Source organism: Rhamphochromis longiceps, linkage group LG17 (assembly GCF_057381845.1).
Source record: "Rhamphochromis longiceps isolate RC_006_pf linkage group LG17, R_longiceps_female_GT1.1, whole genome shotgun sequence".
Taxonomy (NCBI): Eukaryota; Metazoa; Chordata; class Actinopteri; order Cichliformes; family Cichlidae; genus Rhamphochromis; species Rhamphochromis longiceps.
The window spans coordinates 19,211,234-19,283,322 of NC_140573.1; the positions used below are offsets into that span (position 1 = coordinate 19,211,234).

Below are 72,089 nucleotides of genomic sequence, written 5' to 3' on the forward strand. Positions count from 1 at the left end.
CACAATTAAATATAATTTAAAATATTAAAACAAAAAGAAGATGCACATTCTCTGTCATATGGGCCTGCATGATTTCTGAATCTACTATACCTTTCTAATGTGACGTTGTTGTCCTGCGCTCTTTTTCTCTCTGGCTCTGTTCCTGTGCTACTGCGAGTGTAACTAACGTCCCTCCCCCCTCTGCCCAGCGCAAAGTACAGGCCGCGCATGCGGAGTTTAGCGGAAAAAAAGGCGAGAGAGAGAGTGTGAGAGAAAGAAAAAAAAAAAAAAACCTCACGGCTCCCAATAACGAGCTGGCTCGTGTCGTTCACTTCAAAGAGTCGGCTCAAAGAGCCATTTCATTCGCGAACGACCCATCACTACTAACAGTGTCGGTGAGGAAACTGTTTAAGGAACCGAGGGTGTCACGGAGTTGGCTACGGGGGACTCTACTGTCAAACACGATAATTTCCGTTTTCCTGTCGTTTAGAATAAGAGAGCCAATTTTTGACCTCACACATGCACTCGCGAAAGCCGCACAAAGACATAGAGGGATCATCAGTTAGCTTGAAATACATCTGTATGTTGTCGGCATAACAATGATGTGCGATGTTATACTTCTCAAAGATTGAGCCTAAAGGAGCATATACAGTGAGAAGAGCAGGGGCCAAGGATAGATCCTTGAGGCACGCCGCAGGAGACAGGTGCAGCAGAGGAGAGATAAGGGCCAAAATTGATCGAGAAGGACCTATTAGAGAGGTATGACTTAAACCAATTTAGGGCGGCACCTCCAATGCCAAGTGTGTGTTCAAGCCTCGCTAATAGGATGTTATGATCTACCATATCAAAGGCCGAGGATAGATCTAGTAGGACCAAGACTGAAGAGCGTCCGGAGTAAGCAATCAGAAGGAGATCATTGAGGACTGAGCAAGGCCGTTTCAGTACTATAACAGGTAGGGGGCTGCACAATTTTGCATAAAATGAGAATCACGATTTTTTGGCTTAGAATTGAGATCACAATTCTCTCACGATTTTCTTTTCCAGTATAAATATTTATTGCACTTATTAACTGCACATCAACTTCGTAACAGTTGAGACTGAACATAAAAACAACAAATGTCTCACGTTTTGTTGTTGCCGCAAAATGTTGTACTGCTTGAAATTCCGTCTCCACCGTTGCTCGACACTGCATGTATAGAGCAGGTAGTGCAACAATAGAAAAATAGTTGCGGGACGGCACTGTGTAGCGTTTGTCTAGGGTGTTGATCATTTTCCTAAATCCCTCGTTTTGCACAGTGTTGATGGGAGCCATATCTTTGGTCAGGTGATGAGTGATAGCCTCCGTAATTTCTTTGTGCCTGCGGAAGTTCAACGGGTATAGGGAAGCGCTGTATAAGGTTCCCGTTATTGATGTTTGGGTGGTTGTCCGGGACGGATTTTCTCCTGTCACTTTCTCGTCATCCCTGACGTGCTCTCCGTTGTTTTTTCCCTGCTAATTTTAGCATCACACCACAGCTTCTGTATCACGTGGTATAAGGCTCCGCCCTTGTCATTTGTTGAGCAGGAAGAGTGAGCGCTTGTTTTCATGCAGATTACGTCCCGGCTCAAAATGCGGTACAATCGTCGTTGTCTTTTTTTTTCTTTTTCTTTTTTAAATCGTTGTCATTTGGAAATGAGATCGCACATAAGTATGAATCGAGATCGCGATTTTCTAACGATTAATCATGCAGCCCTAATAACAGGGTTTGTAAGCAGACTGAAATTTATCATAAATGGCATTCGTATCCAAATACGGCTGGAGTTGTGAAAGAACAATCCTCTCCAGTATTTTGGACAGGAATGGAAGCTTAGAGATCGGTCTATAGTTCCCCAAGATCGTTATGGTAAATGGCCTGTATTTATATAGCGCTTTACTAGTCCCTAAGGACCCCAAAGCGCTTTACATATCCAGTCATCCACCCATTCACACACACATTCGCACACTGGTGATGGTAAGCTACATTGTAACCACAGCCACCCTGGGGCGCACTGACAGAGGCGAGGCTGCTGGACACTGGCGCCACCGGGCCCTCTGACCACCACCAGTAGGCAACGGGTGAAGTGTCTTGCCCAAGGACACAACGACCGAGACTGTCCAAGCCGGGGCTCGAACCGGCAACCTTCCGATTACAAGGCGAACTCCTAACTCTTGAGCCACGATCGCCCCCTTATGATCAATGTTTCTTTTTTTAAGAACGGGCTGGACAACAGCGTGTTTGAAGGATAAAGGAACAGAGCCTGCAAGTAGAGATATATTCATTAGAGATAGGATGCCGGGTCCAATTACGCTGAAGCGATCCTTAACTAAACGAGATGGAAGGATATCATAAGCAGGAGAGGTGTTCTTTGATTGGTCAATAAGTCACTTGAGAGTATGGAGTGACACTGGCTCAAACTGTTGAAATGATGATGAACAACCACTGGTGGGTATAAAACTCGACACTGAAGGGAGCGAGGACTTAAGATGTAAAACTTTACAAATAAAATGAGGTTAAAAAAAAAATTCACAGAGAGAAGGAGAGCACGCCAGTGGCATTTCAGCCCATATGGAAAAGAAATAGTAAAAACTTATATGTGATTTACTCATGAAAGTGGCCACTTTTATGAGTAAATCATATAAGGCTTACATGATTTACTCATGAAAGTGGCCACTTTCTCATTACTTTCATACATTGTTTTAGTAAGTATCCAAAACATACAAGTTTCATTATATAATTTTTCAAGGGATCTTATATCTGTTTTCACTCTTATATGCTTTTCATACAAGTTTCACACAAGACAGATACAAACTTTATAAGATTTGTATACATCTTTTCCATATGGGAGGATAGGGGTTAACCAATGAATTGAAAACATTAAAGAGGGATCAGGGGTTGTGACCATGAGTAAGAATAATTTTAGATAGGAAGGCAGCTTTGGCCATTTTAGCAGCAAGTTGAAATTGCAACCGGCTGGCACGCAAGATATCATAAGAAACCTGGAGTCTATCTTTCTTCCATCTTTTCTCATCCCGGCGGCACACACGTCGCAAGGCATGTGTAGAATTGTTTAGCTAGCATCGGGAAAAGGATCTAGGGTGCTTCATTTTAACAGGGGCAACAGTATTGAGGATGGAGGAGCATGTGGAAAAAAAGGTGCTAGCAAAGTCATCAATCGTGGAAGCCAAGGAACAGTCAGGAATGGAAGAGGCAAGTTTCGAAAAAGACATTGAAAAATTCTCCACAGTTCCAGAATTAATTATACGTGTAGGGCGTAGGAGAGCATCAGGGTGAAGTTCAGAAGTACATAAGTTAACATCAAAGATAACAGGAAAGTGATCAGAAATCCCAACATTGCTTATATCCTTAATGCTAATGTCCAAACCGTATGAAATAAACAGATCGAGGGTGTAGCCCCTAGCGTGGGTTGGTTGGTTAACCCACTGGGCAAGATTAAAAGAGTTCGTTAATGCAAGGAAGTCTTTGGCTAACGGATCGTTGTTACAGCAGATATGAATGTTAAAATCACCCATAATAAGTACACAGTCATATTTTAAAATAATTGAACCAAGAAAGTCAGCAAATTCGTAAATAAAAGTCTTATTATATTTAGGTGGCCGGTAAACCAAAACAATCAGAGAAGTTCGCGAGGCGGTCATCTCCAGAAGTTGAGCCTTGTAACTGATGTAGGAAGAACAGGGTAGCTGTCGGACTCTGTATTTACATTTAGAGACCGAGGCTAAGCCACCACCTCTGCCGGTAAGCCTCGGAGAGCTAAAAAAGACACAGTGGGGACCGGGGGGAGAAGCTCAGAAAAAGGAAGCAACTCACCAGGGCGAATCCAGGTCTCCGTCAGAAAGAGAGCATCAAGGCTCGTGGTGGAGAAAAAGTCGTTTAACACAAAGGTCTTATTTACCAGCGACCTGACGTTGAAAAGAGCCATCAGTGTCCAGGGCGCAGCATCCGCACGAGTAGCACGTTGCAGGGCCCTGAGGTTGCTGTGGTTGACACCACGTCTGTACGAGGCGATCCAGGTCCGAGCAGGGAGGCATTCCGCTGGAAGGGCTGGGCTTGCTGTGAGACGGAGCAAATCCACCGGTGGCCAAGCAGTTTAGCGACAGGGCGATCACTGGAGACTGCACGGAGAGAGGGCTGGAACTCAAAACCCAGCTTTATTACTGGTAAAACTTCCTCATAAAATAAAACTCACAAAAGCAAAACAAGACTCGGAACAGAGGCGCTGGAAGGCCGGACAGAACAAACGCAGCATGTTGAGGGTACAACAGAGAGCAAAGGCAAACACAGGGCTTATATACACGGGGGAGGAATCAGGGAATGGGAAACAGGAGGGAGACACAGCTGGGAGAGATTAGGGCTAACGACACAGGGGCAGGTAAAACTGAATACACTGACAAATAAAATAAAACAGGAAATAAGAAACAAATCACAAAAACGCAAGCTTGACACTGAGAGATAGACAGAAAGAATATTAACATTGAACTAGAGGCCAGAAAAACAAATAACGTAAAGAGAACAAAACCAAGAATAACCCTTAATGCAAAATCAAACCAGCACAACTCAAAAACCCAAACAAATCATAATTTAGAAAAACACCAAAACAGAAACAGAAAAAGCTGGGTCACAATGACCGAGAACCGTGACAGTCAATCAATTAATCCAAACTCCGTGGGCTGATCTGCCAGGTAGCCTAACTACCCATTTGAAAATAAATAAATAAATGAATGGAAAAAATAGAGTAAATTTACCGTTCTTGTTTGCAAAAGTTTTCTTGTCTAGTTGAATACAAATAAATACCCAGCAGAAGTGAAAGATTTTAAAAAATAAAAGTAAAATTAGAGTAAGTTCCTTTGTTGCATAGAAGGCCTAAGGTTCTTTTTAAAGACATCAATAACAAAAAGCTCCTCCTATATTCCTGGAATATGTCTCCGGTGTTCATAGTACCATGTTTGGTTTACTCCAGGCTGTGGTGTGTTGAGATTATCTCACCAAAGGGGTTGTTCCACTTCGTGTTGAGCTGAGCATCAAAGTGCAGCAGAGCATGACCTCTCAGCCCTCTGCAGGCCGTTCAGTAATCCATCTACACACAAGGGGGTGGGTGGGGTTTAATATAGATGGAGGTATTCGTAGAAACGAGCTTAACAAGGTCTTTGTTAGCAGGGTCCTCTGTGCGACATGTCAATAAAGGGCTTATTTCATGTAATCAGTGTAATCAGCAGCAGCTGACCAAGGTGAAGAGTTCACCATAGCTTTGTGTGGTGCTTTCATGTTAGACGATTAATCTTTGCTTCACACACAGCCATCGCTGGGCTTTATCATGTCCACAAAGTTCACTCATCTCTCAAATCTCAACTGGGATTAGCCGGTAATCCAAGGACATTCCCATCCATTTAAAGATGGCTCGTAGCCGCTGGTCATTAATCTGGGCCATCACATTACGCTGTCATCACAGGACTCGCTGGGCGCCTCTGGCCTCAGAGGAAGCTTTCTGTTAACTGACTTTGGAGGCAGGAATCCACACAATCATAGACCCATGGCTTCTTACTGTGGATTTTCCACTGAATCATCCTATATATTCAGCAGGAGATCAGTTTCAGTCAGAAGATGTTTCCATCTTAACTTTCAAGTGCAGATTATGACAGATTACTATTTACAATAGCGAGAACATCCTACATATACACGTCTTTCTTATTCAAGAATTTTAGAGAAAACACGTTTTTTGATTCATTCATGGTTTTCTGTATAATTATTTAAATGCTGCCACTGTGTTCTATTAATATTCAGGTTTGTTGTTTGGACCCATGTGATACATTTAATTACAGAATTCATGGCCTACGAGGTCAAAATCCATTATACATTTTTGTTAACATGTAAAACCAAAAGTTGTAGCTGTTTCTAAGGAAAAGCTACCAACAGAGCTTATTTTTAAAACTGCAAATAAAAAGTAATCAGTTATATCAATCTGGTAAATATGAGATTATAATATTTGTTTACGTGTATATGACAGTCCTGTAGCTATAATACTACACAGCAAGATTTCATCATTAAAATAGAAACTATTCATAGATGCATGCAAGAATAAAATAACAGAGGTAATTATCAGATGTATTAAATAATAGGTATCAGTAGTAGATTATTGTGGAAGTATAAAGACACACAGTTAGAACATTTAAATTTACCCTTAAATATTCAGGTTCTCTAAAATGAGCCAAAAATATATATGAATACACTGAGAGTGTCTGAGTGTAGAGCTCTCGGTGCTAATGGCCTCGGCTCAGTGGAGGCTTGACTTTCTGCAGGTTTCTTATGTAACGGATCTGTTTCCCAGCAATGCCAGGTCATTATTTTTGAATGAGAGCAGGGAATGCTGGAGTAGCAGGAACGCAGGTTATCTGCCGGATCTACACGGCTCTGCAAACACGAGTCAAGCTGTTAGCAAACGATACGACTCCAAATGTCCCAGCACTGCAGCTGCAGCCACAGGTCGCACCGATTACATCAGGTTAAATGTTACAACAGAAACAGAGACGTGAATTTATGCGTTAGGAAGATGCAGACATGTAAAAGTGTTTCATGTCTCAGCATGGGGAACATTTTTGCTACAGAGCAGAAACCAGAGGACCCTTGAAATGAAGTCTCATTTTGGACCCAGTTATTCTCTTATGATATTTCCCTTCAAGTATCTCAAATAGATCGAAATAAATAACTAATCATTAAGGGTAATAAAATTGAATGCTAACCAGTTATTAATTATCATTTATCTTTGTCTTCATGTTTCTTCTTTTTCAATTTTCTAGTATGTAAATGATTGAAAAGCCACTTTCTGTGCTTCCTGTACTTCAGTCTTCTTTGCATTAGAGTCATTCCTGATAAAATCTGTTTGATTTTTTGTCATGTTTTTGGCAGCATTTGTGTGTCGTTCTGTCTGTAATCACGATAACGCAGATAACACCCTGTAGGGTTCAGAGTGGGGTCACGCTAACAGAAAAAAAGCATTAGAAGTGTGCTGTGCATTGCCAACATATACAAAATACTGTATAAAGATTTAAAATATGACAAGACATTTGACCTCTTACCTCTCCTTCAAGGTCAAATAAGGTCAAAGTTTCATAAAAATGTATTTTCTTTAAAAATTCTGCTGCCTTTGTTTTCATTTAGGAAAGTATCATATTATATCATGCCATATTTGACCTCTGACCTCACTTTTAGATTTCAAAAGTGCTTTTTTTCCCCCAAAATTCATTTTACGGTAAGTATTGTGAAGAGAAGAGAATGATCTGTGTAGTGCAGCTCTGCAGGCTGGATTTGATTTAACTTTATCGATCTGTACAATTTTTACATTTTATTTTTTTAATAATTAAATCAGCGGTCCCCAACCTTTTTTGTGACAATTGTCCGACAATATTTTCACTGACCAGCCTTTAAGGTGTTGCGGATAAATACAAGAAAATAAAAACCGTACCGGTGCCAAAAAAAGAAGAAGATTTATTCATAACACACAAGAAAAGACCCAGGGAAACCGAGTTAATGATAAAAAATAACGCTAAACAACACTAAAAACCCTGAAAACCATAAATTTCACACCAGAACCTCACCTCTCTCGTGGCCTGGTACCAAACGACTCACAGACAGTAACGCTGTAATCCTATTACTTTACCAGTAAAGTAAGGGATTATATTGCAAAAAGTAATTAGATAACTGTTACTTTCCCGTAAGCATGCTGCGTTACTGTGTTACTAAACCGTGATTTTGTTTCTGAGAGTGTTTCATGACAATAACGTACGAGCATGCGACGTCTGTGGCAGCAATAGACTTGTGCAGATCAACAGTGCGGGAGAGAGTACGACCATGCAGTGTTTAAAGCTTGGAAGTACTGACATTACTTTGAGTTTGATTCTGTAAAAAGTGACAAAAACATTAGCGTCCGCTGTACACTGCGTGGGAGGAAAACTTCTTTCTACAACAAAAAAATTAAACTACAAATCTGAGCAAGCACCTAGCACGCTGCCACAGGAATGTGAAATTCACAGAGAAACCTTCAGATCCTCCCCACTGACATGACCGCTGCAGCACTGGGCAAACCTCCACCGGCCCCACTCCTGCTAAACAGGTGACAATAAGATTAAAGAGCGACACGACTTACTGTTGATAAATCTTTGATTTTATTAATTTTTTTGTTGTGTTTTACTTGCATTTATTTGAAAGAGTGAGTGTAGACACAAAAAATATTTTATATGCTGGAATATGCAGAAAATGGGTTTAAATGTTAAACAAATATCCTCAAGTCAAAGGCTGTTGCATGTAATTTAATTTTTGCTTGATGCAATGTGCATAAAGTTAAAAGAGTATAACTAATAAAACACTTTTTATACACAATTTTTAAACACAATTTTATATGATGGATTATGCAGAAAAATTGGGCTGAAAAGTCTATTGCTTTATTACGTATTCAGGTTGTGCATTATGTTTTTTAAAGTTATTTAAGTAATAAAGTAACTAATTACTTTTGAAAATAAGTATTCAGTAGAGTAAAGGCATTACTTTCTTGGAGAAGTAATCCGTGATTAGTAACTAATTACTATTTTCAAGTAACTTAACCAACACTGTTTGTGACTTCTGTTCTTGAAAAGCTCAGTATAAATGCATTTTACGTACTTATGTATAGGTGTGGGTCCAAGGCTGGAGCTTTTTCAAGCAGCACAGCAGAACAGGTGTGGACTCAAGGCTCCGCTCACAAGGCAGACACAGGAAGGCATCAGAAAAACAGCAGATGCTCACCTGGATCATGAGAATAACTGAATCCTATAATGATTTAAGGATCCAGGAATGTGTTTATGCACAGATATGAATGATCAGCATGGCCGAAGCCCCACCGGAGTGGGGTGATAAAGGCTCAGGTTCTGCAGTTCAGCACAGTTCATTTATTTATTAAACATAGGTGGTAAAAACATAAAGCCTCATTAACTTTAATAAACATTATGTTATAATATACAAATCATTTACAACATTGCAATACATACAGAGAAAGAAAAGGCCACATTAAACTTAGTCACAACTAGTATTCAGAATGACTCTGTTGTGCATATACAGTATGTACGATCTCAAGCCGGACATATATTACATATCTCTTTTTTTCTGTTGTTGGACTTTCATACAGTGACACACACACACACAAATACCCAAGTTACCAAAAATAAAATCTGTTATTTGAGATTTTTTTTACACTCAGGACACAAGTTGAGGTTTTGCAGACGAGTATTTTTTTCCCGTTGTATCAGCAGGACAGAAGCAGGAAAACAGCTCGACACAAACACACAGCTCAGTGAGCGAAAACACGACCGAGCACACGGACACACTGCAGGTGCTGCACAGCTGGGATCTCCTTTTTTCTAAGTCTCACAGCCTTGTGAAAAAAAAAATTAAAAAATAAATAAAAGCATTAAATCCACACTGCTGACACTGTCTGATTTTTATTACTGATATGTAACTAATCATGTCACAGCCTTAAACAGCAGAACTTAATGAGTGTGAGTTGGATTAAGTGTCGCAGTCATTCCACATTAGCTTATCCTATTTAAACACAAAGAATAAAAATACAAAATCTGACCATCTCAGATTCCAGTGAAACACTTCTTATTGGAATTAATAACAGAATTCATAAATAATATTTCAAAGTAACATCCTGAATTTCAGGACACATGAACATAAACTTCATTCTATTAGACTTCATGGGATTTAATTCACAGAATATTTTAGTTATTACATATTTGGATTGGTGAGCTCCACCAGCTTCTACATCACTAAGTTCAAAAGTGATGGTAGAAAAGCAAAGCTTCTTAAAAAGAGTATTTCTTTAAGGGTTTTTGTTAAGTTTGATGAACTGAGGTGGAATAACCGTGTGTCATTCTTAAAGGCTGTGGCTGCTGTGTGCTGTGTAATCAAATGTGCTGAGATTCTGTAATCTAAAGCTAAGAATGAAACCAGGCTTTTTTCAGCCTCACTTCATTAACATTTACTTTTTGTGTGTGTTCGCATTTCATTTTGTTTTGTTTCAATATTTGTTTTATTCTAATGCTAACGATAGCGCTAACAGTGGAACTACAGTCATTTAAGATGATGGAATAACTTTGGTCATAACTTAACAAACAGGCTGAGACAGACAGCGATACCAGTGAAGGCATTACTTTGTAATACCACAGGATTGTTGACAGAGTAATGCAGCAAACTGAACACGCATGTGAACGGCATCACTATCACGGGAACAGGAAAACATCTGTATCATACAACAAGAAGCAGCACTGCAGAAGCTCAGGGAGAGGCAGCTGGGAGGCTGTAACGGTGTTAGAATACGCTCACATTAGCCTGCCTTTAATGCAAAGAATACTTTACTAAGACTTTATATTTCCTCTAAATTACACTGTGTACTCTAAAACATGTTTTTAAGACAGATGTGCAAAAATAATAAAAATCAGCTAAAACATGAGAGCACTGAACAGCAGAAGCTCTCTGAGCTTCTGCACAATATTATTCTCTCTTCTTCATCACTTTAAACCAGGAAGACTGCTTACTGTACATTCAATACATTACTGTACATTACATTATTTCAACATCCTCCACCGTCTCTAATAAACACACACTTTCTTCTTCTGTGGTACCTCAGATGCATTTGACAGGGTTTTTAACAAAAACGATTTAAGGCACTGTGAACATTTTTATGCACAGATATGAACAGCCCGCTGATGATGTAGTGCTTTTCATGCATTATTGCTCAGTAATGAATAACTGCATGTTTATGCTGGTTTTCCTGCTTGTGGTGCTCTTAACAGCAACATCTAATGTTTCCACCAGCTCTGCACTGGTCACATGTTCATATTCTTTATGATTTATAACAGCTGTGTTTAAAAAATAAAGGTAAAAGCTGTGGTTTGGTTTCAGAAGTGGCACATGCCCTTCCAGCACTGATGTCTCCTTCCAGGATACTTTTAATGAGGTGAAAGGAGGTGATATGATGAGGGTGGAGGGCTCTGGATAAGAAAGGGTCCTACATGTAAATCATGACTTGCTCAGGCTGGCAGCAATGATCTGAACTATTTTAAAAGGATACAGCTTTTACTGGAGTCCTCGAACGATTTGCAGGACATGTTTGGAGCTGATTTGACAAAACGATTGTTGGGAAGAGTGAAGAAGGTGATAAGATTTCTTAACTCAAAGCAAAGTTTTGCCTTAATTATTTTTAAAGATTAAACTGAATGCAGTATAACCGTGCAGCTGGATCGGAGGAAGCTGTTTATGTTGAGTGAATAAAGAATGGGTTGAACCAGCCAGTGGATGTTAGGGGTAAGAAGTGCACTCTCACTCTAAAGACCAACTTCAATCTGCTGAATTTCCCATTTATGTGACTGTTATGTGACAGAGGCGTAACTCTGCAGCTCTGACCTCTGCTGTGGAGACATCAGGAAGTGTGAGATACCCAGCAAGCGTCATGTTCCGGGGTGAGACTGGACAGAGTGGGACACCAAAAACTGAACCACAGACAGACGAGATGATGCAGGTTCAGACAAATCAACAAATATGGATCAGATTATTGCAATCAAATAAAAACAAACAAACATGTAAGTCTTCTTTAATCCAAAATTAAGTAATTTGGTTAAATGGTTCTGGTTACTCCATATATCTAACCCATGCATGTCTTTGGAGGAACCAGAGAGTTCTCCACACAGCCAGTGGGTCTGAACGCTGGACTTTGTCGCTGAATTAACCACAACACTGCCGTGCCAGCTGTTCTTGATACTTTCAATTTGCTCTTATCAGTAAAACAAAACACAGAATTTCTCTTACTAAGATGTCTAACTGGAAGTCCAGGAAAAACGTGCGCCTCCAGCAACAGCGCAACTTTCAATTTGACTCGACATCAATGAAAAAGGTCCAGCGGATCATTATTTAATGATAGTTTTTGCTGTGGACCTGCAACCTTCAGCAGAACAGATCTGAACATGAGTTATTTTACTTGACACAAAGCTGGAGGAGGCATCTTTACTGGGGCTATAGTGCTGCATATGTATGAGCAAATACCCACGTCTACCTTATATGTCTATGCTACGTTAACAGAAATACTGCAGGTTGGATGAAACTTAAATCAACTTTAATCTTTTTAACTGACTGAAAGACAATTCAACAAATCCGACGTTTGCTAAAATATTTAAATTAGCGCTTGTTTTAATGCATTTGGTGTTGCAGGTTCATGTGAAGGAGATGGTGCGTTTAATTAAAAATAAAGTCCATAAAATGATCTTAAGATTTTAGTTATCATGCTTTACAACAGGAACACTGAGTGGCATTTCTCTGAACTTCTGTAGGAGATAAGAACAAGAAAAGACTCTATCAGGTTTTCAGTTTTTACAAATCAGTTTCCTTCTAGAATTCTTATTTCCTTTCACTAATGCTTTCATCATCAGCTGCTTCAGGAGACCATGAGGAGCCACAGCATGAGGAAGGTAAATCAAACAATGACCTGAACAAACCTTAAATCCAACCCCAGCACCTCTGCTGATGTTGATGGCACACAAACACACTCACACTCAACAGAAAGTGACACATCTGCATGTGCATTCATGGGAAACACATGGAGATCGATCAGAATTAAAGATTTATTTTATCAAAAATAGATCACAATTAAAGTTTGTCAAAAAAAGAAATGGCATCGATACGTGGAAAGAAACAAAAGCAGAGAAACAGAAATCAGAACACTTCCACGCTGAAGTTCCGAGAACAGAGAAATCACTATTGCTTTTTTTTCTTGTTGCATGACAAAAGCTTCGGTGACGAGCCTGAACTGAAACCTGAAGATGAAGTATGAACACAACGGACGATGTGGTGAATCTCAATGATGGTTAAACATGTGGCGCTTGGACCAGACTGACTTCTCTTCAGTCGTGGCTGCATTCACTCTGTTATTATTGCACGCAGAGTATGCAGAACACATTAATCATCATAACTAATGCCCAGTCCCTGCTCATCAGTGCCTCCGTCACACACAAACCTCCCTCGGCTGTTTTTATGTTAAGCAAAGCAGAATTACAACGAGACAAAACTGCAGAGTGGACGCAGCTGCATGACCAGCAAAAGTCCAATATGTCAGAAAACATTATGACCTCACATCTTCCGCAGAGCCAGAAAACAGAGAGAAATGAGCCAAAGTCAAAAAGCTGAGTTGTAAATGATCAGCTGTGACACACCTGTGGAGTCAGAACTTGTACCTGACAAGCCCACAGAGTAGACACACCCTTCAAAAACTTCAGCCTTTGCAGCTGCTCCTTCTCCAGCGATGAGCACTGGGTGGAGGATTTTTGCTTCACATGAAGCAGCTGTAAGACCAGAAAGTGACGGCGGTGCAAACCATCCAAACAGAATGATTTAAAGAGAACCTAGTCACAGACACAAGACAGAACATGGACATCTGGACCACCATAAACATGAATAAATTTAATGATTTGGGCAAAAAAAAAAAAAAAAAACTTTAAAGAGCACACGTGCTGCCCCTCAGTTTGGCCAATCAGAAGTGAACAATTAGGGAGGAAGTCTTAAAGAGACAGGGGCTAAATCAGCTTGTTCCAGACAGGATGAACTGTGGGGCCCAGTGTGAGACACAGAAGGATTATTCTGAACTGTGGATCATGCAAAGCTGCTGCAGGGGAGTCATATGATAAAAAACAAAGACCTGGAAATGAGCAGAATAAATCATCGTCATGCAACAATACGCAGAAATTCGCATATAGGCAGTTAAGAAAGTCACAGTTTAGCTCACTCAGTGACATCTGAACATGGCCCATTCCTTCAGCTGAGCAGCTTCTTTGGAATTCCTTTGATTAAGCAAAGAAGACATCAGCACCCTGAAGCAAATGAGCTCAACAGCCACTAAAAACAGCTTCAGATGGAAACTGAGATTCATTTCTCTGCTGTTTTTACCCAAAACTGAGACGCTGATGTTCGCATCTGATTCTGAGGAAAACTAGAGTCCAGTTTAAACCCTGCAGCCTCAGGTCTGTACCCATAAAACCTGCTGGACTGGACTCCTTTCTGGTTCCAGACTGGTTCCACCCTGCAGTTCATTTATTGCCCTTTAAATACATCCAGAAGCAGTCACATACGCTCACGAGCACATCCAACTTCACAAATAAATTAACAAAATGTGCAAAAACAAGGCTCTAAGCTGTTTTACGCAGACTGCATAATTCTGATATTTAAATCCAAGGTCAGGATCGGCTTCATACAGATATTCCATATTTCACACTATTTAATGTGTTGCTTTTTTCCCTCCAAGATTTTAAATGGCAGTTTGGAGAGCGTTTGGGTTTAGTTGCACCAAGTAATTAGATGCCTAATGAGAGCTGATGCAGGGACACGGGTGTTAAAGCTTCTGTTGGTAATGAGCAGACACTGAGGTAGATGTTCTCGGCATAACAGATATACAGCATTCTGATCAGGAACCCACACACAGAAACATTCAGTGATAAATGCATTAAGCTGTCTCTTTTTGGAACCCTCGTTTCCTGCACAAACATTCCTCTCAAAGGGAGCAGACGTCTTCACCGGAGCTGCCCCCTGGAGCTAGAGCTGCTTTGTTTGTACCAAGGCAAAAAAAACGAACTAAAGAAAATCCAAACACATTAGCAAAAATGTTAAAAATCTACAAAATAATTCACCAAGTGAACCAAATCCTCTCCATATAAAACATATACAGTATGATACTTTAAAAAATAGAGATTTAGCAACTAAGTTCATCATTAGAACAGAATCATTTCAGAATATCAATGAGCGGCTGATGTTGTTGTTCCCGTTTGTCAGAGTGCTGGGTTCAGTCGGACGCGTTCTCTTCTCTTCACATGCTCTACTTTCCAAGCATGCAATAATATGTTTTGGTTTGAATATGATATGCAACGCACAGAAAGGACGTAAATGGTCTTTTTCTCTACAGCAGGAGGAGCATCTCCCCACAGAGCATCTACTCGTGATTATATGGAGGCCTCCATCAGCCAGAGGACAAGAAGCAAATATATGAAGCAGGATTCAAGTAACATTTGCCTCGTACCTCAGAGTCTTTAGCTTTGCTCTTTGAAAAAAAAAATCAGGTCGTCCTCCTGTGATGGGAGGGCGTCTCATCCACAATTTGTTTTATTTCACTTTCATCAGAGGATGGAGAAGAGCGGTGATGGCAGCAGTTGTCGGACTCTGTCAGCTGGACGAGGCTCATCGTTCTTCCCCTGAAAACAGAGAAAAACACTGAAGGTAAATCCAGCAGGATTAGATTATCTCTCCAGCGACGTTCACATAACACAGTTTTATTTAAAATGGTTTTCCACCAAGAAATGTAAGTCCAAAGAAACATTTAAGATCCAAAAACACTTCATCACACCCACAGGTGAAGTGCTGCCCTCTGGTGGTGAGAGTTTTTGTCTGCATGAGGGCAACTACAGCAAGTACCTTTAAAGAAGGCGTTTGATATGAATACATTATCACCTTATTACAGCAGAACACAGAAACATGAGGTCAAAATTAAGATTGTATGGAAATAGATTTTTAGACGTGACAACTGACCACAAATATGTTTTCCCAGCAAATATTAAAACAGTCTCTTTGTTTGTTTTTGCATTGCCTGAATTTGTTAATTTCATTGATTTCCACCTGAAGCTGACAGATTTAAGGCTCAGAGCTGAAGTGTGATCAGACTCATGTTCTCACTCCAGACCTGCCTCCATCACCACAAACAGTCACATGCTGAGGCAGCCAAGGACAGGACAGAAAGCAGCTATCACTTCGTGTTTATTCTTTGGTGACTCCAAACACTGAGTTACACTTACACCAAAACCTGACTGACAGAAGTCTTCCACTGGCCTGGTCATTATAGGATGATTATGGCACAAGAAGAAAAAAACACTTTGTCCTGAACTTGCCCTTCTTTGAGTTAAAGGAGCTCACGTTCAGCCCCGCTCTGTCAGATGTGGTCTTACAGATATCACACACATTTAAAAGATTCTGATGAGTTGGTGGTGGGAGCTTTTGAGAAATTTACCCTTTAAATGAATAGTTCCTCCTCCGTCCTCTCAGTCTGGTCATTTGTACCCTCGAATTACTCAAACATCCACTTAAATTAAACATTCATGCCCCTGAAATGACTCACTTGTCTGAAACAGCTAAATTAAATTCACAAAAATAACATATATGAACATATGTTCTTAGAAAGACTCCAACAATGAAACTGCAGGATTCACAGTAGCATGAAAGACAAGGTGAAGTTAGTGAATAAATGTTTCTTAATTGGATAAGATTCTTTATTGTGAGGAGAGAAATTACAAATCTGACACCGTGTATTTTGCTTGACATTTACTGCACGCTGCTGGAAATATTTTGAAGGGTAAAATCACATCGATAAAGCCGTGCAAAATTGACCTTCATACTATGAATGCTTTCAGCATTTCAGGCCATGAATACCTCCAGATTTAGCTCTGTTTAAGTCACCTTTGTTTGTCCAGCTTTTTTTCACTTTTAGCAGATGGTACTAGTCTCTAAATGTAAGAGAAATATAGATCTGTGATCAAGGTCAAGTTTATTTATATAGCACATTTCCAAAAAGTCAATGCTGCACAAAGTAGTTAACAATGTAAAAATGCCACTAAAATAAATCAAATGCAAAACCAAACACCTTACATGATCACTTAAGTGATCAGTCACTTATCCCACATACTGATATGAGTCTTCAAAGTTAACCCAGAATACACTTTTTGAAGAAAACACATCCAGGGTACCAACGCTGGTTTCTGCTGCTCTCCGTCACAGACGTTAAAATGCTGCAGTGATAGATCCACCACACTCAGGGTCACAGAACAAAGCACAGATTGGAGTGGGCATAAAATTGATTTGGTTGCACTTTTGAACTGCCCTTAACAACAAGTGACCCTAATTCAGAGTCTTTTCATCATACTTATCCTCACCAAGCATGTGGCATCCCACAGGGTTCAATCCTGGATCCCTTAGTTTTCTTCGTCAGTTATTCTAACCAGTGTTGGTCAAGTTACTTGAAAAAAGTAATCAGTAACTAATTACTGATTACTTCCCCAAAAAAGTAATCCCGTTACTTTACTGATTGTTATTTTCAAAAGTAGTTAATTACTTAGTTACTTAGTTACTTCTTAAAAACACAATTTACAACCTGAATAGGTGATAAAGCGATAGAGCTTTCAGCCCAATTCTACTTTTTCTACATAATCCATCATACAAAATGTAATCAAATGGAAAAGTCCCTTTTTAAAACTTGTTTTATTAGTTTTAATCTTTTAACTTTATGCATCAAGCAAAAATTTAATTATATGCAACATTCTCTGACTGGAAGAAATTTGTTTAATATTTAAACCTATTTTCTGCACATTCCAGCACATAATTTTTTTTTGTGTGTGTGTGTTTACACTCACTCTTTCAAATAGATGCAAGTAAAACACAGCAGAAAATAAATAAAGTCAAAGACTCAGCGGTCCTTTTGCTCTATTTTCACCTGTAAAGCAGGAGCAGGGTAGGCGGATGTTTACTCTGGTGCAGGTGTGCCGCGGCGGTCAGTGGAAGAATCCGCGAGTTTCTCTGTGAATTTCCCATTATGTCGTAGTGCACTCGGTGTTTGCTTGGAAGTTTAGGGGGTTTTTTTCGCTGTAAAAAGAAGTTTTCTTCCCACGCACAGCGGACACTAATGTATTTGTCACTTTTTATGGAATCAAACTTAAAGTAAGGTCACTACTTTCACGCTTTAAACGCTGCACGCTCATACTCTCTCCCGCACTCAATATATTATCCATTGTTGATCTGCACACAGCTGTTGTCACTAACGTCGCACTTGCTTACGTTACTGTCATGAGACATTCTCACAAAAAATCACAGTTTTAGTAACGCAGTAACGCAGCGTTCCTACGGGAAAGTAACGGTAATCTAATTACCATTTTTGCAATAGTAATCCCTTACTTTACTCGTTACTTGAAAAAAGTAATCGGACAGACAAAAGCCGCACTTATTAAATGTTTATATAAAATCATCTAAAATGCCAGTTTTTTACACCATTGAAGGGTTTGATTTACAAAGCTGATGTGAGTAGAAAGCTCTGCAGGTCATCAGCTGACAATGCACGTTTTTACAAACTACAACACAGAAAATTCATGTGAGTGATTGCCAACACAAAGAGCAGCACAGGTTATTGGGATAACACAGTGTAATGCAGGTGTTTGTGTTTGCTGCTGAAGGAGGACAATAGATCTTTGATCTGAAGGTGAACTTGTCTGTTAGACACTGATGCTGTAGGTTGTGACTTCTTCTCTGGATAAAACTCAAAGGACAGGAGACAAGATTCACCCAGAGATAACGAGAGCTAACAGAGGACACCGCTGTGTATGTCACCATTTCACAGTTCATGACAAAACTTTGCTTTATCTGTTTATCAGTCTGATTTGAACTGAATATTGGATCTAGTTATCTTTTTTTGTAAGTTCAGTTTTGTAAGTTCATTAAGTTTAGTTCAGTTTTACTGAGGGCTAAAAGCATGAGAGGTTAGTTTTAGATCTGATGCTTTTTGCAGTACATTATGTGTGTATGACTGATTTATTTGTTCCACCCCAGGATATGATATCATTATGATTATGAAAAACTTTAAATAACCAAATAAAAATAAAAAACCTGCAACACGCTGCATTGTGATAGGCTGTGGCCCACTGAGATTTTACACCCAGGGGGCCCAGGACATTACAAAGACCTGCAGCCTGGGCCACACTGATCCCGGGACACTGGTGAGAAATTTTAAAAAAAAGAAAAAGCTTGTCCAGACAGGAAGTGATGAGTGGAACCAGGACAAGCGAGCAGCCTGTGAGCTGGAGCATGAAGAGCAGTGGCTGAACCAGCTGTGGATTGCATGGAATTCATAAATGAATCCACTGAAACTGCTCCCTGTGTTTTGTTGAGCTTCACTTCACCCCAGCAGATTCTGCAAGGTATTATCAGCTGGCATCTTTAAGCATGGCTGCACATTTTCCACAAAGCCATCACTAAAAATAGGTTGTTATCCAGGAAGAGGAAGTGGTGAGGAATCAAATCGTAATCAATATCACAGAAAGAAAACTAGCAAGATTTCAAAGGCATCAGCCTTCAAATCAGATAATTAGGGGTGACCCTGATGTCTCATCACTGCATGTGATGTGTTATCGTGTAAAACGTTGCCTTCTCTCTTGCGCTGCATAGGCAGAGTTATCCAGACAGTGAATGATTTGATTTGAAGTTGGTGTGCAGTATGGTAATGCACAGCCTCTAAAAGCTCTGTTTTTCTAGGTATCCTTGAATGTAGCATTGCAGTGCTAAGCAGTCAGCTGATTGGCACACCTGGTCTGGAGAGGCAGATTAAAGCCACTCGGCCTGTTAGCTCCCTCGCTCTCTGTCTGACTTCCTGTTGGTGTCAACTCTTTGATTTTTAGTTAGTTTTCATAAAGTTCACAAACTCACATCATCTCCATCACTGACGAGCACCCACCATATTTACAACAACTTTATCTTCATAATGGTGAGAATAATTATGCATGGCTGCATCCATGAGAAAGAGGGGCCTGTCTGCCCTCATTCACAACTGTATGGTTATTTCGGAGCAGCTGGCTGCATGAAGCAGGAACACCGGAAGGGTTTGAGTTTGTAAAGGGTTTGAAATAAGTCTCATTTGATATCTGCACCATGAGAGCTCTGCTACGAGTTCAGTCTGATCAGAAAGCTTTATTTTCATTCCTGCAGCTGAGGAGTTTGTAACAGGTCTGAGTCTGAACTCACTGCAGTCCTGTCCCAACTCTGACCTGACTCTGACCCATTTCTCAGTGAAATCTAACTCAGACTTCACCCAGCATTAACTCTGAACCTTTCTAATGCAACATATGTGGCACTAATATAATCCTAACCTGTCCTAGATGACACACGCACGCACACAGAGCCCAATCTCCTGCTCATATTAAAGTTTATAGTGTGAGGAAAGCATACAGTGAAGCACAACTGATTAAAAATGCCCAAACAAAACCTGAGCCTTTTTATTACTTAGCATGTACTAGCATGTCTGTTCACAACAGTTAGGATGATCATATGTGTCTTATATATTCTCATCAGCCTTTAAATAGTACGTTATCCAACCAGAAGGGGTGATGTACCCTTTTTAAAGCTGTCCCACCCCTGTCTGAAGACCTGTGGCACATGTTCTCTGTCTGAATTCCAGCTCACTTCACTTTTTACTGCTCAGTACTTCCCCTGGTAGACATCACAGAACCACATGGATGACAGATTTCAACTAAAAGTAGAAACAAATTACACAAGATCAATTTTCATTAATCGTCATCAAGCCTGTGTTCTCGTGGTACTTCAGGTTATATGTTTACTATATCAAAAGGTCAGCTGGTGCTTTTAGCAGAGCTGAAAGTGAGTTTGAGGCCCTTTTGAGGGAGGTTCCTTAAAGTGTTTCATGCTCAAAGTATCACAAACAAACTCTGAGGAAATATCAGAAAAATCAAAGACATCAGAGTCTCAGGAGCTTCAGAGATCCCCAGGTCTCACGACTGCAGCCATCTAGGCTGAAGCCAGCGGGCAGTTATTTATGCATTTTGCTACGGCCCTAGCAGGGCCTCCTCCTGAAGGTGCCTGTGTGGGCATGTCCCACTACCTCTTCTGCCTGAGGTGCCACCTTTCCCTTTTGTGCAGCTGACTCTCGTCAGTAATTAAAGACATTTAAGCCCAGGGAAAGGTGAGCTCTGGGCCAGAGTGCCATGCGAGTGGTTACAGCTCGCATTACGACCGAACTCACTCACTCACTCACTCACTCACTCACTCACTGACTGTCTGTCTGTCTGTCTGTCTGTCTGTGTGTGTGTGTAGTTAGTGAGCTGTGTGTCTGGGACTTGTATCTAGTGAGCTGCTCTCTTTTTGACTTATTTTGTACTTTATTGACCAGCACTTGAGTTTTGTTTGTTCCTTTAAATGGTGATAGCGGCTTGTCCGTCTCTTTTAGTTAGTTTTAATAGAAACTTTAACCATTTTGCCTCTGTCTCCTTTTCCTGACCCGGACACTTTTTGTTACTTCCCCCCCCTCATCGCCTGGACCCTTTTAGGGGAATGTAACAATTTTGAAGCCACTGTGCAAATGAACAACTGAGTGTAGTGATCACTGGGCTATAGAACTTGAATAGACAGATCAATAAGATAAAAAGCAACCTGCTACACTTGTACTGAGCGGAATATGGTGGACATTAGCAGAACAGAGTGAGTGAGTTTGTGTCGTCTTTATTTGGTGGGTGAAGTTTTCAGGAGCCTCTTGTGTCAAATGTAAACGGACTACAGGGGGCGCTGCAGGCAGCTGAGGTTGATGTCTGAATGACAGCAGGAATACAAACAGTGTTGAATCAGATCGGTGTGGGGTTATGTGGATGTTGTGTTGTGTCACCGTGGCACCCAGAGCTCAGCAGCTGCCGAGCTCTGGATAGTTTAAGGCCTCGTGTCGGTAATCCATCAAGCGTGCGTGACGTAAGGCCTTTAAATAACACCGACCTTCCACCTGAATGAACGTGTCAAATATCACTGGGCGACAGACACCTTTTTGTAAACAGAGTCTCCGGAGATCGAGGACTCTTTACTGCTTCTATTTTTTTCTGTTTCACCGATTTGATTGATTTACAGCTGTTGCGTAAAACAGCATCAATCACTCTACTCTTTTATCAGCCAAACAAGCTCTTTCACATGTTTTTTTTTTATTTAACTATTTCTTGGTGGAAAAATACATGTTCAAGCCTTCCGGTCATTCACATTTTTCAGGCAGCAGCCCTCAGGTTATTCTGAACGCAGCATTCATGCCCAAAAAGCAGTTTAGACCACAACATGGTATATTATTTCTTTTTTTCCAGCAGCAGGAGTCATAGTTTTTCAGCAGATTCAGTTCCGTGTTTTTTAACCAAAGCAGTGGTAAAGCTACAGCTTTACTATTATTATTATTGTTGCTGTTGTTGCTTTTTTTCCTTACATGGTTGCGGACGGCTGTGCTCTGTGTGCTGTGATTTCATTAGTTACACTTTTAACTCATCATGTTCACACTGACTTAGGTCTCAAATAATAAATTCGATAATCGTGAAAAATATCTTAGTTCATGTTCACTGTATTTTTACCTGACAGTGAGCTTGATGCAAACTGACATATTTCAATAGGAATACATTTATATTGTAAGCTAAAAAGCCAACAACATTACAGAGAAACAAGCAGATGATCTCCTATGAACAAGCTTGGTGACAGTGGGAAGGAAAAACTCCCTTTAACAAGAAGAAACTTCTAGCAGAACCAGGCTCACGGAGGGGTGGCCATCTTTATTGTAGGTGCTACCTTACAATACAATATAACTGTTGTTGTTGTTGTTATGATTTGGTGTTGGATAAATAAAACTGAATTGAATTGAAATAGAAATCTGCCGAAACTGTCTGGGGTGAGGGGAAGCAGACAGGACAACATGAACACTTCATCTAAATCTAACCTTTGATGATAGAAACAATGTTTTTAAAATCAATGATAAAAAAAACTATAACAAGTGACTTTAATTTGAATTCTTTTGGCTTTTTTTTTTTGCTCTTTTTCTGAGAAAACGTCTTTAGCAGTGCTCTGTACATGAACTGGATTCAAGGCCCGAAACATCTGCTGTATACCTCTTCCAATCATGCTAATCTCCGTTACTGGGTTTTTTTGTTTTTCTGGTTTGGCTGTCAGCACGAATCTCCTCTGTCTCGTCCTCTCACTCCTGCTGTCCTCCCTCCATCATTACCTCAGTGTTGCTGCTTTTGCCTGTTTGTCTGTCGTGAAGTGGAAAAAGGAGTGGGCTGGGTGGTGGTGGTGGTGTTGTAGCTCGCTGTAGGCCACTCGAGGCTTCGGGACAGATTCCCTCAGCGCTGACAAAGACGCTAACAATAGCTGTCAGAGTGTAACTCTGCCCCGTCCGTGTCATCCAAGGGGAAACCTGTTTACCTCCGCCTGCACCGGCTGCATGCATATGTTCAGAGAGGACATGTAGAGGGAGGAGGAGGAGGAAGGGGTGAGGTCACAAGAAGGGAATCTAACCAAAAACGCTCCCCAGGGAGAAGCAGTTAGTTAGCGCGATGCTTGTTATAGCTGTCATTTCTCCGGCTCTCCGTGTGACACGCTGCGTTACGTAACAGTGAACCGGTCACACAACACGCTGCAAACAGGTCGGCTTTAAATAAGAAAGGCCTGTTGTGAGCTGCTTTTATTTACAGGACACATCCCTGAATCACAGCATCCCCGTACTCTGTCTGTGAGCTCGTTAGGTCTTAGAAACTGTAGGCAGCGCTCGAGTATGTCCAGTCTGCAAATAAAACTGAGAAAACATTTCATAAGGACTCAGTCGACTTATAGGTTCTGAAAACAACTGATCGGACCAGCTGTTTGTCTCTGTGAGACTACATTTCAGCATCCTGACTTACATGGAAATGATCTGAACAGCCATGGAAAAAAGTCCAGGACTGATGATCCAGAGGGCAGCTAATAAAACTAACCTCTCATCAGTAATCTGAGAGGACACTGGCAAGTTACAATGATGAAATACAAGGAAAATCTGCATTAAGCAGGACCTCCTTAAATGTAATAAAGTGCTGATATAAACTGGTTTTAATGTTTCCTGCCGTCACAGGTCTCTCATCGATGCCTTTGTGTATATTAAATTACAGATTTATTAAATGTGAATGAGGTCTGATTAAAGTGAGTCTGTTTTGGATGCACTGAAGGTCCAGCGGTGTCCAAACAACTGCAGGGAGCAGCAGTTGCTGCCACCTGCAGGCCGACAGAGGTGCTGCGTGATGTTGGCTTTGCAGCCTGTTTATGACCTCAAACCATGAAGTGAAGTCCAGGATTGATCAAAACAGACACAGATGGACAGCAGCAGGATAAATTGCATCTCTCCTCATTTTGTAGTTTGAAACTTTTCTGCTGTAAAAACGTTGGCATTCTTATTTTCTCCTGGATATTTGGGATTAGTTGGATCTGACGAGTATGAAAACTCATCTTTATCCTTAAACAGGAAGTTGTTACATACTTTCTTTTTTAATTATGTTCTCATATGAAGATGTAAAACACACAGCTGAGCTGAATGAAGGTGCAGGAAAGCCTCAATGTGAAGCTCCAGAGTCTCAGGAGGTTTAGATAAGAGTGGCCTGATGATTTAGGACTTTATATAGAAAAACTCAGTGATGGATTTAACAGGGAGCCAATGAAGAGAAGCCAGTATAGGAGAAATATGCTCTCTCTTTCCTGTTAAAATCTGTTTGGGAGTTGCAAAAAGGCAGAAGAGTCTATGAAGTGTTAGTTAGTAATAAAGAGTTGGACATGAACTGAATCTAAACACCAACCTTGATGGTTCACGCATCCCCTGTTTGAAGTTCAAAGGTTAAAGCAAACTGAACTTAAGATCAGCCTCTTCATGGGTGTAGTGCATTTTCTGGTTGCTGTCATAAAGTCTCTAAAAAGACCTTAAAACATCTTTTATTCCAAGCAAAACATCAGGACCAAGGAGCTCATTGGGCTGAAGATCCATCACAGGTTTCTGTGAAGCACATTTTCATTTAAGGTTTTCTTGTCATTGATTGGTTGTTTTGCACAAACAAACGAGAATTAAAATAAATAGTAAGACTGATTTGACCTTGACATTGACCTTGATTATAGTTTAGCCGATCCTCGTGTGTATGTTTGATTAAATTCTGACCAGAGGAGTGATCCCTGGGAGCCCATCACTCCTTCAACTGGACGAGCTAAAAATCTGCTGACTTGGAATACACTGGAGTTTGTTTTTACACTACATGCTCTGCTCAGATATCTGTGACATTCATTACATCATCACCCAACAAAACGCCCATTCTGTGCATTTCATCCACCATAACTAACTAATTATGACAAAACCATCAGCCCATGTCACTGTAAAACATGATAAGCTGGCTCTACTTGAATTTGAATTATGCTAATTATTTTCCTAAAAATAGTAATGTTAACTTGATGGTGAGTAACACCAGCTTTACAGTGTACAGCTCCGAAGAAGGATGAACCTAAGAGTAGATCAGTGTTGAAAAAGGTCAAATTTTAAGTTAAAAGCACTTCATAAAACCTAAACCTAACCTAAATTGTAGATTCTTCTCAGAAATTAAACTCAACATTTACATTATGCATTTAACTGCAGAGATGCAACTGTTTGTGCCCCATTACTCACACTGTCCCAGGAACCCTGCTGTTATCCAGTTGGAACAACAGTCTCAGTTAGGGATGGGTATCGTTTAGGTTTTATCCGATACCGGTGCCAAATCGGTACTTTTGAAACGGTGCCGGTGCTCAAACCGGTGCTTAAAGAATGGAGAGCACAAAATTGGTCCAAAAACCTCTCATGTTCAGCTGGTTTTTTGTAAAAAGATAACAATGTTAGCCTTTTCTGCAGCTATAGGGCATATATGGTATCACTCTTGGCTGCAAGCAGTGCTTAATCAATGGAAAAAACACAAACTTTATCCAAAACCTCTCATGTTTAACTGTTTTCCACTTTTTCTTTGGTCATTTTAGCCTTTTTGGCCAGGGTGAAGGGAGGATCTGCCATCAAACAAGAAGACAGCCGCATGTAGCTATGATGATGTTTGCTAGTAAACCTTACATGCATTATTGTAATAACGTGGTTAGCCTACTCAACGTAAATTACACACGAACATTAAGCTACTCACGCAGAGAAGAACGGCTGCTGCTGCATCATCATCCTCATCATTTCTGCTACACTGGCAGGGCTAGGGGCCAGGACTCTCCTCTTCGGGGTTTTTGGGGGATATTGCTAACTCCGGGTCAGATAACAGGCAACCCACCCGCAGTAGATGTGCTCGGTGTGAGGTCTCGCAGCAAGCTATCAAATACGGCGCATTTCACGGCTTTTAAAAAAAAAAACGCTATGCGTCGCCAGGTGTTTCATCGGATTCGAGGTGTTACCTCCTTTGACAGTATCACAGTATCAGCTTAAAGCACTTGTTGCAGGCTGCTGAGTTTGCATATTTTGCTGTGAAGTACAGCCAGACTTTGACCGCTTCGCCTTGGGCATTTTTAATCTGTAGCTCTGCTCTAAAAGAACGTACGTACCTGGCCCCGCCTACTATCCTCGGAAACGTAAAATTATTGGCTAGAATCTAAAGTGTATCACAGCTCAGGAAAAAAAAGCACCGAAATAAAGCACCGAAATGTGCGCTGCTTTTCGGTCTGGTTACTACCGTTTATGTCAGAACCGGTGCCATCATGGCACCGGACACCGGTACCCATCCCTAGTCTCAGTCATGGTGGCCTGGTAACTACTGAGACAGCACATGCATGCACACACACATACACAGCAATCAAGATCCAAACACAGAATAACTGAAATAAGGATGACAACATTGAACACTTAAAGAAAAACTCTTTTTTGTAAAACTAAGCTTACCTGTACTGCCTGTATTTACATGATGTACACATTAAATAATTCTCAGTGTATTTAGGGATAATGGTGGTGCTGTTTGTCACTGATCTGTGATGCAGTGTTCTGTTTTAACACACAAAAAATAAGTAAACTAAAATCTTCTTTGTTTTTGTGGTGATTCTACATGTGTTTTTTTTTTTTACTTATTCTGAGCAGGTTTTAAGTATCGTATGATTGTTTTGTAGTTTTTTCCCTTGGTCCTCAGTTTTTACCTTACATCTCCTTGAAATCATTTTGTGTTTCTTTGTCATCAAACTCGAGTCATTTCTTTATCTCCTTGCGGCTGTTGTTGTCACTCTGGAGTTTTTTGTGTGTCTTTATTGGTGTTTTGCATTTTCATGCTCGTTTTGTCTCTGACTGCAGTCATTTTGAAGTCAGATTAAATGATTTTCTGGCTGTTTGGAATCTGTTTGTCATGATTTTTAAATCAAAGATCAGTTTCCTTCTTGAGCTCTGACTCAAAGCCACGAGGAGGTAACAAGACTGCAGGCAGTCAGTGTAATGTGTAAACTGAACCTAAAGAGCAGCCTGACCAACATCCGAAGCACACTGTGTTTTATCTCTGTATACTTCACGGTGCCGTTGCCTGTGAATGATAGTTTTTCTTTACTTCAGACTTTTTGCAGTCTTTGTGCAGATTTCCTTCTGTTTGTCTTTACAGAATAATTGCTGGGAAAACTGTATTAATTATCAGTAGCTGGCATCTCTCCCTGTTTTAGCAGCAAATTTTACTTGCAGTGTCAGTTCTGCTTAAAGAAATAAACCCATACAGAGTCATCATCACCTCTGCAGCTCCGAGGAGATTCTGTGGCCTTATAAAGCAGCAAACACAAGACCCAGTCAGGGAGGAGCAGCTGCACAGGGAGCATTTACAGCCACATATGGTGGTTCTGTTTGGTTTGCTCTCCTGCCACTGGGTGGCCAAAATAAGACAATGCACCCTGTTTCTGATTCCAAGGAATACCTCAAAGCAGCCTAGCCAATACCAGACAGGTGTGTGTGTGTGTGTGTGTGTGTGTGTGTGTGTGTGTGTGTGTGTGTGTGTGTGTGTGTGTGTGTGTGTGAGAGAGAGAGAACTTCTTCTTACCTTTGTTTGGAGTCTGATCGTCCATCCGTCCATGAATCCATCCTTCACTCAGATAATAATCCATTAGACGTTCACAGTGAAAACATCTCCTGGGATATTTTTTTTTCTTTTCTGTTTTATTCCATCAGGTCATTTAAAAACTCCTTTTTTTGTTTCCAGGTCCATTTTATGGTCCATCCTGGAGTCCAGGTGAGTACAGGTGAGCTGTTTTTACATCCAGAGAGTCCTTGATCTCCGACTGGGACCCCACAGGCTCCAACACAGACTTTAATAATTACCTGTGACACATGTCTGCTCAGTAAGCATATTGGCTATCAGCCTAATACCGTTATCACAGGGTATGGAAGAAAAAAGGTGCCAAAATAATTTAAATTGCATATGTGAAGCTGGCGTTACAATCTTGCTGCATCTAAAGACTTTATTTTGAAAAGCTTCTCAGTGTATGTGGTTTAAATTCCCCTTTAATTTTAGTTTCCTTACTGGAAACACAAGTTTTGATAATTTTTTAATAAATTTTAAGAAATAGCCATGAAATTGTGACTCTTTGTGCTTCAGTCACATTATTTCCATTAAAGTGCTAAAATGTAATAAAAATGTATTAATCGCTGTTTTACATTCATGCAAGTTAATTTTTTGTTTTCATTTGGCTTTAATTTTATGTGTTGAAATTAAGCAACTTAATATATATGTTAATATATATTAAGTTGCTTATGTTTATATATATGTATGTATATGTTTTTTAATCAACAAGTCTTCGATATTAATTTGAAAGTGCTTAAAAATTTTTCCTTTTGAAAATATTTTTTAATTTATATTTAGAGTGGGGAACAGAAATCACATAAAATCAGAGAGTTTGCCAGATATTTCAACCTTATCATCTGAACAATGAGTTGTGATGTGAAATTTGACATTAATTTTGTCCTTTTCGCGCTGCCATATGCAGCCAATATGTAATAACAGTTGATCAAGTGACAAAAGTGAGTAAAACTTCAACTCGAATATTTGACTTTTAAATTTTTGTTTGTTTTCTGACTTTGAGTTTTATATTTATGAGAATTTCACTCGATTAAATTTTAGTTTTCTTTCTGTGTGGATTTCATTTGTCATGTTTTAAAATAATTCTGATGGTTTCACAGTTTAAGCTTTTTATGTTACAAGCAACTTATGAAAAACTGAAATGTAAAATTAGATTTGAAACTAAAAGAATTTTGGCCGCACGGTGCTTCCACACAATAATCGCACTCTGTATTTTCATGTTTGCTTCAAATGTAAAGTGTTTTTTCTTCTGCTGTCCAAAGCACAAAAATATTGTTAGCAGATATACTGTCACTGTTTCTTAAATAGTTTTATGTATATTATATATATTTATCAGTATTGGTTGAGCTCTAAAACATCAAAAATATTGCTAATATTATTCTAATAAGCTGCTAAAGGCGAGGATTTGAGGCTCTTCTCAGATTCTTAGATTTTTTTTAAACTAAAATACAGAGTTTAACGTCTTCATGTAAGCTGGGGGAGTTTGTGAGCATTTTAAAGCCTAAAATAACGGAATCACTGTGTGTGTGTGTGTGTGTGTGTGTGTGTGTGTGTGTGTGTGTGTGTGTGTGTGTGTGTGTGTGTGTTGATGGCAGGTGAACCATGACTTTGTGTGGGGTGCAGGTAATGTTCAGCGGTGGATTCAGACAACATGGAGGCTTTTCCACAACATGGTGGTTTTGTGGCCTATGCGGTCTCAGCCCGCGTGTTTTCATTCCTGTGGCAGACAATACAGAAAAGTCTGGAAGGTTGCTATAGAAACTGCATCCACAGAGAGACACGCAGGGCCTCGGCTCGTCCACACAGCGGTGCTGTTGGATTGGAGAAACTGAGGTTGATTTCATAACGCTCACACAGTCTGCGTGGCAATAACAAGGAGCACGTGCTCGGAGTTTTCCCCACAGAAGCCTGATTGTTTGTTTCTGTTTGTTGTTGTTTGTTTGTTTTAGTAATAACGAACATTCTGATCAAACATGGTGTCAGGGACGGACTTTAAATTTAGATTAACGGCTTTTTCCAACAAGCATCATCTGATCCACCCCGAGCTTTAACAGGTGTGTGTGTGTGTGTGTGTGTGTGTGTGTGTGTGTGTGTGTGTGTGTGTGTGTGTGTGTGTGTGTGTGTGTGTGTGTGTGTGTGTGTGTGTGTGTGTGTGTGTCACCAGCTCCACTACATAAACGTTAATAATCAAATGTCTGGATAAAGTGCTGCCGCTGGCTCTTTCATCACTTCTAAGCTTATGTTTGTCCGCTCGTGGCGCGCGTGATGGAAGACGGTTTCGGGGGTAAACGTGGGTCCTCTCCGTGAGTCTTGGATGGCAGAAAAAAGGAGCTCTCCGGTGTGCAGTCACAGCAGAGCGCGTGATGCTGCGGCTCAGACGTCGGTGAGTTTGCCGCTGTGGGCTTTGTGCGGGCTGCAGTTGGTGTATTTAATGGAGTCCGCGTCCTCGCTGCCCAGAAACTCGGACTTGGACAGGCTCGACCTGCTGTCGCTCTTCCTGAATTCTCCGAAAGCCGGCTGTTGCTGTCCGCAGGTCACGTGCGTGTACTGGAACTGCTCCTCATGCTCCGTCTCCCGGTGGTAGAAGTAGTTGAAGTTGGACACGATGACGGGGACCGGCAGCGCGATGGTCAGCACGCCGGCGATAGCGCACAAAGAGCCCACGATCTTCCCCCCAATGGTGACCGGGCACATGTCCCCGTAGCCCACTGTCGTCATGGAGACCACAGCCCACCAGAACGCGTCCGGGATGCTGCTGAAGCCCGAGTGCGGGTCGTCGGTCTCCGCGAAGTACACAGCGCTGGAGAAGAGGATGACTCCGATGAAGAGGAAGAAGATAAGCAGTCCGAGCTCGCGCATGCTGGCCTGCAGCGTCTTCCCGAGAATCTGCAGTCCTTTGGAGTGTCTGGACAGTTTGAAGATGCGGAAAACCCGTACCAGGCGGATGACCCTGAGGATGGCCAGAGACATGGCCTGCTGGCCGTTCCCTTGGTGCTCCGCGAGCTCCAGTCCCAGCGTGATGAAGTAGGGCATGATGGCCACGATGTCGATGGTGTTCATGATGTTCTTGAAGAAGGCGGCCTTGCTGGGGCACGCGAGGAATCTAACCAGCAGCTCAAATGAAAACCAGATGATGCAAAGCGTCTCTACGATGAAGAACGGGTCCGTGAAAGGGTTCGGTTTCTTTGCGCGCACTGTTCCGTTCGCTGCCAGGTGCTCGTCAAACGTCCTGGCCTCCTCGCGGAACTCCGGTAACGTCTCCATGCAGAAGATCACGATGGAGATGAGAATGACCAGGACCGACACGATGGCGATGCCCCTGGCGGGTCCGGAGCTCTCTGGGTACTCGAACAGGAGCCAGACCTGCCGCTGAAACTCGTTCTCGGGCAGCGGGCGCTCCTCCTCCTTAATGAAGCCCTCGTCATCCTTAAAATTCTCGATCACCTCCTCTCCAAGCTCATAGAACTTGATCTCCTCCATGAAGATGTCCACCGGCACGTTGACGGGTCTCCGGAGCCGGCCCCCGGACTGGTAGTAGTAGAGGATGGCGTCGAAGCTGGGCCGGTTCCGGTCGAAGAAGTACTCGTTCCTCAGCGGGTCGAAGAAGCGCATCCTCTTCCGCGGGTCTCCCAGCAGCGTGGCGGGAAACTGCGCGAGCGTCTTCAGCTGCGTCTCGAAGCGCAGCCCGGAGATGTTGATGACCACGCGTTCGCAGCAGTCCTGGCTGTCCGCGCGCTCCGGCTCGCACGCGTCCTGTGCCGACAGCGCGGCCAGCGCTACGGTCTCGTCCAGGTTCTCCGCGGGCACCACCGTCATGATCCCCGCGCGCTCCTCGGGGCTCTCTGATCCTCCGCCGAGCCTCCGCGTGTCCTTCTGCGCCCCCCGCGCTCACCTGTCCGTCCGCGCGGCGCTGTGCTCTGGATTCAGCCGTCACACTCGCAGCATTTTAAGCAGACTTTGCCCTCCCCGAGCTGACGTGTGTGTGTGCACGCTCCGTCACGGAGGGGGAAACAAACACGCGCACATGCTGAACGCGAGAGGGGCACAGAGCTCCGGGAACACCGCAGAGATGCGGGATTCTGAGAGTTTGCGTGCGTAACGAACCTGTTGTGTCCTGCGCGGGCTCAAGGTTATCACAGGGGCTGCCGTGTATTCCTTGACGTGATGTCACGTTTGAAACAGCACGCATGCAGTCACAGCGAAGACGTGTGGAGACAAAGAGCGCGAGACTTTTCATGCAAAACGCTCAAATTTCAGGCAAAAAAATCCGCTTTTTCATTCAGAATTTGCAGTCGAACGAATACCTGTGGATCCGTGATGCGTCCTCCTCCCGCCCTCTCACTCCTGTCAGGTGGCGTGAACGGGCAGACACAGACAGGCTCTGCAATGTCACGCTGCAGCCGCTCCACACAAACCCGCGCTGACGTTTCCACAGCAGCTCCCCCATCCACAAGTTGTGCACGACCTGCGAGTCTGTGCTGTGTGTGCATGAAACAACAATAAACAGGAAACAATAACAACAACAACAACAACAATAATTATTATTATAATGAGAGAGCAGTGACAGCATGGAAGGTAAACACTGCGTGTGCAACAAGTCCAGAGGAGGGGTGCATGTTTGTGTGTGTGTGGGGGGGGATCAGGGAGAGTTTCTGGGCTGCAGCTCAAAGCAGTGACGTGTTTTCCTAAAATAGTTGGATTTCTCCCAGGGCCTCAGGAAAAGTTTCTTTTCCCATGGAATAGCCTGAGGGAGCTGCAGGGGAACATGAAAAAAGAGCTGACATGAAAAGGAAAGAGCAGATTTGCAGCAGAGATGAAGACACAGCACGTGAGTCCTTCAGAAATACAAACAGCAGCTGGGATGAAACCTGGACTAATTCTGACAGCAGGAGAAACACTACATGTCCCCTCACCCAGAAGTCTGCTCCCTTTTCTTATGCTGCCAAAATGTGAAAACTGTTTTTCCAAAGTGAAGTCACATGTAAAGGGTCAGACTCATGCAGAGAGGAAACACTCAGAACACCCCCCCCCCCCCCCCCATAGGAAAAAATACTCCTGATTACATTTTCCTTGAGGACATTTCCTAAAGTGCTAAACATGTTCATACCGAGAATGATGTAGAAATGAAATTCAGATCCAGCTGCTTGGGGTTAATGAAGGAAAACTGTGCTTCCAGGGAATCTTGAAACTGACAATTTGACGTCATGTGATAAAGTATAAATAGCCCGGCCCTTCAGGCTCACTTATGTGATATCAACACATTTTATGCTTTTCTTGTTTAATTTTAATTGTTAAACTGTGAAAAGGTCACAGTGTGGAGCATCCTCTTGGGCATTAAATAGCCCACGAGCAGAAAAACAATCGCTACTGACCAAAAGGACTAAATGCCTCTGACGCCCGGCTCAGGTCAGCTCAGACTTGTTTAATGGGTTTAAAAATGCTCGTTTGCTAATAGTAAAATTCTTTATTTTTCCAAAATTGACAAAAAACAGTCTTTTAAACTCACATTCTCTAATGTGGGGGACTTCTCTGGTTATAAAGAAGATTATATTGAGGTTTTTAAGTTAATGAGCCTCCTGCTTACATCATTTCTGCCTAGTTCTGTGGAGAAAGAGTGACGACCACCTGCTGAAGTTCAAACTGAGCACAAGAACGATGAAGAGAGGTGATTTAAGTGACTTGGTTTCAGAAATTGCTGATCTGCTGGGATTTTCCCAGGCCAATAAGGCCACCAGCAGAAGATCACACCAGTGAGTAAGAACAGGAAACTGAGGCTATAATTCTCACAGACTAACAAAAAGCGACACTGTAAGATGGCAAAATGCTTACTGCTCTGACAAGTCTCGATGGTCGAGTCAGAGTTTGGTGTGAACAGCACGAATGCATGGATCCGATCCTTAGAGCATCACTGGTGCATGGTGGAATGGGAGGTTTTCATCGTTGCTATGTAGCTGACAAGTCTGGATCAACTGTACGATGGTATCATGTTAACATGGACCAAAGTCTCTGAGGAATATTTGCAGCACCCTGATGAATCTGAGCCATGAAGCATTAAAGCAGCTCTGAAGCAAAAAGGAGAACACTGTAATAGCAAGTACAGTGTTGGAGCAGGTAAACCAACATAAATATTTACACTAACTGCTTTTTTAGCATTTTAGTAGTGCATTATTAGCGATTTATTAGAGGCTAGTGTAAATATTTCTGTTTGGTTTCTCACCCTGTGGAAGCTGCACAAGGATCCTCTGCATTACAAAGTGCAGCTGGCTGGACTCACAAGGCCTTTTTGTTTTATGAAGCAGTGTTTCCAACATTAAATTCTTCTCCGTGCTTCCCCACATGCTCACCTCATTATTCAGGCCCTGATATTCTGACTCATACTGAAGTCCCGACTTCAGCTGCCTGCAGACGACCTCTTCAGTCTGACACTACCTCATTTCCTGTATCCTGTGAGCTCATTGGTGTGATACACTCACACACACTCATACGTATAAGTCCTGGATTTCTTCTTTCCACATGTTACTGTGAGGATGTTTTAAACTCACTGTGCTTCTCCGCTGGATTCTCTGGCAGCTCATCAGGTTACTGCAGAACATCTGTCAGGCCACCAGCTCCAAAACACTCCAAAACACTCCTGAATGTCTGTGATGAGGTCATCCCACACAGTCACATGTCACGGTTACAGTCGTGACATAATATCACATTAATTTGACAAATTTCCAACCCTTAGAGTTCAACTCAGGTGGTCAAGTTGTCCTGAGGAGCTTCAGATCAAGACAATCTCATCTTCTGCAAAGTTTTATTTATATTCTGGATGAAGAAAATGTTTTGGGATATAAAATAACTAAAAATCACGATAGTTCTGTTTAGCGCCCCCTGGTGTCTGGATGCTCTTAAACTATACGCTCCAAATATGCCATTTAGTCATTAATCTTATCCAAGAAACATTTTATTTGACTTTTATTTTAATGACTTGTGGAGAGGAAGTGTGAGAACTGAACAGTGTCAGAGATTCATTGTCCTCTTACTATTAACCCACATAGAGAAATTAGTTAAATTTTTGTCAACCTAATCATAAAAGTTAATTAATAATTCTTACGTAATTTTTGTCATTTTGTGAAGTCATTGAAGTTAAAGGGAATCATATTGGCTCAAACAACTGACATCAAAACTCTACTTTTCTGTCGAAACATAGATGCGATGAAGGTTAGCGAGAAAACCACAGCTCAGAGGTCAGAGCTTGAACCTGACTATCTATATTAGTTATTGGCTCAGTCATGTGGGTCTAGAGGCTGGCTGGTGACTCCCTGGCAACCACTGGCGTCTAGGGAAAGCTGTGTATTCCCACCTAGTTGGCAACTGGTTGCTGGCATTTGCTTGCAGTGACTGTGAAATCACTTGCTGTTATTGCTGCAGTTATGCAGATCTAGAGAGTAGTCAGTAACTCTTGTGATTAAAGCATCTGAACAAAATGGGTTAGGCCCCGAAAAGTGCGATGCAAACCAAAAATAGAAACTCTTTAACTTCAAAGTAAAAGTTGCACCTTTTTAACCAAATTGGTTACAACAGTAAGACATGACTTTTACTCTGAAGACGTTTCCAGTTTGCATCACACTTTTCCAGGTTTCACTATCACTCCACAAGAAGTTGGTTAGAAAAGGTTAGCTGGTAGAAAGGTTACCATCTGCCATGTAAACTATGGGTGACTGCAGTAATCTGCTACCAACTAACGCAGAAACAAGAAGGTTTTAGGAGTTGCACCCTCTTTGTGACCACACGTGTACCTGGCGCCAGACATTAACCACTTGCCAAATATTTGGGGACCACACATTTTTCCATAGTGGCCAGAGGTTGCCAGGAGCCACTGTCCAGTCCCTAGGTGTGACCTTAGCGGGCCATCATCGAAACATTTGAGATACTTACTTTTCGGACGTTTTTACCACGACAGTTTTCTAAGTCTGAGAAGAGGAGCTCTTGCTGCACGACTCCACTCCTGACCACCTTGGCATGTTTTCCACTATTTGTTAGTTATGAATGGGTCGCTGCAAGCTGACATGCAAATACCACTGAGATTTACTGAGCTCATTAGCGCTGACCAGCTCAGCTCCAGCACCCTCTTTGAATGACCACAGAGCGTACAGAGGATTTTTTTTCCCACCCTCAAATTCTTTAGACTGTCACTTTAATGGATGTTGGTGGACGTAAATTCTGAACTCTGCAGTTCTGGATCACTTACGGAGTCTGACATGAAATATGGCAGAAGTCCTCGAGGATGGTGGGCCTCGGAGAGCAGAAACATGTATACTTTGAAACGCTCCAGGAGCATGACAGCTTTTTTAAGATACTATCATCTATGTGAGAGGGAAGTTCTCAGATACTTCACTTCAGTGGAATATGAAAAAATATTATATTTAAAGTAAAAAAAACAAAACAAAAACAGAACAATGCTAACATTAATGCAGGGCTGTATTTGAATGTTGTAGCTGATCCAGGAACAGCTTGTTGGAATTAACTTCAAGCTGTTAGAGTCCTAAAAATGAACTTCAGGTTACCTCCAAAGGGTCAGGGCATAAGTCTGACAGCTCGCAGAGATTCCACATCTTCAAATGTGGCTTTCTGTCAGATGTCATTGCCGACATTCAATTCAATTCAGTTTCATTTATATGGCTCCAAATCACAACAGCGAATACCTCAAGGTGTTTTATATTGTAAGGTAAAGACCTACTATAACACAGAGAAAACTCTAACAATCAGATGGCCCCTATTATCTAGCACTTGGCAACAATGGGAAAGAAGAACTCAGTTTTAACAGGAAGGAACTAGGCTCCGGGAGAACCAGGCTCTGGGAGGGGTGGCCATCTGATGCCATCTGATGCCACCGCTTATGTGCGATTTTATGACAGCAGTTAATCATCATCAGTCTTACCCAGAAACATTTTCTCCTCCTTCAACGTTGGCTCCTGGAGCTGAAGCTTTATTTTCTGTATGAAGCTGATGATTATAAAACAGTCTGATGTGTCCGTGACTTCAGTGTCAGAAGGAGGTGGGGCTTTTTGGACACTCGTGTGATCTTGAGCGATCGTGGCTCAAGAGTTGGGAGTTCGCCTTGTAATCGGAAGGTTGCCGGTTCGAGCCCCAGCTTGGACAGTCTCGGTCGTTGTGTCCTTGGGCAAGACACTTCACCCGTTGCCTACTGGTGGTGGTCAGAGGGCCCGGTGGTGCCAGTGTCCGGCACCCTCGCCTCTGTCAGTGCGCCCCAGGGTGGCTGTGGCTACAATGTAGCTGCCATCACCAGTGTGTGAATGGGTGGATGACTGGTTGTGTAAAGTGCTTTGGGGTCCTTAGGGACTAGTAAATACAGGCCATTTACCATCTTTTGATGCAAATGTTCAAGACCCTAAAATGAGAGCAAACTGTTCAGCTGTTGTTCTAGTGTTGAGTGAACTTCATGGGATCTTGTGTTAAAGTTTTAAAGTCTTGCTTTTCATTGAGCTTCATTTGTTATTTCTTTTTAGTTCCTTCACTCTTTCTTTGTCTCAAATCTTCATTTGTGTTTGACTTGAAGGGGGGTTTTTTTGTCTTGCAGTAGTTTGACATCCTCTGTCTGCCTCGCATCCCCCACCTCAGTCACCTTCACCTGTCCTCTGGCCCCCAGCTTTGTCTTGTGTTATTATCAGTTTCCTGTGTATAAATAGTCCCATCTTCTCCTTCATCATCCGGTTCATCGTCTTCCCCTTTATTTAATCTCTTTCCTACAACACCTTTTTCAGGCAGTCTTTTCCTTTTCACACATGTATCTGATTGCTAAGGTTGATCCTTAGCAATCTCATTCGTTTGTCAGACCGCAGCAGCAAACACAATCAGACAAAGTAAGATTCAGTTCAATTGTATCCGTGCAGAGTGAAAGTCTCTGCTGTAGACATGGATTTATATTTGAGCGTAACATTTCACCAGTTGGGATGTGTCCCACTTTAGGAGGCGTTTCATGTGTTCATTACATTCATGTCCTAATTCCATTACACACTAATCCAGCAGGTTACTATCTCATGTATGGTTGTAGCCCCCCCCTCAGGGAGCAAGGAAGCAGGTTATTTGTTCTACAACTGAAAGTCTACCAAATTAAAAGGATATCATCCCCACTTTAATGCTGGTACCAGGTGACTTCTTCAGTGAACCTTCAACGTTCATCGGCTCCTGGAAGTGTTGGCAGGTTGTGTTTAAATTAGAAACGTGATGGCTGTGCAACTTTCTTTAGATTCCAGTTTGTAAAATTATTTTAACTTTGAAATATTTACAAATTGTTTGGGGGTTTTTGTAGTTTTTGACTGGTCGCTGCATGCACATTTTTGGTCAAGTTTGACATGAAGTTTTGTAAAGGGTCACACTGGTTTCGGCTCCTGACAGTAAAATGTGGGAATCTACAGGAAGACTTGTCTTCCAAACTCATGTTTCATCTTATGAGATCCGTGATATGCAAGTTACACTGAATCCAAGTTAAATATCTCTGTTCTGTTTTCTAAAGATCATCCAGAAGCTTTGAGTAAAAGTGGCAGTTTAAAGGCATTTGTTTCTCTGTGGAGAATAATTGGCGGGAGGATTTACTCTTATCTCAGCAGCAGAGAAAAAAGCCCTGTCTCCTCCTGACACGAATCATTAATTGAAGTCACTGACACGTCCGGGCTTCGTTTTTTATAATCATCAGCTACATGCAGATAATAAAACTTCACTCTTTTCAGCTCAAGGAGCAAAGGTTGAAGGAGGAGAAGATGTTTCCATGTCAGATTGATTATGATTCTCTGCTGTCATGTTGGCTTCAGTGTCCAGAATTAAGTCAGTCAGAATCCAAGTGAATAACATTAATGAGCAAATAAGTGTCTAAATACTGAATTTATATGTTTATGAAGGAGTAAATATACTTAGTACATGTTTACAATATTTTTAGAAAAATTTTTAAAACTGTAAAGAAGGAAATACTATACTACAATATTTAAGTACTATTATTGTGATTTTAAGCACATAAAGGTGTAAATAAGTTCGTTATTTAACATGTTCATATGTAAGGAAGTAAATGTGTGTACCGTAAGCCTCTTCATATATATATAAAATTCCCCACTCGCCCCTGTGGGCGGTCAATCCTTCAAGCTCAGGTCCTCTACCAGAGGCCTGGGAGCTTGAGGGTCCTGTGCTCTGCATGCCTGTGCAGTGTCTTAGCTGTTCATCGGACTGGGCTTTTCACCCTCCACAGCTGGATAGCGTAGTGGTACACGCCTTTGGAGCAGAGGTTGGCAAGATCGATTCCCATCTGTATCCAGTAAGGGTCCTATGGCTAGACCTACCCTATGCTAAGCGAGCCTACCGCAGACATGAGCGAGACAGATAAATATGAAGGCATGCCGGCTCGGATGTTGCCTGGTTCAACAAGGTCCCCGTCAGGTGTTGAGGAACCAGGGCACCCTGACGAGAAGTGGGCTACTGGAACAAGAAGGCATCGGTGGGCAAGAGATGAAAACAGGGCGTTGTTGGAATGCTACTACGCAAGTAACCCCGGTGGAAGGGGCTACATGAATAGGATGAGGAACCTATGGATATATGAATTTATGTATAATATAATATATATATATATATATATATATATATATATATATATATATATATATATATATATATATATATATAAAAACACCCAGCACGCCCCTGCGGGCGGTTTATCCTTCAAGCTCGGGTCCTCTACCAGAGGCCTGGGAGCTTGAGGGTCCTGCGCAGTATCTTAGCTGTTCCCAGGACTGCGCTCTTCTGGACAGAGATCTCCGATGTTGTTCCTGGGATCTGCTGGAGCCACTCGCCTAGCTTGGGAGTCACCGCACCTAGTGCTCCGATTACCACGGGGACCACCGTTACCTTCACCCTCCACATCCTCTCGAGCTCTTCTCTGAGCCCTTGGTATTTCTCCAGCTTCTCGTGTTCCTTCTTCCTGATATTGCTGTCATTCGGAACCGCTACATCGATCACTACGGCCGTCTTCTTCTGTTTGTCTACCACCACTATGTCCAGTTGGTTAGCCACCACCACCATTTTGTCCGTCTGTATCTGGAAGTCCCACAGGATCTTAGCTCGGTCATTCTCCACCACCCTTGGGGGCATCTCCCATTTTGACCTCGGGACTTCCAGGTTATACTCGGCACAGATGTTCCTGTACACTATGCCGGCCACTTGGTTATGGCGTTCCATGTATGCCTTGCCTGCTAGCATCTTGCACCCTGCTGTTATGTGCTGGATTGTCTCTGGGGCATCTTTACACAGCCTGCACCTGGGGTCTTGCCTGGTGTGATAGACCCCAGCCTCTATGGATCTTGTGCTCAGAGCTTGTTCTTGTGCTGCCATGATTAGTGCCTCTGTGCTGTCTTTCAGTCCAGCTTTGTCCAGCCACTGGTAGGATTTCTGGATATCAGCCACCTCCTCTATCTGCCGGTGGTACATACCGTGCAGGGGCCTGTCCTTCCATGATGGTTCCTCGTCTCCCTCCTCTTTCTTGGGTTTCTGCTGCCTGAGGTATTCACTGAGCACTCGGTCAGTTGGGGCCATCTTCCTAATATATATATATATATATATATATATATATATATATATATATATATATATATATATATATATATATATATATATATATATATATACATATATATATATATATATATATATATATATATATATATTATGTACTTTAAATGACCTTCCTGCCAACAAATGTTTGAGTTCATTAAATTTTTTGGGTCACATTTATAATAATTTAAGCAACTATATGTCAACACATGTAAATATGTGCAATCTATGTATCACTTTATAATCAAGATATAGAGATTAATGTTTACTTTTCAAAATATAAAATATATGCAATATTATGTATGTAGTATATATCTGTATATACTACATACATACATAAATACATATACAAGTATATGTATACATAATAGTAAATATGTAGTAAATACATAAAACTCTAAGGAAATAAAATGCAATTCAATTCAATTCAATTTTATTTATAAAGCACCAAATCACAACAAAAGTCGCCTCAAGGCGCTTCATAGGTACAGAGAAAAACCCAACAATCATATGACCCCCTATGAGCAAGCACTTTGGTGACAGTGGGAAGGAAAAACTCCCTTTTAACAGGAAGAAACCTCCGGCAGAACCAGGCTCAGGGAGGGGCGGCCATCTGCTGCGACCGGTTGGGGTGAGAGAAGGAAGACAGGATAAAAGACATGCTGTGGAAGAGAGACATAGGTTAATAACAGATATGATTCAATGCAGAGAGGTCTGTTAATACATAGTGAGTGAGAAAGGTGACTGGAAAGGAAAAACTCAATGCATCATGGGAATCCCCCGGCAGCCTATGTCTATTGCAGCATAACTAAGGGAGGATTCAGGGTCACCTGGTCCAGCCCTAACTATATGCTTTAGCAAAAAGGAAAGTTTTAAGCTTAATCTTAAAAGTAGAGATAGTGTCTGTCTCCTGAATCCAAACTGGAAGCTGGTTCCACAGAAGAGGGGCCTGAAAGCTGAAGGCTCTCCCTCCCATTCTACTTTTAAATACTCTAGGAACAACAAGTAGGCCTGCAGAGCGAGAGTGAAGTGCTCTAATAGGGTGATATGGTACTACAAGGTCATTAAGATAAGATGGGGCCTGATTATTTAAGACCTTGTATGTGAGGAGCAGGATTTTGAATTCAATTCTGGATTTAACAGGAAGCCAATGAAGGGAAGCCAAAACAGGAGAAATATGCTCTCTCTTTCTAGTCCCTGTCAGGACTCTTGCTGCAGCATTTTGGATTAGCTGAAGGCTTTTCAGCGAGTTTTTAGGACATCCTGATAATAATGAATTACAGTAGTCCAGCCTGGAAGTAATAAATGCATGAACTAGTTTTTCAGCATCACTCTGAGACAGGATATTTCTAAATTTAGAGATGTTGCGCAAATGGAAGAACGCAGTCTTACATATTTGTTTAATATGTGCATTGAAGGACATGTCTTGGTTAAAAATGACTCCAAGGTTCCTCACAGTATAACTGGAGGCCAAGGTAATGCCATCCAGAGTAAGAATCTGGTTAGATACCATATTTCTAGGCTTTTCAGGGCCGAGTACAATAACCTCAGTTTTATCTGAATTAAGAAGCAGAAAGTTAGCGGCCATCCAGGTCTTTATGTCTTTAAGACATTCCTGCAGTTTAACTAATTGGTGTGTGTTATCTGGCTTCATGGATAGATAGAGCTGGGTGTCATCAGCATAGCAGTGAAAATGTATGCTATGTCTTCTAATGATACTGCCTAAGGGAAGCATGTATAATGTAAACAGAATTGGTCCTAGCACTGAACCCTGTGGAACTCCATAATTAACCTCAGTGTGTGAAGAGGACTCTCCATTTACATGAACAAATTGGAGTCTATTAGATAGATATGATACAAACCACTGCAGTGCAGTACCTATAATACCTACAGCATGTTCTAATCGCTCTAATAGGATATTATGGTCGACAGTATCGAATGCTGCACTAAGGTCTAGCAGGTCAAGCACAGAGATGAGTCCACTGTCAGAGGCCATAAGAAGATCATTTGTAACCTTCACTAAAGCTGTTTCTGTGCTGTGATGAGCTCTGAAACCTGACTGAAACTCTTCAAATAAGCCATTTCTCTGCAGATGATCTGTTAGCTGTTTGACAACTACTCTTTCAAGGATTTTTGATATGAAAGGAAGGTTAGAGATTGGCCTATAATTAGCTAAGACTGCTGCACAGTAACTAAATACATAAATGTACAAATTCATCTATGTTAGCATGAATGATGGACTTGAGTGTTGTTATATTCTGAGATTTTTTAAGTAAATGTATGTGAGCATTCAGACATATATGGACTGACATCATAATGTCTGCTTTTTATGTCATTAAAGCAGATTCAAAATGAAGAGCAGATTTTTAGAGTTCAACCAAAATATGTGAAACACTTATTTTGCACTTATATTTGAATCTGTCTGTTTTATGTTCTCCCCGTGTTTGTGTGGGTTCTCTCCGGGTACTCCAAACACATGCAATCAAACTGATATAACTTCCTGTATGTCCTGCAGCTGCTCCTTCACCACTGAGGTCTTCAGTATAAATCCAGCTGCATTTGCCGTTTGTTCCTCTGCTCAGCTGCCAGCTGAGTCAAGGTGAAGGTTTCCCCACTGTGGGGTGCATTAGAAGATTACATTGTTCACTATCAGTGAACCCGATGAATTAATTTCCTGCTCTGTTCAGTGTCTTAAAACAAGCCAGTACAGCTAATGGTGATGGACATCAAATGTCACCTGTCACACTGACCTACTCACAGCTGACCAGAATATCAATGACATTTAATGTAGTCGTGTTTTTTCTTCATGATAACATTTTCAGTTTGACTTTGACCAATGACACGTGCAGAGGTGGATGGCACAGTAATGTCCGGCAGCATGGACACTACTGTCATCAGTAGTAATACTGATCTGCATCAGTGTAATCGGTATACCAGGAAACCAAGCACCGAAAAAAGTTCCCTTTTGCTTGAAATGCAAAGTGCAATTAAATGCGTTATTTGTTTTAGCGTGTTATTTTTTTCAAATTAATGAATCACAATTAACGCATTAAATTCCCACCTCGAATAATTATGTGTTAGGTCTGCAGCAGATTTGCAGTCAGTCCAGGGTGTCCCCTGCCTCTCTCCCTGTGATAGCTGGGACAGGCTCCAAAGGCTGGGCGCACCCTGGACAAGTCACCAGTCTGTGACAGGGCCAACACACAGACACACACAACAGCCATTCACAGTCCCATTCAGTTCATAACTATCAAATAACCTCTGTACATACTGATGGTGATTTAAATCCATCTCTCCATCAGACCTACTGTCTCTGATTTTCAGTCCAGTTCTTGTGTAGTTTTCACATCTCGGCCTTTCCTCCTGTTTCCTTTCCTTAAGAATGGCTTCTTGACCGTTCTGACATTTCTGATGAGGTTTCAGTCAACAGTAGATGATCAGCTGAAGGTTCAGATGCTTCTCTCAGCTCCTTTGTCAGGTCGTTAGACTTGATTTGTGATTTATTAATTTGAATTATGATGAAAAAATCTATATGTGAATATTCTTGCAAAGTAATACTTTATGCTACTATACGATAATACTTTTAGTAAATTGTGAGATTTTTACAGGAAACGCATTTTTAAACGTTTAGATGCTGAAGAATTTAGAAAAGTAACGACATTTTTATAACTATTAATTTGGTCATTCATCAGATTCTCAGCTTTACTGTCTCTTCAAGATTTACCAAATTAAATCCAAGATCCTGACGACAGTTTGACAGCACGTACCAACGTGAGTGTCTTCCTTTTTCTTTTTGTCTTACTGGTTAAAAATGACTAAAAAAATCTTTAGAATTTTTTAAGAACTTCAGGCAACAAAGAAGAGCATCTTGTTATTCAAAATGAACATTTGTTGTAACTTTCTACTAAAAGGCAAAATGGATTTTGTATATTTTCTTACTATAAAATTATATATGAGACACATTCGTTAGAGGTTTGTGGAGCAACTTTCAGACTATTGAGACAAAAAGAGCTGATATATATATATATATATATATATATATATATATATATATATATATATATATATATATATATATATATATATATATATATATATATATATATATATATATATATATATATATACTCAGCGTCCTTGGCTTTGTTGTAAACTAGCAGCTGGTCTCTTGGGGTCTTCATCAGGTTTGTGGTTTCTGTGCTAACAGCTTTCTTACACACAGTTGTTTCCCTCCGTTCAGGCTGCCATCCCTGTCAGACGTCTGCAGCCATGACCTCTCTCCAGACTCTATTAGCATGCTTGATGAAACTGCCGGACTATCACCCAGCTCTGAATAACATCCCCTCCCCTCCCCCAACACCAACAGAAATACAGCCGAAGAATAATGGCAAGCACGTTAGAGCTCGTGGGGAGAGGAACATAATTACAGTCGATGCAGAATCCATCGCATCACGTCCAGTTTAGATGATTTACTGCCGCCACTCTGTGCTGGTTTCAAAGGGAAGCTGCACTGATAACACAAACAATAACTTCAGGGATTCTGCAGCCACAAAGGCCGCTGAGATTGAGTTTGAAAGACCTGAAGGTTTGTAGAAGGTCAGCTGCTAAAATACAGCTTCAATAAAGACACATTCAGTGTGTAATCATTATTAATTATTTCCAGTTTTTCAGGTTCTGTATTTTTGTTCTCTGCCCTTCCCTGAACTCAGTAAAATAATAATTCTTTGAGCTTTTTGAGTAAGTATAGTTCCTCACATTTTAGATCAGAGATGCAAGGATCATTTAGAGCTACATTAAGTATCTGTGTCAGCATGTCCAGCCCTAAATGTCTGCTAAAGGAGTGGACATCTTTACTTCTTTACTTTTTCTGCTGCTCGAGCAGCTTTGCGTGATTGAGAGTTCAAAATAATGCTTCTTTATCTGATACCAGGCCTTGCTGCAGCACTTCAGTTCATGAACATCTGAAGAAATCCTTGACGTCAGCTAAAGAGGTTGAAAAAGGTTAGAAACCATGTTTTGTGACGTCCCTGATGTGGACCAATGAAGACATTTCGTTTGTTTTTTCAGCTCAAAGAATAAAGCATAATTTTATAAATGGTTGATTTGAAAACCATCAGGTGATGGGTTACACTGACTCACTACTTGTGGTACAAAGTGGTATGACACTAAAGTGGAGCCCTGCCACGGCTCCGGTTCAGCTGATGTCGCTTCAACACAACACTCTGCTGTCACATCTGCTGGGTGAATTTAGGGGATTTTGAACAATTTGTTACACACAGGAATTTATTTATTTTTTTAAAAAACAACTTCTAAATAAAAAACATTCCTTGTTATTTATTGAGCCAGGAAAATAAATCTCATTTGAAAGAATGCCCATATAGCCATCACTTACATGGACCATAATACACACAGCACAATGCAGAAGATCAAGACTGATATTATGAACTTCAAAGCTCAGGCACCTTAAATCAGGTCATCATCAGCGCAATAGCCTCCAGATCACTTCAAATGTCCTTAAAATCATTAAGTGAAAGCAGCTCTTGAAGATTTTGGTGATTATGGAGCTGATTAAAGTCAGAAGGAGCAGCGAATTCATACGCCTCTTTTCCAAATTCAGTACGAGCTTCAGGCAGAAGCAAGACATGTCAGGTTGAAGACAGTAACGTCCCACATTGCTTCAAAACATGGCAGTAAGATGGAAGCAGACCAAGAATGGTTTCATTAAGAAGAATATAGCAGTGGGTGAGATAAAGCACACCATCCAGCCAAACACTCAGCGTGAAGTGATGAGTATTTTACATTTGTTATGAATCTCAGTGTGCCGTGATAGTACAGCACATACAAGCATGCAGACAAGTATCATCACAATCCAGCACTGAAATAAAAGTGGAAACAGCAAATCTCCCTCATCCTCAAAATAAAACACACAATTTTAACTTCAGTGTTTTCCACCAGTTTCTGACTGTGAAGCTTAAAGTGATGATACTGAGATACTAACTCAGAGCCCTGGACTCCCACAAACCATCAGACCCAGTCCACATGTGAGGGGAACCCACATTTGGGAACCTTCCAGAGGCCAGTGTGTGCTGAGCACACCCTCTCCACCCTCTGCTATTTCTGTTCATGTTCATACTTCTCACACTTGTTGTCTCTTTATATGTGGAGAGCTGATGATATGCCCCTCCCTCCCTCCTCCGGTCACATTGACTGGTTTCAGCTGCACATCAATACCTCCGTCCACAGCAGGACGCAGCCGACGCTAATGTGACTAATTTGAGGAGTGGCAGGGTGGTGGACGGCGTGGGGGTCAGTGACGGATGGATTCGGATTCCTGCTCTTGTACTAAAGCAAACAATGATTGTCCTGAAAAGCCTGCGCATATTTTTAGGGTCTGAGTGCGTTTTACGTAACGGGTCACAGGAACAAGAATAGCTCCATCAATCACTGGGGCAGCGGCACCCAAACGCTCTGGGAACGCTGGGATTAGAAAACAGCTCACTGTGCCAGAGGAGGCCCCACCAGCCAAAACCCCATTTCCACTTCGGGCGTCCAAAACACAGGAGGCGAGTACATGTACTGCACCCATATTCACATCGTGTCATGCTTTTATTGATCCAGCAGCTGGAGCTTCACGTTTCTCTGCTGAATCATGTTTTACAGCACAGAGCTGCATCCATCCAGCTTCCCATCACCCCTCACCTCTCTGCATTTCCTGCCATACATCACTGTTTATACATTTCTTTTTGTTCTGGTATTTATAGTATTTCTGTTTTCTTTAGTCTGTCGTGTGGTATTATCATTATTATTATTATCATTATTATTATTGTTGTTGTTGTTGTTGTTGTTTCTTTAAGATTATTCTGACGTTTCCTGTGTTTTCGTTCGTGTTTTGGAGATTATGTATCGGAATTCCAGGAGCAGGACCACGCCTCCAAACACGCTCCTTCCGGTTGTCATCTATATAGGTTCCCCCAGTTCTGCAATCTGATCATTCTCGTTTACGTGCCCCACTCTCCCTCCCTCCTTGTTCTCAGTTCTTTAACTTCTTCATTTCTATTTAGTGTATGGGGATCTGCCAGGCCTGGGAGCCGTCGCCAGTCCCCTTCAAGGCCTTCCCCAAACCGCAGCTCAATTCATGTCAAAGCATTCACTTTTACCCACTAAAACACTGTCAAACCTAAAATGAGGACGTGGGCCCAGCTAGTGAATTGATTTTCATTCTTCTTTCAGACGCCTGTTTCCTCCTGTCATGTACTTTGGTTACTTCTTGTTTTACTTTGAAGGTTAGCTTCCTGTTGTGCTTTTTTTAAGTTTTACTTTGGGACAGTCAGCCTCATTGTCTTCAGCCATGTTAATTAGATTCAGCTATGTCTCATAGATTAAAAGAAGGTGAGGAGCAGACACTTTATTAAGAGCAGGAGGTAATTTTATGTCCGCTGCAAAGCAGTTTTAAAACTGCCCCACCGCCACAGTCATAAATCCAATCTGAGTGGAGCTTTGGAAGTTAACTGGTTGTTGAGACATCCTGGCAGAGTGTGTTGATGTTAAACATCACTATAGGTATGCAGAGGCCGTGGCTGTCCGCTGTGACTCTATGAGAGGTGACAGCAAGCAGATTGTTGCAGTGAAACCTCGGACTTTGTCATGGATTGTGATTACATAACGGCTGAACGAGCAGACGGTGCACGGCAGCGGCCTGCAGAGCGGTGCCAGCTCAGGGCCATGTGGCGAGGACGGGGCGGTCCACACAGGAAGTGACCGCGGACAGAATGGTGACACTGCTGAATCAGGACTGACTCAGCTCACTGCCAATGAAACGGTTTATTCATCAGGGCCAGCTAAACACGAACAGGAAAAATACAGGCATAAAAGTGAAGACAAATAAAGATCTGAATGTTACTTCACACTAAAGTTTCTTTAAAGAACGTCATAAACAACGTGTGAGCCCACACTGACTCTTCATCATCCTCAAAAGCATTCAAACAGTTTAGACCCTCTGTACCTGAATATAGTGATGGGTGAAGGGTTCTCCAGACATGTCAGTATTTAAATATATATTCTAAATGTACTTTGTGAAGTTTCCTCCAGTGAATGATCAGAAACAGATCAAACCTCCCGAGTACCAATGCTGCTTTCTGCTTCTCTGCATCACAGACATCAACCTGAAGTTTATTAAAGCTATGATAGATCCCTTAAAACTGGATAAAGAAATCAGATTTAATCTTTAGATTCTTGAAGTGGGAGTAACGCTGATCTGGATGCAGTTTCTAACAGACTTAAATGTGATTTTCAGCCCTGAAAGCTTCGTATGGAGGTTTGGTGCATGTCTAAAGTTATGAGGGCTCAGACATGGTGAGAAACTAATTACCATCAGATTTGGATATCAATGATCTCTAGAAATATTCCTGCTATGAAGGTAAAATTTCATATGCCTTCATTAAATACAGTAAAGTTATTGAATGTGTCTTTAGACTGATGGATGGTCACTGTTTTAGGGCGTTGGTATCATTATCAATATAGTAAAGTTGAGCTTTAGTTTTTCTCTTCTTTTCGGTTCACCTGTTTGAACTGTTGAATGAGCTTCACACTGTTTTCACCTGTTTCATTCCTGACCTGTCTGTCATTCACCAGACCTCGGTGTATTTATAGCCCTTCCCTCCCAGTGGATAGTAATTGCACTGTTTAGTTCTGTATTTTTTCTCATTCTTAGTTTATTTTTATTCTTTTGGCTTTTGTATTTCTTGGTTTTGATTTTTGGCCTTTAGACTCTCATTTTCATTAGACTCTGTCCTGCACTCAGTGCAATCTTTCAATGATAGAAATCAGCCATTAAATGATTGAAATGGTTACTTGACATCAGAATAGCTCACAATTAGAGCAGAAATTCTGTCTACCTGTACCTAACCTGGCTATAAAACCATTAATGTGGACAAAAAAATCATCAGCTGAACATTGAGAAAAACCTCTGAGCACCACAAAATGACTGCAGTATTATGACATGGGGCAATGTGTCATTGTGAAAGTGTTCATTAGCAAATGTTTGTCAGCTCCAAATGCATCAGTCTGTTTGTGTTTTTGAAAACCTGCTTAGTAGCTCAAAAGCAGCTCTGGAGAGGAGACATTTTGAGAAGAGTGGGATGAATGGACCAATGAAATATCTGTAAACTGTAGAAGGAGTTTTGGTTGTCAGTGTGGAGCCGTTTTTATCTGTGTGCTTCAGGACACTGCAAGGTGACGTCCTGATCCACCATTACTCATCGCAGCGGTCAAACATGGAGGTGACGCTGCCAGTCAGGGCTGCTGCTGCTGCTGATGTGCACTCCATATACCCCACAATAATCACATGCACATCCATCATGTCACTGTGACATTAGTGGGGCTGTTAACGGCACCCCGCAGAGTCCCGCTGTGCCTCAATGTAATTCCAGTGCTGCCTTATGGCTGCAGGCATCATCACAGCAGATAACCCTAGCCGCCTCATCGCCTCAACTACAGCTGGTGAGCAGCAAGAAGAAACAAGGCCTAAAGCTGGATTCATTCCCACCTTCTTTGCCCAGGGGCTGCAGAGGAGGAAGGGGTTACCTGCCACACCAGGCTGCCCTTGGAAACCTGGGAAGTCCTCTCTGCCTCCAGCAGCAGCTGCAGTGGGAGGCAAAGCTGCAGAGATCAACCTGTCACGTCCCGTCACACGGCGAATTATGCGGCCTTCAGGACAGTTCTGCTCTCAGGTCTGATGAGCTGTGGTCAAACATGAGCTCACAGCATGGAAGAGGCAGACGCATGAGCAAAGGTAATCATCCCATAATATCCTTTCAAAGATGATATATGACCTTGGGATACAAATGATTGCAGAATCCCTGCTGATGCAGTCATTCCTCATTACAAGAAAAGTAACACAGAAGAAAAGTCTGAGAATCAAAATACACTTTATAAATAATAAAATATGGAATATTTAAATAAAATAACTGATGCATTGCATTTAAATCTCCATCTATGCATCCATCTCTATTGCTTATCCCTATCAGGGTCCCGGTCTGGAGCCTATACCAGCTATCATTGGACGAGAGACATGGTACGGCTGGCCAATCAGACGCTACTGCACATTTAAATCTGCTTCATTTACAGACTGAGGTGTCAAAACAAAACGACTTGCAGTCTTATAGAAGTCTGTGAGAAAAGGGCCAAAATGATGGATAAGTAAAAAGTCCATTTTGTACACTTTGGTCATTCTGAACTGTCGGAGAGAAGGATCACGCAGAGCTGCTCTCCGATTGATAATTTTTCAGTCAAATCATTGACAGGTCAAAGTTCTTCTGGTAGATTAAAAAACCGTTTTTCTTGTTAACATTTCATTTTAACATGTGATTTTAGCATCACACAGTGTCTTCCATGCAAACATTGAGCTTCTGCGGAAATTACCGCAGTTTTACTGATCAACAACCAGCATTATTACTGAACTGTCTGTGGAATTTAACACTGCAGTGGTAAAGATTCTTGAATGTTTGATTTCTATTGATAATCTTAATCATCTCAATAAGTAAAGCTTTAAATACAGAGAATGTATTTCAGTTCTCTGGTCTCTTCATTCTGCAGTAAAAAAATCTAAATAAGAGGAACATGTTGCAGTGAGCTGTAGCAGTAGTCACGTGTCGTTCAGTGTTCTCAACCAGAAACTATAAAATCTTTTGACCTTGTCCAACTTCATTCTGCGATGGACCAGCCACACATATCAGCTCATTTCATTATCTGCTCATTAATTAATTCTACAGTAAGTCGTCCCGTGAGAACTCGAGCTTTAGCGGTTCAACAGCCCATCGACACACTGAGTCCATCCTCCTCCTGGAAACTGTCATCATTAACACAAAGGTTAAACAGGAAGAAAACTAAGACAGGTGGTAACAATTTATATGCAGAAACACATCCAGTATGAAGAGTTTTCAATAAATGTCAGTTTGGTAAATGCTGATTTCCTGCACATTTGTCTCTGTTCGCCTACAGCAGCAAAATCCCAAAACGAGCACCGAGATGAGCCGAATAAATGAAACTGAAATCTGACCAATGAAAACACATTAAATCATTTTTCTTTCTTCTCCCTCTGTGCAGAAATCCAGTCCCACACCTCACCATGATCGTGCAGCCTCTCCGCTTCACATAATGAATAGAGAAAAGTACAATAACTGCAATTTCCCACAGTGAGATGACCCCAATCAGGCCATTCAGGAGAGGCGGTTATAATGAGGTGGCAGTCACATAAAACTCTCATTTCAATAGCAGCGAACAGTTTTCTGTGTGACCGCTGATGCTGAAGAGGAGAGAGGAGTGATTACCACTTTACTATCAGCATTTACAGCTCAGAGATTTCACCAGTTTGTACCGGACAGAAAGGATTCGGGTACACATGACGTTCAGGACGTAGATTCTAGTTTTTATTGTTAAGAAAGAGAAATTAGTTCAGTGCTGCAGGAACATCACAAAGGACGGATCTCTCTTCTCTTGGTTCTCCATTAAATGTGTTTCTGGGTCAAAGGTCTTTTATTCAAGTCTCACATGTTAACCAGTTCTCAGGTTCCTTCTGTCAGGAAGAACTCGGTGTTTTTTTTTAAATGTTGAAGAGGCTGAGATAAGGATTGGCCCCCTGAGTCTGAAGCTGTGGTGATCCACTAGAAAAAGCTGGAACGTTAACTCCGGGTCGAGGAGGAGTTCCTGCCTTAAGTGGAGGAGTACAAGTACTTTGAGGTCTTCTTCAAGAATGAGAGGCGAAGGAAGGATGAGGACTGACAGATGGACTGTGGCAATATCTGCTGTGGTAACGAGAGACCTGAGCGTGTAGGAGAAGTTGTCACTCTACAGTCTACAAACTGCAATCTTCCCCGCTTGCATATTTAAGAACACTTCTGAATGGCTGCCATGCCAATAGCTGCAGTGAAAAACATCTTTGCATTTACTCAAGCAGAAGTGAACAGCAAATAAAGTCACTCTATGAAGGGAACTCCAAATATTCCAAAAATACACTCAATAAACAGCTCTGCTGTCAAGAGGAGGTAATGACTTCCATCTGCAGCCTTTTATATTTGGTGGCTCTGTAGCAGCCATAAGACCCCATTACAGAAGAGAGGCCTCAGTGATGAGAGATATGAATCAGCATGAAAAAAGCAGAGTTGCAAAGTGGCTTGCAGGTGTGGACTGAGGCAGGCTAAAACAGCTCGAATGTCCTGTGTGAGGACAACGTGCAACTGTTAGCTTTTAGACTGAGCTGAATGTGACTCCTAGGACTGCTTAAACAATTTTCTTTGAGAGAACATGAACATTTGTACTAAATTTAATCACGATCCATCTGAATTATGTAACAGACAGAATCATTAGAGTGTGGGATGAATCCTCTGGGAACATGAATGTATGACTGCAGTTTCACTGGAATCTGTCCAGTAGTGTACTTAAAGTTCCCGGAGGACTTGTGTATGAGGTTCAAAGCCAGTTTGTGAATAATTGTGCACAAACTCCACGTGCTCTCAGGCCTGAATCACAGGCCAGACTGTTTTGACTGGATGATTTAGGATAAAATTATCTTAATTTAGCATCCAGAGTTTGCTTTGCTGTGACAGATGATTGTCTGTTAGCAGCAGCCAATTCTCCATATGCTTCCCTTGGTGACCCAGATGTCTTACACTGATGAAGCATTCCCTGGCCTTGTTAACAGCTCTGAGGTTAACGGTCAAAGGTCAGGCTTCCCCTGAGCTTGTAGCAGCCACAAATGAAATAAACAGTGAGAGGAGGTGACACAGCAGTTATGGGTTGACAGCTTTGTTTTTACAGAGGGGACGGATAGTGCGGACAGTGCTGAAATATTGAAGCTAACACGTCATGTCCTGGGCTGCAAACAGCTCATTAAAAATGTTTTACTGAAGTACACCTGGCTCTCACAGAGAGGATAAAAGCACCTGTTGCGCTCTTTTTGCTGCTGCATTTGAATTCGTACATTGTATTACAGCCTCTTCTCTTCCCTCCACTGATGAAACATCAACCCCTGACTTCAATTTTCTGGCACTCATGTCACCGTTTTAGGACGTCTCTGAGACTTTTACAGCTTCTATCACCCATCACACTCTGGGTTCATGAGCGCCTCCTATCATCTGCCTGAAACAAGTAACCTCATCCTCATGTGGGCAAACAAATGCACACTCTGGCATTCACGTTGAGGTTACAGAGAGCCGGGAATGCTGGGAGTTGATAATGGCTCCTCTTCTGAAAAGTAAAAGCTCTCCAGTGCGCTGATGGAGATGTGAAAACACACCACAGAAGAGACTCTGGATATGTGCTAATGAAAGATGAGTAGCAGCGGTCACTGTTCAGCTGGGAAAAGATTAGTGATAGTAATAACTGTGGTTCAAGTTCAATATCAAATTCAAACTGTTTTAAATTAATCATTATTAACTTCATAAACTTGGAGAGAAAATCAGAGAGGCTGAGATGGTTCGCACACATGAAGGAGGGGAGATTGGATGTATGCGACAAAGGATGATGAAGATGCTGGGCAGGAGCAGAAGAGGAAGACCTCAGAGGATTTTCATGGATGTAGTGAAGGAGGACATGCAGAGGGTTGGTGTGACAGAGGATTGTTGGGATAGGAGGAGATGGAGGCAGGTGATCTGCTATGGTGACTCCTTTCTGTTTCAGTGCTGCTGGAGTGAAAAGCATGTTAACGAAAGAGAAATGAAGCAGATTCAGAGCGTTGGGAGAAAAGTCGTGTTGAAGTCCATGCAAAGGTTGAGATGTGCAGCTGCTTTTTTCCTCTTGATGAACTGCCGCTTTGCACCGAGCTGCCGTCCTGCAGAAATTACACACATGTTTTTTTGGCTTTGCATGATGGGCTAAAGGACAAGAGTGTGTCGACACAGGTGTAAGAAGATCATTTTGGGGGCATTTTTTGGCCTTCAGACAACAACATTTTGTGCTGTATAAAGTTGACTTTATGTCACATTAGATATTGATGTCATAGCACAGCATGTGTGTTATTTTGTTGTTGTTGTGTTAGTTTTACGTTTGATTGGCTCACAAGTGCCTGAAAACCCAAACATAAGACTGAGGGTATCATACATATTGATTTAATTGAAAATACACTACGGTATATATCAGATCATTCTGGTTCCTCAGATCTTTACTTCTCCTGGTGCAGTACATGCAGTCAGTACAGTGTGAACCTGCAGTGACACAGACCCACAGAGTGTGATGGAGTTTTTATAATTTGTCTTCTCCTCTCCCTCCTCCTCCTGCACCCACACATACATATCTATCATTTATATCAGTCCACCCAGACACTGGTGTGCCACTTTGTGAAGGCTGCTGACTTGATTTACTGCTCTATCAGCCACAAGGTTGCAAAGACTGAAGTAATACATCCCAAATCTATAGGTGACAGCAGTCAGTCCTCATTAGGAGAGAACAGACAGTAAAGATAAGCTAGAATTAATATCTAGGAGTATTTTTCATTGATACGGCAACAGCTGATATGAACTGAAGGAAGCCGTTCAGAAATAATACATTTTCTTTAGTCTTTTCCTTTCTGTCCACAATTTAATGTCCTGTTAAAATGAGATGAGGAAACAAGCCAAAAACAGTCATCTTATTCCATTCCAGTCAAGTGAGGGCTGAAAAGTAGAGCCAACACTGAAACACCAAAACCTGCAGTTCCTTCACAGTCCAGCAGAGGCAGTGAGTCAGTCCTCATAGACTCCCATGTTACAGCAGAAATAAATGTGTTTATAGCCTGATACACAAACTGTTTTGGACTCTGTATACAGGTTCATACCTTACAGGCAGCAACTATGACCATGTGTTGTATGCATTCAGAGACGTGCTCCACCTTCTGTTTGAAACTTTATGGTGGAGGAGTCACACTATAGCAGGACAATGAGACCAAACACACATTAAAGCTTTCAAGAACCATCGGATGACCAAAGACAACCAAAGATGACTGACCATCATGGACTTTAGCCCTGTTGAAAATGTATCGGGCTGAGGTGTCTGAGGCTCTTATTTTATTCAAAGTCTTTTTTACATTTTCAGATTTCCTCAACATTTGGTTTGACTGAACTTGTGCTGTGGTAGCACCAAGCTGAAGTCTTAAAAAATTCAGTGCAGTAAAACTATAATCAGTTACAGTTCAAATAAAGTGATTAACATGTAAAACAAGAACCTGAAGCCTGTTGTTTTGAAGGTACATTGAGTCTGTAGGCTTAACTGCTGTGTTTGTGTTTGATAGGAGAAAAGCAAAGTATGAAAGAGTGGGAGACGCTGCAATTGACTTCATATGCCTGGCAGCTACATGCAAAAGCAGCTGTTGTGTTGTTTAAGAAGCAGCTGCATGTTGAGATAAGACTACTGTTTTCTGTGAAGCCTCAAATCTAAATCAATACAACCCTGAGTACTCGCCCCTCACTTCGAACAAAAGCTGGAACTGACTCACTTCCAAAGTTGAATCAATGTGTAATATAAACCGGGGCTGCCGAGGGGCTGGATGGTCACTACCCAACACTTGTGAAGGCCAAAGGCAGTTAATTCAATACTGGTTCAATCTAAATGGGTCCAAATTTATCAAAAACTTTGGAGCACTGATTTATAACAGCAGCTGTGATGGATCCTTCATAAAGGTCCAGGATTCAGGATCTTTGTATTGGTTCATTCTGAGCTCAGCTGCTCAGTTTGCTTCTGCAAACAGTTTCACTGATGTCATTTTCACACAAAATCTCAGAGAAGGTCAAATTTATCTGTCACTAAAGGACTGATTCTTAGTTGGGACTTTTTAAGATGTCTCATTCTATTAGTGAATTTTGGAACGTTTGGGATATTTGGAGTTCGACCAGGTGAAAAGTCTTAGCAAATAGAAAAGCTGCATTGCTTTACATGTGATCTTGGTGTAACATCCATTTTATAACAGGCAACATTATGAATAGCCTAATACATCATTCAGTGACTTAAGTTGTTTGATATACTGGAAGGAATGTTTTAATTTTGCCTCTTTGGTAAAGGTAAGGAACTAAAATAATGCAGTGGATAATCATGAAAACATTTTTTGTACATACTACATTTGAACATATTTGAAATATCAAATATCACATGGTAATGGTTCGGTACGCATTCTCTACATGCGTCTCAGTAAGCGTTCATCATTCGTAGAGTTAGCATTTGTCAAGCATATCGTTTACACCACAGGAAGGAGATTCTCCTTCCAAGCAATAATCTTCCTCCCCCTTTCATTCCCCTCACCTCAGCAGCGACTTTTACTCAAAGGTAAAATGCAGATTTATTTTTTTATTTCTACTTGCATTTAGGATGAGGGTCTAGTATGAGGGCCAATGGTTTATATAGAAAATAACTTTAAAAGTGATTTTTAAATCAATATTTTGGGAGCTCATAAATGTCCATCTGAGTTTCCATTAGTTCATATGGGGGAATTTGCTTTGATATATCAGTTTTTTTGTTTGCAAGCAGCATTCAGGAAAGAATCATACTCGTAAACCAAGGTAATACTGTAATTTTCACCAATCACTGCTTATATCCATCAGACATAGTAGCACTGGAGTCATAAAACGGAGTCCAGTATTTTCTTTTAGTTCAGTTTTTGGCCTCCATCAGCTGCTGAAGGGAACCATCAGACGTCTGGATGCTGAATGCTGCAGTAAGTTCACCAGCTTGCCTGCCGCTGCCTGAGTTTGATGTTGAGGAAAATATACAGAGATTTCACCAGAGCAGGTGTGATAAATGCTGGAAACACTGAGAAGAAATGTAATTATAACAGTCTGTACATAATCCAAACTAGGAACTAAAGCAAGTTACAGCTTACGTGAAGGTTGTGCGCATTAAACATTAACTGCAAGGACTTTAATGGAGGAAACAGTGGAAGCAGAATGACTGCTGACTGCTCCAGAAATATCCTCTGTATCCTGATTACAGTTTATCGAGCGGATAAGAGATAACGTATTGAGTGGCTCACTTTGCATCAGGTCACCGAGCGGAGAAAAACACATCTTTCCTGTCCTTTGCTGAGGCTCACAGACGTCCTCAGCCTCAGGTTTCTTCTCCATCTTGGAGCTGAAACTCAAGCTCTCTGTCTCTGACAGCCTGGGACTCACCATATCAAACCATGGCTTCTCGCTGGATGAAATATTGAAGATTTTTCACCTTCTCTCTTGCCTTCCTGCTCTGACCTCCCACTGAGCTATGAAAAACTTTCCCATTAAAGTTTCTGTAATAGCCCCTGGACTTCTGCAGTCTTTGAACCAGGAATTCTGAGCTGCAGGGAAAACATATACGAGCTTTAAACTGCTAATGATGATTACCACAGCTTGCTGGGAACATTCCTGCTCTCCTGTGATCTCCTGAGTTTGGAAAGTTTTGTGTCAATCAACTCAGCAACCACCCACCCATTAGCTCTTAGGCTGATGTTTCCAGTGAACTACAATTCACAGTTCTCACATGATGGCAGATAATTGTTGCTTTGTTATTTTCATCGGATTTGTTTAGCCAAATTGGCGGCCAGTGCACTAACAATCCCCCATGCAGTTTGTTCATGTCTGCTAGCAAAGTGTAGAATACACTTTGCTGCATGCAAAGTTTTTGAGGTCACTATTATGACCAGCGTCTCACACTTTTTTATGATGTTACTTTAGTTCATATGACAAAGGCATGCAAAATTATTTTCTTGTCTTGAGCAGCATTCTAGCTCCATGACCCGAAATATAGTTTTTGAAGAAAATAGATGAACCATCCAGCGTACCAATGCTGGTTTCTACCCCTCTGCATCACAGATGTTAAAATACTCCAGTTTATTTAAATGATGGTAGCTCGATCATAATAATACTTACAGCTGATTTAAGCAAAGTGTCAATGATTTTTTTTTTTCAGTCTTGAAAGTTTCCTGCGCCTGTTTTCTTCAAATTTCAACTCATCCCTGTGTACTTGCACATCTGTAATAGTGGATGGTTTCATGAAATATATTAAAATTGTAGCACCAATAAGTTGTCTATTCTCACAGAGCAATGGAAAATGACCAGTAGAGTGGAGTCCAGCAGAGTAGAGTAGGCACTAGTGGAAAAGAGGTTTTACGGAAGTAGTTTAAATAGAGTTTTGTAATATGCTGATAAAGCACTCTTATGAATTAAAGTATAATCATACAAAAAAAAATTCCAACCATGTTTTTGCTCCTGTTTCCCAGATGTGAGAATTTACTGCTGTGATGAGGTTTGGTGTTTGAATAAAATAAAAAAGTATTAGTAATGGTGTTAATTTGGAATAATTTAGTTAGGCAGAGTATTCATGAGCTCCAAATATTCATCTGCAACATTAAAATGTTGCATACACACTGATATGTTATTAATATTAATTCTAATGATAAATGAACTTCATCTTCCTTCACAGCATCTTTGCTAATGTATAATATTTTAAACATTGCTAGATCCTGTGGCCTTTCATTAAAAGCTCATTTTAATGTGTGCACATCTAATGCATATTTGAATGCATCTTTTACTCTTTGTTTCTTGTCTTTTGGCAGTGCTTTCACTTGTTTTATTAGGTGAATCTGTTTAGCGCTTCATGCTAAATTCCGATTAGTTAATCTGTCATTAAAAAGAACACAACATTCTTATGTTTGATTCCTGAAGAAAATTAGAGATTGTAGCAAATATTCCAGCTTTTAATTCTTCTTCTTTACCTTCAAGCTATCCTTAAAGCTGGGTTCCTATCTAGCAGCGGTGATGAGGGGGACACAAACGGCAAGCTGAAAGCAACAATTAAACAGCCCGTGCAGGATCATTCAGCCCAGAGGATGATAATTAACGGAGGCAGAGATGCTCTTTGCAGCTGCCCTGTGACATTACAGAGTGGGAACAGAGCCATGAAAACAGGGAAAGTGAGAAAATCCGAGGCTGAAGGGGGAACTAAACCTTGGTATGTGTCAGAGGAGGGCGGGTCAGCTGTCACACTGCAGAGTTATTGAAATCTAGATGCTGTCAGCTGGAGGAAAGGCCCCGTCTGCTGACCCTCGACCCAGAGACAATCCGCTTTCCAGCAAGGATGACAGCAAGGTTTGGGTTTCCCTCATCTGTAAATAGCACAGACACATATAATGTGACCATCTAAGTCACATATAAGTCTTGTCCATCCAGCTCACTCCCAGTGAATATCTGAGCATCTTCAGCTTGGCCTCTATCGTCTCCAAACCATCACAGCTGGTCTCATCTCCATCTTTAAACCTTCACTTTTACTCTTGATGCTCTCCTTCACTTGCAGATCTCCCCTGACACTCGTCTCCACCCACTCCACTCTGCATGCACCTCTTTTCTGCACTGTTCATTTTAAGCATTTTCTGTATTACTTGTAAACTCAAGTTGCATTTGCTCTCATTACTTCAGGAGTGGGCAACTCCAGGCCTCAAGCGCTGGTGTCCCTCAGGTTTTAGATCTCACCCTGGGTCAACATACCTGAATCAAATAATGAGTTCATTTGCCTCTGGAAAATTTCAAGACATATTGAGGAGGTAATTTAGCATTTAAATCAGCTGTGTTGGATCAAGGACACATCTAAAACCTGCAGGAAACCGGCCCTCGAGGCCTGGAGTTGCCCACCCCTGCATTACTTAATTTTTTGTGGTTATTTTTCTTGAAGTCGTACAGTTAAAGCCTTAGAAAGGCTACGGTTAGCAGTGAAATTACTTGATTAACTTATTTCCTAAACACGATTGGGTTAAAATGCAAGAGTTCCCACTTTTTCAAAGCTCAGGTCTTAATATCTGTTTTGCCATGAGACCGGGCTGAATGCAATCAAAAAGCTTCTGGTACCAGAGATCTTTCCTTTTTCTGTCCAGGCAGATACACTTTATGGAGAGTACACTTCCTGATCATCAGGGAGACCATTACCCCTAATTCTGCTGGCGATAAACACACCCCTGCCACAGCAGCCTCACCTGTTTCCAATCCCATCAGCCCTATTGTGTAAACATTGTCCTTGCTTTGGTTCGTTGTTCTGTTTGTTGTCCTGTCTCACTCAGTCTCACTCTGAAAGCAAGATCATTGTTTTCATAGCACCACGCAGACGTCACCTCAGGTAAGTTTTACAGTTCAGTAATAAAAAACTTACATAAAGGTGAAATGTTTGCATGGACGTCCCCCAAAACCAGAAACAAAGCACCTGTTTGCTCATAAATATTCACCTGTGAGCAACACCTTGTCTGGAAATAAGACAGAAGGTAGGACAAAGAAAGAAGTCTGATGATCACTAGAGTGAGATGGTGAGTAACTGTGTCACATGACCATGCCCTTCTGCAGCTCGGGGGAGATGGGGGGGCTGACAGATGTGATAGATGTGATAAATGGTTTGTAATGAAGCGTCACAATCGAGCTTGTTGATTAACAAAAACTGAAGGTTTGTATTGCAGAGACGGAGGAGGAGGAGCTGATGATGTGTGCAGGCTTTTCTGTCACGTAGTCCCTAACCGGTGTCATACGGAGGGGGGGGGGGGCTCTGTCTCCTTGTCAAGGACCTAATTACCTGCAGTGAGAGTGGAGGGGAGGAATACAACAGAGGCCTCTTATTTTTGTTTCCTGAATGCACTGTGAGTAACTGTTCCCTGTTCTGGTGATTTAATGAAACCAGTTGTGTGCAGCCTGAGGCCTGCAGTGTAAACCCTGATTTAGACTCAAATATTAGCAGTCTGCTCACAGCAGGTGTGCTTCAGTCCGCCCCGTTCAATTATACTTCGAATTATAAGTAAAAACACCTACTCCACTGTTGCAGCTTTGCATGATACACACTTTTAAAATCACAAATGCTACTCACTTGTTTTATCACCTATCTGAAACAAGCTGTTGTCTCTTTAAGGTCCCCCTTCCTTCTGATTGGCCAGCTTTTGGAAGTCAGTCAAGGGGCCGGATCATGTGAGCTGTACCAGAGCTAGTCCCATAGTCATCCCACTTCCTGTTAATCTCAGTGTACAGAAAGAGGTCAGCAGGGGGCGCTCTGAAAAAGTAATCAGTGGTAAGAGTCAGTAATTATTTTCAGCTCGACAGCAGCTGTTCGCATCTTCACACCTCACATCAAAATCGGGGACACAGTACAGCGGCTCAAGATGCTCATGTTTCACAGAAAGTTGTTTTACTGCAACAGAAACCAGCAAAGCCTCCACAAATTAAGCTGTCCCGGCCATTTTCACCAAAAACATGATGAAAGTTTCCTGAAAATAAAAAAAAATATCTTTGCTTATTCAGAGGTACTCTGTGAATATGCTGTGTCTGAAGCAGCTAATTGAGCAGTTTGGGGGTTTGTTTTGTTGCCTCTAACCGACTGGACAAATACCTGGTGTGGGCTGAGGGTAAGGATCCAGCATGCACCTCCAGGACTGAAGAATGAAGCCAAATCATTTGGATTCATCTCCCGTAGAGGCAGCTGCGCAGGTGTGTGGTCAGGCAGGTGGGGAGGCAAAGCAAAGACATGAGTACCTGCAGCCTTCAGGCGTTTACTGACCCAGGGGTGCTGCAATTCACAGTGGCATGCTGTCAGGCAGACGGGGGGTTAACTAACAGGAGATGTATGACGCCACTAATGGGAAGCTTTTAGCACCACAATTACCCTCTAATTTTGATTTCACACTGGGCCTCTGCCTGCCAGTTATTATTCCAGAGATATGCATGATTCATTCATCGCACCAGTGCACTGAGTAGAAAGCACGACTGCATTTATCTGCAAACATCCCATGTTTGGACCAAACTAGCATCTGTCTGCATCAAAGCTTCTCCTGACTGTCCTCTGCTTCAGCATATGAACAAGGGCTGCAGTTCATTTTGACTCTACTGAGAGTTGAAGACAACTGAACTTCCTGTTCAGTGAACGCTACGTGACTTTGGAGCAGAGGCTGTTGGTGTTGGTGCTGAAGTTCAGAGTTCAGTTAGTATCCAAGAGTTATTTCAGCTTCAGGTCTCAAAGTGATGTGAAACTAAAGAGGGTCAAGTAAAAAAGGCCAAAGTCACACAGTAGTTAGCGAATGTTTGCAGACAAGTTGGCGTCTTCTGCAGCAATCAGCTTGTGACCAGTTTTTGACCAGTTGGAGGTTTTTGGTGCAGCAGTCTCTTTGTGATTGATTTTCACAAAGTGACACTGTCAGGAGTTGTGTCGTGGACGAGAGGAAGAAGGAACCCAAACGCAGGACTCGCAGGTGGGTGAAGACTGGTGAGGATTTATTATAAGGAGTGGATGAACAGAAGGTAAACGGACACTGACTGGCTGGACAACTGAATGGCTGACTGAACTGAGGAAACGCACGGGAAGGACATCACATGAACATCAACATCATCAATGACACGACAGAGAACTGGTGAAACCGAGGAACTTAAATACACAGGTTGAATGATGACAATGATTGGAAACAGGTGAGTACAGGGCTGAACATAATCTGACTAATGACGCGGGAGACAAGCTGACACGGGGAAAAAACAGGAAGTGAGGACATTAATGTGGCGAACTAAACTGAACATGAACAAACTGAAATCACTGGGTCAACGACCCAGGAACCCTGACAGTACCCCCCCCCTCCAAAGGCTGGCACCCGACGGCCAAAAGAAAAAAAAAAAAAAACCAGAACAGGGCGGGCGGAGGGGGCCCAGGACGGAGGGACGGAGTCCACACAGAGACAGTCCAGGCGGGCGGCCACGTGGAAGGCAGCCGCGACCACTAAGCCGGTCCGGTGGGCGGCTGCGGCGGTCGAGGTGAGACTGTTCCGGTGGGCGGCCACGTGGTCCGCGGCCGAGACAAGACAGTTCAGGGGGCCGACCGTGCGGAAGGCAACGGCGGCGACGTGGACACAGTTCGGGAGGCCGGCCGCGCGGAAGGCAACGGCGGCGACGTGGACACAGTTCGGGAGGCCGGCCGCGCGGAAGGCAACGGCGGCGACGTGGACACAGTTCGGGAGGCCGGCCGCGCGGAAGGCAACGGCGGCCACTCAGGCAGAGGCGGTCCGGGGGCCGGCCGCGCGGAGGGCAACGGCGGCCACTCAGGCAGAGGCGGTCCGGGGGCCGGCCGCGCGGAGGGCAACGGCCGCGCGGAAGGCAACGGCGGCAGCGAAGGAGACGACGGAGCAGTTCAGGGGGCCGACCGCGCGGAAGGCAGCGGCGGTTCTCCAGTGCCAGGCGTGCTGGCCACGGCCCGGCGGGCACAGGACCAGACGAGGCAGGACCAGGCGAAGCACAGGCCGGAGCTGCAGCAGGCGAAACAAAAGCCAAAAAGGCTGGGCCAGGCGAGGACGAAGGCTCCGAGGCTGGAGACAGGCAGGGCCAGCGGGCGCGGACGCCCCTGGCTGAGGAGCGGCCGGGCCAGCGGGCGCGGACGCCCCTGGCTGAGGAGCGGCCGGGCCAGCGGGCGCGGACGCCCCTGGCTGAGGAGCGGCCGGGCCAGCGGGCGCGGACGCCCCTGGCTGAGGAGCAGGAGAGCTCACAGCTGGCTCTGGGTGCTGTGGCTGCAGGTCCGGGAACTGAACGGGATGGTGGACAGGCGACTGGGAAACAGGAGGCGACTGGACTACAGGGCACTGGGCGGCAGACTGGACTGGCTGGAGGACGGGCGACTGGGGGACAGGAGCAGACTGGACAGGTGGCTGGAGGACAGGTGGAGACTGAGCTACAGGTGGCTGGAGGACAGGTGGAGACTGAGCTACAGGTGGCTGGAGGACAGGTGGAGACTGAGCTACAGGTGGCTGGAGGACAGGTGGAGACTGAGCTACAGGTGGCTGAACTGACTGGAGGGCAGCAGGAGACTGGACAGCAGGTGACTGAACTGACTGGAGTGAAAGCTGAACAGCAGGTGAGGGAACTGACTGGAGTGAAAGCTGAACAGCAGGTGAGGGAACTGACTGGACTGAGGAGACTAATGGATAAATAGAGGTCGGTGAGGCTAATGGCTGAGCTAAAGAGTGAGCTAGTGAAGGGGACAACAGTGCAGCCTGGGCTAATAAAGCTGGGGCCTGAGCAGGGGACACCTCAGCTAGCCTAACCAGTGATAGTGCGAGGGCATGAAAAGCTGGATCAGGAGGTGGATGAAGAGGTGAAGTAGCAGGTGGACCGGTTAGCTCTTCCAAGCCTCCAGGGGGGTCAAGCTGGGTTCTGGTTGCCCTCAGCCTGGGCGCTGGGACGGGCACGGAAGGTGGCTGGACACCAGTCACCCCCACCTGAGAAACAGAAGCAGGTGTGGAGGTAGACCGGGTCACAGCTGCCCTCCTCCTGGGGGCTGGCACTGGTGTGGGCGTAGGCTGGGCCCCCGTGCTGGTGGGAAATGGCTGAATAATGGGTGTGGAAATAGTGGCGGTGTGTGTGTTACTGGCAGGTTTATTGGAGGTTGTTCTGGTTTTTCTGCCATCACTATTTACAGTCTTTGGAGAAGAGCAGAAAAACTCTTCCCAGTCCACGTCCTCGTCTAGGAGGGAGACTCCCCATGAATCAGAAGTGGGTCTGTAGTGCGTTTCAAGTGAGTAATCAGATGGTGAGTGCAAAAAACAGTCACTGGAGCTCACCATCGGGAGTGGCTGAAAGTAGTCCGTTTTATGGCGGCGTGTGCGCAGCTTTCTCCGGGAAGAGGCAGCAGGCGGGGTACACAGCCGAGCCTCTGGCACGGGAGCCTCCATTGAGCCGAGGTGGTAGGCGGAGCCGCTGTGCCATGGCGAGGTTGAAGGTCCGGTAAGTGAAACGGCTGGCGGGAGAGCGAGCGGCCGAAGCTTGGCCTGTGACGCCCACTCTCCGCGGCGAATGCTCCGCTGCAGGTGAGGCAGCAGGTGGAGGACCGCGGCGTCTCCGAGGCCCGCCCAGAGCCAGGCGAGTCCCCTCAAAGACGTGCTCCCTCTCTGAGAAGAGCCGCTGTTTCCCCCTGAGCTTCTCCGCCCAAATGGAGAGCGCTACCTCCTGCCGCTCGTAGAGGTCCGAGTCCGCTGGGTTCCAAGCGTGTCTTCGTGGCACGGGTCGTGTCATTCTGTCAGGAGTTGTGTCGTGGACGAGAGGAAGAAGGAACCCAAACGCAGGACTCGCAGGTGGGTGAAGACTGGTGAGGATTTATTATAAGGAGTGGATGAACAGAAGGTAAACGGACACTGACTGGCTGGAAAACTGAATGGCTGACTGAACTGAGGAAACGCACGGGAAGGACATCACATGAACATCAACATCATCAATGACACGACAGAGAACTGGTGAAACCGAGGAACTTAAATACACAGGTTGAATGATGACAATGATTGGAAACAGGTGAGTACAGGGCTGAACATAATCTGACTAATGACGCGGGAGACAAGCTGACACGGGGAAAAAACAGGAAGTGAGGACATTAATGTGGCGAACTAAACTGAACATGAACAAACTGAAATCACTGGGTCAACGACCCAGGAACCCTGACAGACACCCAGCAACATTGGTCAGCGGGTCGAAGAATCCATATTTTTCCATAGTAACTGGTGGTTGACATTATTTGAGAGAGCCCCACACAAACTGAGGAACAAGAAGAGTCTTTTTAAGACCCGTCTGTTCTAACTTCACTTTTATATAGAGCTCATGAGTTAAATACAAACTGTCTAATCATTTATTCTTTTTGTTTCTAATAAGCTCTGGAAGTAGATGAAGGGCTACCGTGGTGTCACGCCTGGCCTGTGTTTCTGTTTTGGTTTTATTGACTGATGCGAACTTGAATCTGTTTCCTCTCAGCAGAACATGTGGCGGCATAAATCACAGTTCTTTGGCGTGTAGGGGCTGGGGTTGTGTCTTTGCATCGTTTCTGCTTCATTTCAGAATTTGTGGACAAAACCAGCTCGCGGGTGTAGCGTCGTCCTTCGAAGCGTGAGCTGCATGATGATGAGTGGAGGACAGGTGCAACATGCAGTCAGTCCTCTAAGTATAGACCCCCCTTCTCTCTGACCCTCCCTCCTCCACACCACCAACTGAGCATTCCTCCCGCTCCTCTCCGCGGGGACAACAGTGCAGCAGCTCAGATGACGGATGCTGAAAAGCCTCCCGCTGTCACGCCACCATACACTGATCACCGAATATTGCCAGCGATGGAGGCAGAGCAGCTGCTCCTCGGCAGAGCAGCTGCTCCTCAGCAGAGCGGTGACTCTCTGCACTTCAACGTCTTATCAGATGTTATGGTTAATGTTCAGTATTTGGTGTCTCGGTCCTGAGAGTCTGAAGTGGAATGACGGCTCTTATCAAATTTAGAGAAAGATTTCTAAAATTGTCATTTGCAGTTTGATTTCATTAGTATGACTCACACATAGCAGACACATTTGGGCCCAATTGGGCCTGCGCTTGGCTCAGTTCAGGCTCTGGTTTTCATGGTCCTGCACACCTGATATCTGGCCCATATCAGGTGGGCCTGCAGCTGAGTTGTCCAAAGAAAACTGCAGACATGGCCACATGTGGACCCAACAGTCCAAGATTAGAATAATGTGACACAATGGAAACACAGATGAGTACTCTAAACTGTGCAAGGTTTATTTGTACTTTTATTTTTTAATTTATCTGTGCAGCTAACATTATAATAAAGTAAAAGTCATGAACGGCTTGTTAAATATGAGCTTTGGAGAGTTTAAAGTTAGGTTTTTGAGGTTTTTCTTCTCATTTGCTGTTCTACATATTCTGTCTGTGTTTGAAATCCCTGAAACGCCTTGTTGGCATGCAGAGTTTTCTGTTACTTATCTATGTCACCATGTTACATGTCTTACATAATGCCTGCCTGGCAGCTCATTTGGCACACTCTCAAACATGGAACAAACAGCCACTTTTGCTGAAACTCAAACACAAAAATATCTCAGCTGCCAGCAAAGTGCACCAAATGAAGCACTGATGGCTGCAGAGGAAACACGTGCACTCTCAGGATCTGAAGACATCGTGGATTACATTTATTTTTGGTCCTCTCAACTAGAGAATCTTTGGCATTAGCATGTTGTCCAGCTAATGTGGCTAACATTTCCATTAGCTTTGCTGATATCCCTAAAGACCAGAGGGACAAACAAAAAGTATTTCCTGATAGGACATATAAAACATGCAGTACTGTGCAAATGTCTTGAGCCATTCCTCTCTTCTTTAAATTTTAGAGGAAAATTAGAAACATGTGCAAACATGTATTTAAATACAGCATATAAGGCAAAACATTTTACTATTCCAACAAGCTTGAAAATGAACATTTGGCGCAAACACCTTCATTCTTTAGCTCAGTCTGACCTCTCTGAGCTAAAGGTTGAAGAGATGACACGCAGAGATGACGGCTCTCTGTCATCTCTGTAAGGATCTTCAGGAATAGTTCTCCAGGCTTCTTGAAGGACATTCAAAGCTCTTCTGTGGATGTTTCTGCCTTTTTTTGTGGTCTCCGTCAGGATGATCCCACACTGCTTCATTAATGCTGAGGTCAGGTTTCTGGGGCGGCCGATCCATAACTGATAGTGTCCCTCTATGTGTTTCTATCTAGGTATGTTTTTACTCCATTGGCAGTCTGTTTGGGATCATTGTCATGCTGAAAAAGGGAGCTGCTGCCAATCAGATGTTTCCAGATGTTACTGCATGGTGGATCAAACTCTGATGGTACTTTTCTGGTCTCATAATTCACCAGTTTTATCTCAGATCTCATACACGACTGCCTGAAATGCAGCTGTTGGACCTCCTCCTGACATCCACAGTGTAAATCCATCTCTCCATCAGAGATGCGCCTCTGATCGTCAGTTCAGTTCTTGTGTCATTTTCATACATCTGTCAGGTCTTTGCTGGATTTATTCCTGTTTCTTAAGAACATGGCTCTGAAATACTATTCATCTGCCATACCTGTTTTTTTAGGCATCACACTGTTCTTCTTCACTTGTCCAGTTTCCTGTACTTGGTCTATGAACAAGACGAACTCCATGTGTAAGTATTAATAATGAATATGTACACCTACAAATTTATCAGATTTGAAAAAAAAAACCTCATGAAAGTGTTGTTGTAGGAACACTGCTAAACGTTGGAGTGACATTAAAGCGGTCAGATGTGTTGAGTGATGGAGGCGCTCAGCGTGAGCAGACATGTTGCTCCTGCAGTGTATTTGTGGGACAGACCTGACCGTCTTCTGCTGCTCTCAGACATGATTTTATCTAAAGAGCTCTGTGTGTCACATCGTCTTCTTTTTATCTGAGAGGCTTGTCACATCTCTTTAGGAGGCCTGCTGACTTAAACAGACAGACCAGAAACTCTACTGCATATAAAACAGTGGTCTGGATTTATCTCGCATCACCGGCTTCTAACAAAACGCCAGCGACAGGAAACCTGAGTGAGGTAAAATATTCACCCCTTTAAGCCTAAAACCTCAACAAACCGACTTCCTTGCGGAAATGATTCTTTGTTGTGTTTGTTTTTGTTCCTCCATCAATCAAATGACCTCTCCTTATTTAAGGAGCTGGCAGTTATTAGATTCTTTATTTGTTATGGTACTTAGTACAAACTCGGTCATAGAAATACAACAAAATATGATAAAAATTTTATTTTTTAGGCTTTTTCAGCTTTGTGTGACAGGAAGTCTAAATGTGTATTAGGTACTTTTTTCTTCTCCAATGTGTGAACAGATTCTGATGTAACAGCCTGTGTACTGTTTCCTATGTGAATCTTACACTAAAATCCAAAGGATGAGTTGTTTATGCCCCATGTGCTTCAGTGCTGAACTGCACAGCATGTATCTGACATTTGGAGTTTCAACACATCCACTGATGCTCTGGTACATACAGAACATGCAGAGCAGAGCAGGACAGTTTTTGTGCCTCATGTTTTCAGACGATGTTAGCTCACACACTTTTCTGAAGTTACTAAAAGCGCTTTTAAGGCATGAGAACTCAGATTTGAATCCACAATGAACTTACACTTTAAATCAAGCCTAATGGAACCGATGAAGGTGCGAGTCACCTCATCACAGAGATCGTTACTGAGTGAAAGACGGTACAGACATCAATTTACACTAATAATAATAATAATGGATTGGATTTATATAGCGCTTTTCAAGGCACCCAAAGCGCTTTACAATGCCACTATTCATTCACTCTCACATTCACACACTGGTGGAGGCAAACTACAGTTGTAGCCACAGCTGCCCTGGGGCAGACTGACAGAAGCGAGGCTGCCATATCGCGCCATCGGCCCCTCTGGCCAACACCAGATCTCAGTGGCACTAAGTGGCAGCTGCAGGTCAAGGTCGGCCTCTTGTATCACAGCTGGTGACTTTGAATGTGATCCAGCTCTCAGACAATTACTCAGTCTAATTGGCTGCTGTGGTTTCTTCACAGCTCTCAGATCTGCTAAGATAAACACCTGGTTAAACTTTGTGATTGTTACAGCGAATGGGATGAGTTGTGTGGAGAAAATAAAGGAGGATCCAAGCGCAGGCACTCGTGGAGGTACGAAGGAGATTTATTGTAAAAATAAAACACAAGGTGGAAATGGCAAACAGAACTAAAGATAATCTGAACTGGGAACAACAAAACTACTAAACATGAAGGTGGGTGAGCAGAGGCACATGGAGGTAAATCGCAGGGAGAACACAAGGATGAAACAGGAGATTTACAGACCAACCAGCAACTAGCAAACGAGTAGATGTTGTCATGGTCCGGGTGAATACGGGGTGTTTCCACTCTGCTGGGCTCCACCTTCAGACGGAGACTCCAATCAGCTTCCACACCTGGTTCCAATCAAGTCACCTGCATATAAGACCAGCGTTCACGACAGACCCTTGCCAGATCTTCTGCTAACACATGTTAGTGCTAGGCCGCCAAGCCCTTGCGAGAACTCTGGATTACTGGTTTTTCTCCTCCTACGTTTTCTTTCCTTTTTCGCCATAGGACCCATCTGCCTGCCTCCCTGCTCAGCTCCCCACTCCAAGCCTATTCTGGATCTGCTTTGGACACTCCTCACCCGGAACCCCCTGGACACTCCCTCCTCGATTGACACTTCAAATCTGCAACGCGTAAGCCCAAACCACCATAGCCTAATCCTCCAGCTGTGATTCATTGAGACTACCACTGACTACTTTCCTCCTCTCATCATAGTGACTTCACACCTCCCTCCAAGCCGCTGCCCCCTTTCTCCATTCCCCGGATCCCTCTGTGGAATCCAGCCCTCAGAGTTTCTCGTTCACAGTTTTGCCTCACAGTTTTCCGCTCATAGCTTTCACAGTTCATAGCATGCATAGGTTATAGCATTCTTAGTTTTCTGTTTTGTAACTTCGCTCAGCTCTGTAAATAAACTTTGTGCTCACGCCCGTTTTGCCTCCCTCTGTGTCTGCATTTGAGTCCACACCCACTGCCTGGCCCTCTCGGCCGTAACAGATGTGACTTAAATACACACAGGCTGTATCCCACTTCAGGGTCTGCAGCCTTAAAGTACGCAGCCTTAACGGTCCACAAGGGCCGCGTACTCAAAGACCGCTAAGGCCGGAAGTGCGAGGTTTCTGAAATGGGACGGTCTAGCCTCCGTCGCGCTGCCCAGGTTGCCTAGCAACCATGATACTAACAGCTGGAAACGTTTCATACAGCATTGTTTGACAGAAATGAAGGAGAACATATTTTGTTCATTTGTTTGTTTGTTTCTACGTGAGCTTTGATCATTCTCTGTAAGATTAAGGTCAGCTAATGAACGGCGTATATTTTAAATATAGCTGTCGAAATTAACGCGTTAATTGCGATAATTAAATTTTGGAATTAATTACGTTAGAATATTTAACTATTTAGCGCAACACGCAGATAAGTCGCTCCCATAATTCCACTTGATTTGTTTACCGCGCCACTGAAAATGGAGAAGCAGGAACAGGATGGCCTTCTGGATGGGGAATTTAAATACAAGAAGAACATAGATGGGACAATAAACAAACGCGTTGTAATTTGCACTCACTGTAGTAAAGAGTTTCAATTTCACCGTTCAAATTCGACCTTAAAATACCACCTTAATGCCAAACACGCGTTTGTCGGGGCAGCAGCTTCACCCGGCCTGCGTCAGACCACTCTTAGTGAACGCAGGCCACTCGGTAAGTCTTCTTTGGACAAACTGACCGACAATATAGCCAAATGGATAGCAAAGGACTGTAGACCGCTAAGCATTGTGGAGGACAAGGGCTTTGCGGATGTTTTAAAGGTTGCATCTCAGGACGCGTCCTACAAGCCCCCAGCGAGAAGCACAATAACAATTCGAATCCACGAACTGTATGAAACGGAGAAAAGGAAAAAAGAAGAGGCTTTAGTTCACACAGAATGCGTGGCTCTGACAGGAGACCACTGGACATCATTGAGTAATGACAATTACCTGGGAGTTACTGCGCATTTAATCACTGAAGCCTGGGGTCTGACATCCTTTGCGCTGACTATAATGAAAACGGAAGAGCGGCACTTTGCGGAGGCTTGTGCAGAGCAGTTCCAGACTGTTGCTCGCAGGTGGAGAATTGAGGAGAAGGTGACAACAGTAGGCACGGACAGTGCCCGCAATATGATCGCCGCGGCTCGCATCATGCCATTCAATCACATGCCGTGTACCGCGCACATTCTACAGAGATGCATCACAGTGAGTCTCGCAGACAGTGGCTTTGTCACTGCGCTGGCCAAATGCCGCAAAATTGTTGGCCATTTTAAGCACAGCCCAGCAAACACAGCAGAGCTGAACGCAGAGCAGGTGTCACTGGGGCGCAAGCAGGAGCCGTTGGCCCAGGACGTGCCTACGCGCTGGAACTCCACGCTGGAGATGGTGAAGCGCTTGATCCGCAACCAAAC

General features: G+C 42.7%; 1 protein-coding gene across 1 annotated transcript; it reads right to left on the bottom strand.

Annotated features, from left to right (window-relative positions):
- Positions 1 to 8,754: 8,754 nt before the first annotated feature.
- On the bottom strand, positions 8,755 to 31,591 carry LOC146649583 (shaker-related potassium channel tsha2). The gene is made up of 2 exons (XM_085387747.1): positions 27,671 to 31,591; positions 8,755 to 15,274 (listed from the first exon to the last, which is right to left on the bottom strand). Exon 1 carries the CDS (start codon positions 31,520 to 31,522, stop codon positions 30,080 to 30,082), a length of 1,443 nt encoding a protein of 480 aa, XP_085243873.1. The 5' UTR covers positions 31,523 to 31,591; the 3' UTR covers positions 8,755 to 15,274; positions 27,671 to 30,079.
- Between the last annotated feature and the right edge of the window lie 40,498 nt (positions 31,592 to 72,089).

Excerpts from the sequence above, each read along its gene's own strand:
- LOC146649583 (XM_085387747.1), bottom strand. The coding sequence starts at position 31,522 with ATGACGGTGGTGCCCGCGGAGAACCTGGACGAGACCGTAGCGCTGGCC.